The 69,937-nt window shown below is 41.4% G+C and overlaps 6 protein-coding genes, 1 non-coding gene and 1 pseudogene across 9 annotated transcripts; all 8 read left to right on the top strand.

Annotated features, from left to right (window-relative positions):
• Positions 1-14,047: 14,047 nt before the first annotated feature.
• LOC115686031 (AAA-ATPase At3g50940-like) lies at positions 14,048-16,924 on the top strand (annotated as a pseudogene).
• Positions 16,925-21,754: 4,830 nt separating this feature from the next.
• Positions 21,755-24,316, top strand: LOC115686959 (protein HYPER-SENSITIVITY-RELATED 4-like). The gene is made up of 2 exons (XM_030612399.2): positions 21,755-22,873; positions 23,661-24,316. Exons 1-2 carry the CDS (start codon positions 21,833-21,835, stop codon positions 24,117-24,119), a joined length of 1,500 nt encoding a protein of 499 aa, XP_030468259.1. The 5' UTR covers positions 21,755-21,832; the 3' UTR covers positions 24,120-24,316.
• Positions 24,317-25,211: 895 nt separating this feature from the next.
• LOC115686967 (thioredoxin domain-containing protein PLP3B) lies at positions 25,212-27,468 on the top strand. 2 transcript variants are annotated; one of them, XM_030612409.2, is made up of 9 exons: positions 25,212-25,366; positions 25,497-25,605; positions 25,970-26,044; positions 26,149-26,196; positions 26,291-26,433; positions 26,538-26,610; positions 26,712-26,773; positions 26,958-27,055; positions 27,163-27,468. In XM_030612409.2, exons 2-9 carry the CDS (start codon positions 25,522-25,524, stop codon positions 27,270-27,272), a joined length of 693 nt encoding a protein of 230 aa, XP_030468269.1. In that variant the 5' UTR covers positions 25,212-25,366; positions 25,497-25,521; the 3' UTR covers positions 27,273-27,468. The 2 variants fall into 2 exon arrangements, with proteins under 2 accessions (XP_030468269.1, XP_056169829.1); XM_056313854.1 differs by having other exon boundaries at positions 25,220-25,370.
• A 1,324-nt stretch (positions 27,469-28,792) lies between these two features.
• LOC115687057 (phosphatidylinositol/phosphatidylcholine transfer protein SFH12) lies at positions 28,793-34,128 on the top strand. 2 transcript variants are annotated; one of them, XM_030612532.2, is made up of 15 exons: positions 28,793-28,946; positions 29,255-29,350; positions 29,668-29,920; positions 30,384-30,483; positions 30,647-30,913; positions 31,014-31,091; positions 31,211-31,312; positions 31,401-31,450; positions 31,527-31,626; positions 31,737-31,829; positions 31,998-32,072; positions 32,519-32,642; positions 32,940-33,340; positions 33,709-33,783; positions 33,897-34,128. In XM_030612532.2, exons 2-15 carry the CDS (start codon positions 29,323-29,325, stop codon positions 33,906-33,908), a joined length of 1,758 nt encoding a protein of 585 aa, XP_030468392.1. In that variant the 5' UTR covers positions 28,793-28,946; positions 29,255-29,322; the 3' UTR covers positions 33,909-34,128. The 2 variants fall into 2 exon arrangements, with proteins under 2 accessions (XP_030468392.1, XP_056169625.1); XM_056313650.1 differs by lacking the exon at positions 28,793-28,946 and adding an exon at positions 29,098-29,116.
• Positions 34,129-34,838: 710 nt separating this feature from the next.
• Positions 34,839-34,910, top strand: TRNAH-GUG (transfer RNA histidin (anticodon GUG)). The gene has a single exon. It is a non-coding gene; the product is annotated as a tRNA-His (tRNA).
• A 7,588-nt stretch (positions 34,911-42,498) lies between these two features.
• Positions 42,499-43,759, top strand: LOC115683814 (bZIP transcription factor 2-like). Its single transcript, XM_030608433.2, has one exon. It carries the CDS (start codon positions 43,065-43,067, stop codon positions 43,554-43,556), a length of 492 nt encoding a protein of 163 aa, XP_030464293.1. The 5' UTR covers positions 42,499-43,064; the 3' UTR covers positions 43,557-43,759.
• Positions 43,760-57,730: 13,971 nt separating this feature from the next.
• Positions 57,731-58,992, top strand: LOC115687027 (dehydrin Rab18-like). Its single transcript, XM_030612498.2, has 2 exons — positions 57,731-58,293; positions 58,527-58,992. The coding sequence occupies exons 1-2, from the start codon at positions 57,859-57,861 to the stop codon at positions 58,743-58,745; spliced, it is 654 nt and encodes a 217-aa protein (XP_030468358.1). The 5' UTR covers positions 57,731-57,858; the 3' UTR covers positions 58,746-58,992.
• A 3,580-nt stretch (positions 58,993-62,572) lies between these two features.
• LOC115687047 (dehydrin Rab18-like) lies at positions 62,573-68,242 on the top strand. Its single transcript, XM_030612521.2, has 3 exons — positions 62,573-62,958; positions 63,184-63,338; positions 67,934-68,242. The coding sequence occupies exons 1-3, from the start codon at positions 62,695-62,697 to the stop codon at positions 67,995-67,997; spliced, it is 483 nt and encodes a 160-aa protein (XP_030468381.1). The 5' UTR covers positions 62,573-62,694; the 3' UTR covers positions 67,998-68,242.
• The last annotated feature ends 1,695 nt before the right edge of the window (positions 68,243-69,937 follow it).

The following is a 69,937-nucleotide window of genomic DNA, read 5'->3' as shown; positions in this document are numbered from 1 at the left end:
GGGGGAGCAGGAGCAGACGGCAGCGTGATTTTAAGGTCGACGAATCAACCGGCCACGACAGACTAGCGGTGGCAGAAGCCATGCGCCCCTGCCAGTCGACCTTAAAGCCGAAGGGAAAATGTGAGAGAATGGGGGTCTGGGGAGAGAAAATGGAAAGAGACCACACGCGGAGAGAGAGAGAGGTTAAGAGACTTCGGTGAGCAGAGGCGAGTCCTGAGAGCGGCTAGATCTTCCACCGTCTGCCGTGTTGGTGTCGGGGCCGGAAACCCACACACATTCTCCCTTCCTTCTCGCCGAGCTTTGGTAAGTTTAGGTTTCGAGCTTTTCGCCGTATTCCGGTTTGTTCGATTTGGGGGTTGATCTCCCGAAGATTCCAGCTCGGAGGAGTGCGAGGCGATCGGACATAGTCCGATCTACCACGTTCGCCCTCATTGGCCGCCACTAAGCAGGATAGGGAGTGCCGCAAATGGCCGCCTTTCCTTCCTCTAATCTGGTTTGCGCTCCCCTATTTTCGGGCTCATTGGCCGGAGCTTGTTGCCTTCCGGCTCGCATGAGTTCCGGCCCGTGGCGTCCTCATGCTTGCTCCCGACTCTTCATGTGTCTTGTGTCAAAAACCTTGGTCCATTTTAAGCCTTGATCAAGCCGGAAATCCCTCATTTCATGAACGCATTCCAACCGTTTGTTAAAATGCCCCAAATAGATCTGTTCTTTTTTCTCGCACTTGGCCAATAATGGTGAGACAAGAGGCGACTGGGCACTGGCCTGACAGCAGAGGGGCGAGATCCAGCCACATAGGTCGGGTGGACGTGAGCCGAGCGGCAACCGAGCAAGGGCTCTGCTACGGAACCGGAAGCCCTAGTCGCGGAGGTTAGGGCACGTCAAGCGGCGACCAAGCCCGTGCTCAACCGCCAAACTGGAAACCCTAGCCGTGGAGGCCAGGGCCCTGCTATGGGGCTGAGGGTCCCAGCCATGGAAGCCAAGCACGTGCTCTAAATCGGAGCGGAGGCCAGCATTCGGGTCGAGCGTGCAGGTCGTAGGCGCTAGGATTCCAGGCGAGTCGGGTAGCGGCTCACATTCGAGTCAGGTTAATGGGTCAAAACCAGGTAGGGTTTACAAGTTTGGGTCGGGCTTAAGTCTACTAGGGTTAATTGGCTTTAGGCTTTTTAGGGGTTAAATGTGTCTCTTAAGTTTTGGGCAATTTCGTGGGTGGGCCGAGTTGGGTGTTTTGGGCTAAAGGTTTATTTAGTCCTTTATTCTTAGTGGGCTGGGCTTGGGTATTTTTATTTAGAGTTAATATCACGAAAAACCCCAAACTGGTATAACTGTGACAATTTTACCCCAAACTATTTTTTTTACCACAAAAAATCCCAAACTGGTACATTTGTGATAAATTTACCCTGAACTATTTTTTTTATCATCAAAAATCCTAAACCAGTATACTTGTGATAATTTTACCCTGAACTAAATTTTTAATATTATTTTTTATTTTTTCGACTTTTTTTATTTATTTTTTATTTTTTTCTTTTCTTTTCTTTTTTTCCTTCATCTTCTTCATCTTCAACCTTTGGCTGGTCGTCGGTCCAGCGACCGGCCAGAGGCAGAAGCCAGCGAGGCTCGACCTCGCCGTTACTAGGCGAGTTCAAGCCTCGCCAGATCTGGCGAGGCTCAAACTTGACGGCAACTGGCGAGGTCGGTCTCGCCCTACAACAGTGAGGTCGACCTCGCCCAGCGCTAGCAAGGTCGAGCCTCGCCAGCGGCCAGCGGGGTCGACCTCGCCGGCTTCCGCCTCTGGCCGGTCGTCGGTCCAGCGACCGGTCAGAGGTTGAAGATGAAGAAGATGAAGGAAAAAAAGAAAAGAAAAGAAAAAATACAAAAATTAACAAAAAAATTCGAAAAAATAAAAAATAATATTAAAAAATTAGTCCGGGGTAAAATTGTCACAAATATACCAGTTTGGAGTTTTGGGTGGTCAAAAAAATAGTTCGGGTAAATTTGTCACAGATATATCAGTTTGGAGTTTTTTATGATCAAAAAAATAGTTTGGAATAATATTGCCACAGCCGTACCAATTTAGGGTTTTTCGTGGTATTAACCCTTTTTATTTAATTGTTTTATTTGGGTTTTAGGGGATTCTGAATTGGGCCTTCGCGGAGCCCACCTTGAGGTGGACGAGCGGCGTGCCCGGGTCAGCTTCGACCCGGATCCGTTTTATATTGTTATAATATTATAATATTATTTTAATATTAAAAAATAATTTTTAATTAAAAATTAAAAAAATTGAAAATCAAAAAATAATATTTGGGCTTTGGAATTGTCCCTTCTTGCTCTTTTTGTGTGATTAATGCCATGATTAATTGCACGTTGCTTGTTTTACGTATTTTTTTTGTGTGTAAAATGTAAGTATTATAAAGAAGATGAAGAACAACAGCTTGCCAGTATTACAATAGAGCTAATAGTTCAAAAAGATGGAGGTAGGAAGCCTCCATATAGTAGCCAAAGCAACATTTGTTTGGGAAGGTTTAATTTTTTTGGAAGAGCGAAGCTCTACCTCTTACATTTTTACACACGTTAGCTAGAATAATATGGATGTCATATGACTTGTTTTGAAATCGCCTACGGTTGCGCACGTTTTAACTATGTGTTTTATTCAACTTTGCATGTGGTCAATTAGAGAGATGTTAGGCCGTTGATTGTGCTTTTTTTTATGCATAATTTGTTACATCTTAGCATGGTTAGGATTAGAACTTAGAATCCATAATTGGTAAAACTGCTGCATGAACATGTTAGGTGGTGATTGAACAAGGTTAGGTACCGAAAGGGCACTAGTTGGTTAATTAGTGTAATCAAGTCCCCGAACCCTTTGAATCTCTGGTTCATAAAAGTGAAGCAATTCTGCCATGGTTTACTTGGGTATCTAATTGACTCACCGAAAACTGATTAGTGACGACTCCTAAATGAAATTGATTTGCATGTTAACAGCTTAAACCTTAAGTCGCGAGTTGGTGTGGGCTTGGGAGAGCCCAAGTTAAGTCCTAGGTTTAGACTTAGCAATCCATTAGCCAAACCTCCTAAGTGGCGAGACCAGTTAGGGGAGGTCGCAAGAAAGTAGGGCGTGAGCGTTTCGGTATCGGGGATGACTTTTTAATAGTGTGAACTTTTTTACATGAGTTGTGCATAGTTGTGAAGCTATTGTGACCATATAACATTTTTATCATATATTTATGTATGTATTTATTAATGTATATATTTTGATATCAAGTTGAGATTTGGTTATGTTGAGGCTTCGTCCTTTAATGAAAGGACAGCCGTGTCATGTCCTTGTTCTTGTTGAGTTAGGGGTATGACATTTGTTGGTATCAAAGCATAGGTTATAATCTTTCTAGGTATAGATATGAGACGTTATGAGATTGTGTGATAGATTTTAATGTGTTAGTCTTTTAGATACTAAGGAGTAGTTCATTCTTGGGTACAGATAACCATGAGTTCTGACTCGGAGACACTTGCCTCACTTCGTAAGAATAACAAAAGCAAGCTAGTCATTATCCCCAACACCAGAGATATGCCTCAACGTTCTTGAGGTGAGGCTTCAACAAAGAGACCGGAGAACCACAATAAGAGTTTTAACTCACGGGAAGCCAAGGAAAAGTCCCAAGAGCTTATTACCCTACTGATTTCGCTCAAGCGATAATTCATTGCTATCGTCAGGTGAATGAATTAAGTGAAGGTGGCACCACTGACTCATGCACCTTCGCACAGATTAGAAAGGCGGACCCACCTGAGTTTGATAGGAAGTTGGATCCTCTCAAGGCCGATGGTTGGATTAGAAGTATGGAGGGAATATTTAAAGCAGGAAATGTTCATGACGATCAAAAGGTCAACTTTACCACTCGATACTTCAAATGCGAAGCTACTTGTTGGTGGGAATGGACTAGATTTGCCCTTGAAGGTAATGATGCAATCATTTCTTGGAAAGACTTCGCTGAGGCGTTCAATGCCAAATTTTTCCCTGAGTCATTCCAAGTGAAGATGAGGAGCAACTTTGTAAATATATCCCAAGGTAGCTCAATGGTTATGGAGTACGCGACCTGTTTTAATCAACTGAGTAGATTCGAGGAAGATGCAAGGAGAAACATTTTCAGTGAGGGCTTCGACCCAACATTCGTAGCATTCTCGCACATTTTGTATCGACAACATACAAATATGTCTTGGATCGAGCGATTAGGGCAGAGCAAGACATGTTGAAGAGCGGCACACAGGGTACACCTTTGCAAAAAAAGGTTTAAGCCCAACTGGATTAGTGGTAGCAGTAAGCGAAAATGTTTTAACTAGCCAGAAAAGCCTAAGATTCTAAGTACTCAGGGCTTTTGTACGACCTGTGGGAGGCATCATTGTAACATCCCCAAATGGAACCGAGATGACCGAAGGAAAAGGCCTTGGAAATGGTGTATGAACCGATCCGAGGGTCGGTCATGGATTGGTCAGTATAGACGAAACGGTATCTAAAGGATCGGTCATGGTTCAATCGAAGGATCGTCCATGGATCGGCTAAGGGATCGCCAATGAAATGACTTTTTGATCACGCAAGTCGATTAGAATTATTCGACCATGAATCGATCCCTCATCCATGCGTCTCGTCCATACGCATGGCACGCTGCTCGTGTGGCCCGGCCTTGCGCCGGCACGCCGTCCATGCGGCCCGGTCCCGTGCCCATGCACTCGGCCCTGTGGCCAAGCGGCAGGCTCGGTGCTCGCATGGCCTGGCCATGAGCCCGGCCTTGCGCCCAAGTGGCCCGGTTATGTGCCAGGCCCTGTGTCGGTCAGGTTTATCCAAATAAGTTCAGTACTTGGTCGTTCCAGATTTTGGTTCAATATCACTTGAACATTAGTTGGCCCCGAACCTCGGATTTCTAAATGGGACGGTCAATCCTTTAAGGCACCTAAAACCTTGATTACCTTAGTTCTTTGCCAAGCTAGATTTATTGAAATTTGGTGCCCAAAGAAGGAAGTGCCAATAGAACTAAGCAAGGACCCAATTATTTAGTGTTTCTTGATATAGTCATGTGATCCATGCCTAGCATGCTTCTTGAACAAGAAGACAAGATGACTTGATCATTTGCGCATTATTGCCAACTTCTTGGACAAGATGGTCAATAATGAAGACCAACCCCCAATAATAGAGCTTTGGACCAATAATAAAGTTGTCTTGCATGAGCTAATAATTGTGGCCTCTAGAAAGTGATTCACACCCAAGGAAGAAGCTATGGACTAGAGGACAAATTAGCAACTTCTTTTGGAAGTTGTCTAATAATTGAAATATGGCACCAATAATTGACAACTTCCTTAAAAAGTTATCAATGATAAAGCTTGACCAAGAAAACCCCAATAATAGAGATAGGAATCAGGTGGAAGATTTCAATAATTGAATCTTGAATACCAAAACTACCATTCATGCCCAACTTAGAGGCTCACAGCCAAAGGGAGGAAAAGAGAGAGAGAGAAACCATAATGATTTACTTAGGCCTTAAATAAATTAGTAGGGCCTAATAACCCTAAGGTAGAAACTTGGAGACCAAGTTGGAGATGAATGGTCTCAATTAAAGGCTTGCATAAGAAGCTTAATTATGGCCATAGACTAATGACCCTAAGGTAGAAACTTGGAGACCAAGTTGGAGATGAATGGTCTCAATTAAAGGCTTGCATAAAAAGCTTAATTATGGTCATAGACTTTCAAGGCCTTATCATAATGAAGCTTAGACTTTAGGGGCCTTCATTTATGAATTTTCGGCCTTAGTTCATTAGGACTATGAGTGGACCATACTATAAATAGGCTTGGTCCCCTCTTAGTCTCCTTTTTCTTCACACCATCACCATCCACGCCTACCCCACCAACCGGTTCTCTCTTCCTCATGCCATCATCTCCTTCTCACGTCAATCACCACTTCATTCTCACGTCACCATTTGGTCCCCACAAAATCTCGCTTTGTCGAGTAGAGTAAGTAGATTCCTTAATCTCGGGATAGGATGACCCAATACGTTATTAGCCAGTGTTTAATCTTGAACCATGCTTGGACTTTATTTAATGCGGATTTTGTTTGTATGGTTGTCTATATAAGCAAAGCATGAGTCTAGACACGTCTCGGGCGCGAAAGAGGGCAAGCACGCCTCGTACGCACGCCATGGTGCATGAACCGAAGGAATTCCATGCGTTTGTTGACACGTACATCATGGAAATACCATGTTTTATGTTTGCATGGCAATTGCATTACATCATGAGTGATGTTTGGACGGTGATCACATATTTGCTATTGATCTGCCGTCGATACCCGAGGTGGTAAGGTTGAATGCATGTCTGCTGACGATTGATTCCTATTAATTTGAAATTAATGAATTTACTTATTGAGTCAATGACTCATTCCCCGTTGTTTTTCCCTCATACCCATAGGATGGCGGCTCCTCCGATTTGGTTTGGAACCCCTGTGGAGATGATTGTGGATGTGATTGATGTGATCGATGTGATCGACGCGGTCGGAGAGAGAGCATATCGTAAGGTCATTTCCCAAGTCATGGTTAATGAAGGCCTTGAACAAAACGTTCTGCATGTGTTCAAAACCTGGTATGAGTGGATTGAGGATGGCGGACTGATCAGACCCCTTCGTGGGTTTAATGGCCTGTTCGGCGATGCCCATGGCTCGGCACCTGGGATCGCCGTGGACGGGGCCTAGTCGGCCAACTAGACTTGGGAATGACCGAGCGTTTTTAGGGAAAGGAACTTCTTGGAGGAACTTTTTGAAAAGGAATTAGTAGCGGGGTTAGGTGTAACGCAACTTTTGTTATAGTGGGTATACATGCGTGCATCGACCTGTAAGAAAAGAAAGGGGCATGTAAATAGGCTTGATATGTAAAATATCTAAGTGTCATGTAAATATATGATTTACTCTTGATTTCTGTTTAACCCCGTTGTTTGAATGTTATTGTGATTGTCCCAATTATATGCTTCCGCTTGTCCGTAATTGCAAGATAAAAATTTAATGGGACGTCACAAGTAAGCCACAGGTCACGGTCTTGACCGGGATGTGACAGTCATGGTGGACCTTGTTACCGCAAGACAAGAGCCCGCTTTCTTTGTGAAGAAATGGGACATAAAGTGAGGAATGTCCTTGATGAATGTCTCTAGGGATAATAGAGTGTGTTTTGTATGTGGGCAGCCTGAGCATCTAGCATATGCTTGTTTTACGAGGAAAGACTGCCCCTTCATCTGGTAAGCCCCAAGAAAATCAGCAAAGGCAAAAGACGACCAGGAAAGTTTTTGCCATGACAAAGGAGGATGCAGCGGCATCTAACGCAGTTGTTGCAGGTAATATTCCTATTGTATCTTGATATACGTATGCGTTATTTGATCCCAATGCTATGTATTCCTTTATTTTCACTAACTTCACAAGGCTTGATATGTTACTTGAGCATCTTGAGTATGAAATGCATGTTGATACTACTACTGGTGATGTCTTGATTGTTAACCGCTTGTTCAAGAATTGTTTGCTCCGGATGAAGAATGTAGTATTTCCTGTGGATTTGGTGGAGTTATACGGGATTTCGATGTTATTTTGGGAATTGATTGGTTATCAACATATCATGCTATTAAAAATTGGCAAATTTGCTTAAAAATTAGCTTTACCGCTAGTGTTATTAGGAGGTATATAATGTTTTTCATGTATCCTTATCTTGCCAACTCATGATCATGTGCTTGATTTTACCCTTTTGAGGTTAAATGATAACTTGACTTATGAGGAGCAGCTTATTCGTATTGTCGATAGGAAGGATCAGGTGTTGCGACGACGCTCTATCCCTTACATGAAGATTCAATGGCAAAACCACACCGAGGGAGAGGCCACTTGGAAGCTTGAGCCTCACTTGTTTGATGATTGAGGTATATCTAAATTTCGAGAACGAAATTTTTATAAGGAGAGTAGGTTGTAATATATTGGCCTAAGCCCATCTCATTTACCTTCTTCTTCATCGGCACGTTGAACCAACAGAGTAAATAAGAAAAAAATAAGAGTGAGCACGTTCGTGAGAAGCAAAAGGGAGAGAAAATAGGAAAATGGGGAAAAAAATTTGCACGTTCACAATCTGAAGCCGATTGAATGCCGTTTTGCAACGTCAGGCAAGTGTTTGAACTTATTATTTGTCTAATCGAAAAAATCATCGAAGTTAAAGCTTGAAATTCGAAATTATGTCAATTTTGTATTGCTGCATCCGATTAGGGGGCTATCAAGCTGCGTGTGTGTATATATATATATATAAATGAAAGTTTAGGGTGTTATGAACCTTCATCATTTTACGGATTTTGATTTAAGCTTACGGTTTGCCGTGGCGAAATTTTTAGGTTGGCCGTGTGTTCTGTACAAACTACAAATAGTAACTTCGAGGCTAAGTTTCTTCGGTTTTCAGCTAGTTTTTGGGTCGGCCAAGTTAAGGATTTTGTACTATGTCGAAAGGGCATTCTATGGACCGTAAGTTTGCTTGAAACAGGTATGGTGGAGGAACGAATAAGTTCGTCGAGCGAGCCACGCATAGTGGATAGCAATGGGTATCCGCTATGGGCGAGCTTACCATTGGCGCATAGTGTAACATTTGAGAATTTCGTAACTGATAATAATGCTTTGGTTATAAAAATTAAGTATTATTTAGCATATAATACAAGTTGACTTGTAGGAATTTTAGTAGATTGTTAATCATGTGAGATACGGAAATATATGGTGGAATAAATTTCTCCGTGATCGTAATTGTTACGAGTCCGACGTGTCGAAATTATATCGACGAACGTTGACGTATATGTTAATAGTCAGAATGACGTTAATTAATTTCCATCGCCATAGTTATCGATGGCGTAGGACATTCTTTGAATTGTTCATTTAGTAACCTTCGAATTTTAAGTTCACGAAATTTAGATTTTTCCAAAAGTCCGGTATGGTTATGAATAATTTAGTGGATACCGAAATGATTTCAGACTTGGCTACAATAGACACAAATGTGTCTTGCTCACATACTAATTGATATGCCCTTAGTCTTGGTCCTAATTAATTATTTGAACTATCCACTAATGATTTATAAGCTATGTTAGTATGTTAATTTTGTTAAGAGTGGATGAAGAGCCTCCCCTCTCACGTGGCCTTAAGAATTCCTTTTCAAGTAATAATTACTGAGCCCAAAACATAAAGACACATTCTCTTCTATTCTTGCATGAAATGAACACTAAACCTCTTAAGAAAAAGCCACATGTAAGCTTTATTATTTTTTATTGCATGAAAGAGGACACTTGTTAATTACTATTCTTGCATGTAAAACACCTATTTTCTCTAATATTGCATGAGGTGAGAATTTGTCTTCTTGAGAGAATGACACATAAGCCTATAGAATAGGCATAATTATGTCTATTAATAGTTATTACACCATGTTTTCTATTAACAAAACACTTGGCAAGGAAATCTTCAGATTTTAGTTAGCTTATTACACGTACACAATCACATGCAATCAAGGCAACACTTGCAAACTATTATCAAACTTAGTATAACACCCATTAACTTCTGATGAAATTTTTTTTCTCACAATAGCCAACCACTTCACCTTCATAACTTTAGAAAGCTTTTTCTTTCTACCTATTAGTAATACAACTTTGATCTTTCAAGGGAAAGGAAGGTGAATTGATTTTGGTTGTTCGAAATTGAACTCGAGGTAAGTGAAAACTTTTAGACATTGAGTTAGTTTAAATCTACTCCTCGCTTTGAACTTGGATGATTGGTTTGTGTGACTCGTAGATAAATTAATGACAAGTGGATATGTTGATATATGTTTGTTATTCGGTAGATTTGGTTGAGTATCTACACGTTTAATAAAATCTGAGATACATGTTGGGATATAGTAACATGTTGCTTGTGAAGATAACAAGCTTGATTCGGAAGTCTTAAATGTCTGATTTGACACGTCTAATTTGAAATGTCTGATCTGAAAGTCTAACCCAAAACTCTGTTTCTAAAGTCTGTGAGTATGATTTCAAAGTCAGAAATGTTTTCAGAAGTTTACGTGTCAGAAAACTGTTTAAGAACTTTACATGTCATAAACTGTTTCTAGAATTTTCTATGTTTAAATTGTTCTCAGAACTTTTTATCTCTTAACTGTTTTCAGAACTTTATAATTTTGAACCGTTTTAAAAGTTTTCAAAGTATGATAAGCTGTTTACAAAACCTGATGAGCTGATTCAACGTCTAATGTATTGTTTTCAAAGTCTGACGAATTAATGTTCAGATTTTTGTGCATTTAAGCTGTTTCTGAGGATATTCACGAATGGATTCGATAATTTGAGTATAATCTATGTGCAATTTATTACTCGAGTATTGGTTATCGCATTTCATTGTATTAGGCAATGTTTGATGAAGTGATGAAGTAAGAATATAAGCTGAAATTCATGTAAATGCTTGCCATTGATTGATGTATGAGAATGTTAAAGTTCCGTGACCCCTAAATTATTGGTGACGATGTCCCGTGTGTCAGGATGCTTTGGAGTTGTGATGCCCCGTGTGTCGAGATGCCTCGGGAGTGATCGGGAGGAGGAGTAATGAATTCTAATGCATGTATATAAGTGAAATTATGTGTTGTCACATTGTTATTGTTTGGCACATTATGGAGAGGAAAGTAAAATGTTTACTCATGTGCTAGCATTCATGCTTGTTTTTTATATGGGCACAAATTGTTCTATGTCAGGCGAAGTGAAAAGAAGAGTTTGCTACCTTAAAACTAGATGTTTTCACTTACTGGGCTTAGGCTCACTCTGTACAGTTTTCAGACGTGTAAGATGGACGTGCCACCGCCCGTACGTTTCGGAGCCTTGATATATTTCGAGGCTGATTTTGAGGATGTGATAATACCTGGATCTAATATCGCGTTTACTAAGTGTAGCTCTACAATGTGGGTTGATGTGGGACGGGTGCGTTGGGTTCCCCATCAGTTTGTTGCATGGTACTTGAACCTCGACGGCGAGTTGTTTGGCCCGTATCAGAGTTTTGGTGTAGGCGATGGTGGCGACGTTTCCGAAGGTTGAGGTTGACAAGCTCTAAAGTCAACCGTGTCTTTTGTTCAGGCTGTGTTTTTTTTTTTTTGGGTTATAGAAGTAATGTGAAGATGGGTGAACCTATGTTCCCAGAAGTTTGTATTTAGGGTATTGTTCAAACTTGGGATAGGGTTGTGTAAACGATGTTTAATATAAATGAAGATGCATATGCACGTTAAATATTATTGTGCAATTTTCATTGTGAATGTTGTTTTCTAGAATGACTAATTACGCTTCCGCACGCTAAAAATTAGAGGAGGTTATAAATAATAAAGAACACGTGTTGAGAGTGACGTTCCAGGACATCACATGTAGGTGTTGTTTTATCGACAAATAAACGTAGTTTTGTCGAGTCGTTCGCTAGAATATTGATTTATTCGGTTTTTTATACCCTTTTTCGATTAATTGTTAGGTATTTGAATGCATCGACTCAAGTAACCACTATAGGTTGGTTTTTCGGGAATGGTGGTTTTTCGGCTTTCCCAGGTGAATGATACTTCTCTTCATTGGTTTTATAATAACTCATATCTTGAAATGATAAAATATATATTATGAATTGAAAAAGTATCATATGTTGATAATTTTTTGAAAAGGGGAAAGTGACGTTTAAAGCATTATCCTTGCATAACTTTAGATTGAGCATTTACTGCCTTATTGACTAATTGAAATGGTTTATGAAATGAGTTGCAAAAAGGTTCTGGTGGATGAATTGAGCTACAAAAGGATTTAGGATTTGCTTTTTTGTAAATGGATTTGTGATGTTGATTCTGGATTTGGCTTTGTTGAGGATGTTATTGTAAGTTGGTATTGGGTGCTTGATATTGCTGTGAATCCAGTTGAGGGTTTGTGAGTATGCGCATACTAATCTAGAATATCCCTGTGGGCCGAGCCGGCAATATAGGTAGAGACCTAGCTAAGGGGGAAACTTAGTTGCCTTGTCACTAGACATTATCCTTGATCATAGTTAGATATCATCATATGAAATTGGTCAATGGAATAAACCATTTGCGTGTGCTTTTGATGAGATTGATCAATAGGCTAGACCATTGATACATATTTTGATATTATTGATTGAAATAAATATTTTGCTATGAGTATATAACTCATTTTATTTTTGAGGTTTATTATATCCTGAAATTTTGGTGTGATGAGTTATGTTTGTGTGCCTCAAACATGCATAGTGGATACTCGATCTACTTATAAGAAATGTATTACTCAATGTACCGTGTTAGCTCATTCCTCTCATATTACTTACTTTTAGGTTATCCTGCGAGCCACAAGTAAGGTGTGAGTGTTTCAGTATCAAGGCACAAGTAAGGTGTGAGTGTTTCAGTATCAAGGAAGACTTTTTGGTATAAGTTGTGTATAGTTGTGGAGCTTTTGAGTTTGTTTTTGTTGGAGATATATATAGCTTTTAATGGTTTATAGTGAACTCCGATATTATAACCAGATAACATTTTTATATTTTGATATCAGGTTGAGTTTTGGTTATGTTAATCCTGCGTCATTTGGTGAAAGGAGGTCATGTCATACCCTTGTTCTTATTGAGTTAGGGGCGTGACAACGTCAGTGCTGGCCATGCCACGGATGGCCGGCACGATTTCTAGCTAATTTTGGTCGTAAGGATTATATTAGTAAATTGTCAAAAAATTTAGGATTAAATTAATCAAATTAAAAAATTTATAACTGAATTGGTCTCCTTATAATAAGTTTAGTATTTTTTTTATAATTGTCCCACGTTTATAGGATCATATGCAATTACGTGTATTCTTTAGGATTCGCAAGCAACAATGACACATAGAAAACTCTCAAATTAAATGGTCGGAAATTCAGTCCAGGTTAGAGTACAAAATGCACATGTGCCTCCTTAGGCAATTCAATATTCAACTAAACAAACAGATAAGGCAATTACCTAGATGGGCTTCTCGTTTTCACGGACGAACGGCGGCAAGTCGTCCGACAAAGACGTGGCATAAGCTTTGCTGGTGCGCTAAAACTCGCCGGACAACCTGCAAAAGGAGATTGCAGCGCGGTGGGGGGAATTTTAATAGAGCGGTGGCACGAGCTGGACAGCGAGCGAGGCGCCGGTGCACCGATGTTTGTCGAGAATTGCTGCACAAGGCTGTGACGAAGCTGGTCTGGACACCGCCAGGACTTGACTGGAGGTGCGGCGGCAGTCACTTCATCAAGGAACCTGCAAACTCGCCGGGCTGCTGCGATGGTGCCAGAGGGCTCACTGGACACCGCAACTCGCCGAAGACGGTGGGCTCTTTTTCTTTGATACTTCTCTCGTCTGTTTCGCTCCGAGTATTGTTCACACCATGCATGGTGTACACGAAGCTTTGACGGTGAAGTCCTCCCATGTTCAGGCCGTCTCCTCTCCCCTCTTATAAGATCACGTTCTTCCATTTCAATATGGTTCAGATGGACCGTCGGATGATGATCATCCATTGAAGATGGGCTTCCAGAATGAGATTGGCATCATCATCCATTAAGAAGTGGGCGCCAATGGGAGGTCGTTGCAATCTTTATCTCGAAAGTGCAAATCCGGATTTTCCAAACGTCCACGGCTGACCGTGCACAATCTCACTGCTATTTGAGAGGTCAACTAAATTAAAAAAAGGTCAACAACAAAAACGTAAATATTGTATGATCTTCGAGAGAAAGAAACAGTCAAAGACTACATCTTTATTCATATTTATATCCGAACAATGTATATACTATATAGGAAAGGTAGTATCTATCTAATAAGAAAATTAACTATCTTAATCTCACAAAGAAACCGGCTATTCTAGGAGATAAAAATATATTAAATATTTTTAATAGGATGTGTGTGTGTATATATATTAAATTAAGCAACAAACAAGACATATTCATCGTTTCGAAAGATCTCCTTCAGTTTCTATCTCGAAAGAGAAGAGGGTAACAAAAGACAGATATTCGATGGATCTATCCTCCGAGTCCGAACTCGCCACGGCCAAGGTAGTGTTCTCGGCCGTGGCATCCGTTGCGGCCACCGTGGTGCTCGCCCGCTCCATCGCCCAGGGCCTGCTCCCTTACGATCTCCGGTACTACCTCTCCCTCATCCTCCACGGCTTCCTCGCCCGCTTCTCCCCCAAGCTCACCCTCGTCATCCAGGAGTACGATGGCCTTGTCAGCAACCAAATCTACGATGCTGCGCAGACCTACTCGTCGGACAAGATCTCCCCCACCACGCACCGTCTGCGGGTCGCCAAGCCCAAAGGCGAGAACAACCTCAACATTTCGATGGAGCCGCACGAGGAGGTCGTGGACACGTTCGGCGGGGCCAAGCTCAGGTGGGTCATGGTTTCGAGGAGGATCAAGACGAGTGTCAGAGCCAGCCGAGTGCGGTCCTGGACGACGGAGGAGGACCCGGGCGCTACGGAGTCCGAGGTCCGGTTCTTCGAGCTGAGCTTCCACAGGAGGCACAGGGTCATGGTCTTGGGCACGTACCTGCCTCACGTGGTGGAGGAGGCCAAGTGGTTGAGGCAGGACAAGAAGACGCTGAAGCTGTTCACGCCGCAGGGGAACATCTCTGGCGGCATCCTCTCCAACGCGTGGACCCCAGTTAACCTCGACCACCCCGCAACGTTCGAGACGCTCGCGATGGAGGCGGCAACCAAGGAGTTCATCATGGAGGACTTGAGGAGGTTTGTCGAGAGGAGAGAGTATTATAGGAAAGTCGGCAAGGCGTGGAAGAGGGGGTACTTGCTGCACAGACCTCCGGGGACAGGGAAGTCGAGCCTGGTCGCGGCGATGGCGAATTACTTGAAGTTCGACATTTACGACCTTGAGCTGACAGAGCTGACCCGGAACGCTGAGTTGAGGAAGCTGCTGGTGGCGACGGCAAACCAGTCAATCCTAATGGTGGAAGACATCGACTGCTCCATCGGGTTCCACGGCGGCATGGCCCGGGTGACAAACCCCTTGCCGTTTAAAGCACAGGAGAACCAGGTATGTCTCTTCACTCTAATTATTCAGGAGTTTTCTTTATTATTAAAGCGGGATAATGACACAAACAATCCCTGAACTTTGACTCAATGTGCAATTTAGTCCCTGAACTTTTAATTTGTTCAATGTAGTCCTTGAACTTTAACCTAATGTTCAATTTGGTCCCTGGACTTTTAATTTGTTCAATGTGGTCCCTGAACTTTTAATACGTGTTCAATTTAGTCCCTGAACTATATGAAAATGTTCAATATAGTCCCTGCACTTGAATTAATGGAAGGACTATATTGAACATTTTCAAATAGTTCAGGGACTAAATTGAACATATATTAAAAGTTCAGGGACCACATTGAACAAATTAAAAGTTCAGGGACCAAATTGAACATTAGGTTAAAGTTCAGGGACTACATTGAACAAATTAAAAGTTCAGGGACCAAATTGCACATTGAGTCAAAGTTCAGGGACTGTTTGTGTCATTTTCCCTATTAAAGCGCACTCAGATGTGATTTATAGAAAGAAAGGTTTTAAAATCCCAAACTAATTTATCCCAAACTAATTTTTTTGATAACCAAAAATTCCGAGTCAATATACCTATATTGTCAAAAAATTAGTTTGGGATTTTTTATTTTTCGTGCTATTAACCCTAGGAAAAAAAAACTCTGTTTCCAGCTGCGAAGATGACCATTTTTCACAAAGTTAACTGAAAATAGATCAGAACACGAAGCCAAGTATAGAATCTCACTCACGCAACCCATGATTGTATCTGTCGGTCTTGGTGGTGATAAAGAGCGAGATACGAAGAGAATTGGAGAGTTTCATGAGTAGCTGCGTTTTCAAAGGTCATTGAATCCTCTCAATGTAGATAAATTGGTATATTAATAATACTCCCATCATATCAATTTCGATCCATTCTTTTATTTAATTTCATGTCGTGTCCAGATAAATAAAGGGTAATTGACTTAAAGGATCCGAGTCTCTTTCTTATGTTTCTAAATACAAATTAAACCAAGGGATAGTATGGAAATAGAGAGAGAAAAAGGCATGAACGTAGAAATTTAGTATGCGACATGAAAGGAATATTGAAATCAACAGCCAAGATATTACTAGAGTTAGACAATTTTGGCCACACTAAACTACAAAAGATGTACACAACATGTGGCTGGTTCTTCTATGGGAGTTTCCTGGCAACTTCGATCGGGCAAGGCGTGGATCTATTTGAGACCCCTTTCCAAAAATTCAAGCATTAAGGTTTAATAATGGACCATGAACAGACCACATAAACTTGTCAAATTACACCGATATATCATGTGATTTCTCTTTACCTACATCAAATTTATGTGCTGTATAATCATTGCTTTTGGGGATGTCACAGATCACATTATCAGGCTTCCTCAATTTCATCAATGGGCTCTGGTCGACCTACGGCGACGAGCGGATCATAATCTTCACCACGAACCGCAAAGAAAAGCTCGACCCGGCGCTTCTCCTGCCGGGTCGTATGGACGTCCATGTTCACATGTCTTACTGCACCCCGTGTGGGTTTAGGCTCCTGGCTTCAAACTACCTCGGGATCAAGGATCACGAGCTCTTTGGAGAGATTGAGGACTTGCTCCGCATCCCATCGTCGCGGAGCAGATGATGAACAGGGAGAAGCCCGAAGATGCATTGAGGGACATGATTGAGTTCCTCAAGGTGAAGATTAAGGAAAAGGAGGAGCTGAAGCCAAGAAGGTTGAGCAAGAATTGTTAGCAGAGAAAGAGAAGAAGATATCGTAGGTGGAAGAAAGTACAGAATGTCAATGAGGAGGAGGATCAAACAGGGGATTATGACGAGATTGATTATTATTATTAGCAGCCTTTTTTATTATTATATAAATTGTTATTCGATGAAAATTTTTGTTTCATATTTTCTTGAATAAAAAATACTTTACGTTAGGAGTGTGCAAAGGAACCGGGAACCGCCCGGAACCGGCGGTTCCCATGAGGACCGATCCAGTTCCCGGTTTCAATTTACTAGAACCGGTGAGTACCGGTCCGGTTCCTAATTCTAGGCGTGGAACTGCCCACCCGTCCATCCGGATCGGACTGGTAATATATATATATAATTTTTTAGAAAAATTTCAACCAAAAAAAAAACAGTTTTAGAAAAATGAAAACCATAAAATCCCTAATCTAAAACTCGACTCTCAACTCACATCAACTCACGGTCGCGCTTTTAGCTGTTCATCGCCTCCCTCTCTCACACTCGATCACCTCCATTTACGTGAAACTTGATGGGACCGGTTTCATGGATCCATCCGGAAACCGGACCGGACCGGCGGTCCGATTCCTTGGTGGATCCATGGAATCAACGGGCAATTCCTGATTCTAATTTCTCGGAACCGGTCCTTAGTGGGTGGTTCTATATCGGGAACCACCCATCCGGACCACGCCCACCCTTACTTTATGTAGATGGTATTTTTTTAAAATAAAAGCTTATTTTACACCCCATAAATACTTAAACGTTCATAGGATCGACACCTTCTGTCACCGTTTGATTTGCACCACGCACTTTACCCATCACTGTCGCATCAACTTGGCTGTCGCCGCCCATGTCAGCACTAGCACCACCAATTCCACTATTCTACCGCCACCAGCGTCAGTGATCTGCTTAACGTTCTTCATCTAAATCTATTATGCACTATTTCAATCATATATCAATAATGTCAAATAGTCAATATTTGCACTAACTTAATTGATTTGCTTTAGAATTCCGTTTTTGTTCATGGTTTAAATAGTTTTGATTGATTCAAATTTCAGAGGAGAAAGTATCAAAAAAATCATGAACTTGTTATATGAGTACTAATTCAATCATAAACATTTCAATTAGATTAATTTAGTTATGAACATTTTGTATTTGTGCCAATTTTGACCGGAAATCACTGACATGGACGATGGCCATCCTACGTAGCATAACCCGCACTAATGTAGACAATTTTTTAAATTTTTTTTAAAATTTCGAAAATTTATGAATTTTTTCTTTTTTTCTTTTTTTTTCTTTTTTTCTTTTCTTTCCTTCCTTTTTTTTCCAATCTCGTGGGCCGACCATCGCCAGCCACAAGCAAGGGCTAGCAACCCTCGCCAGCCACATGCGAGGGCGCCAGGCCCTCGCCTAATTCCAGGCGAGGGTCGCTGGCTAGGCCTATCAAATGGGTGGGTGGGTCGGGTCGAGTTTGGGTCAGGTCATAAATGGTCCGACCCAAATTGACCAATTAATCCATTTATGACCCATTTATGCGTAATGCAATTTTCTTAACCGATACTCGACCCGACACATACCTAACACATACCCGATCAGACCCATATTGCTAAAACACTTATATATTTAATTAAATCTAGGAAAATTCATACTCAAACTGAGATGAGTGCGCGAAATGAGTGAGCGTAAGTTTGAGTAATGGCGAGAGAGATGAGTTGAGTTTAAATCAGTTGTAAACCCATTTACGACCCATTTACGACCCATTTATGACCCATTTAATACTAATATTAGACTTCTACCCATTTATTACCCATTTACTAAATATAACTAATCCATTTGTGATCCATTTACTAATATATGGGTTAAGAAATGGGTTTATAACCCATTTTGACAAGTCTATCGCTGGCCCTCGCCTGTGGTTGGCGATGGTCAACCATGACCTCACCAGCCCACAGTTGGAAAAAAATTGAAGGAAAGAAAAAGAAAAGAAAAAGGAAAAAACAAAAAAACGTAATAAAAAAATAAAAAATTGTCCATATCAGCTTCGATCATCCCATGTCGGACGGCCGTCGTCCATGTTAGCGATTTCTAACCAAACTTAGCTGGATGGATTCAATTGTCACAAATACAAAATATTTAGGACTAAATTGGTCAAATTGAAAGGTTTAAGACTGAATTGATACCAATGCAATATGTTTAGGACTTTTTGATATATTTCTCGATTTCAGAGAAGACAAAAGGTTAAGAAAAAGGCCAGATGGACCCAAATTCAATTAAATCCATTCTTTCCAATTTAGCATTTGGGAATGTAATGGCTGCCTCGCAATTAACCAAAGATCTTCTTCCTTAGAAGGTTCATTTTTTTCTTTTTGAGTTTGTCGTTCGTTGCCATGTTTCCCTACATAAATTGTAGAATGAAAAGAAGTTAACGTTAATTAGAGAGAAAATGAAAAGGCAATTAGAAATACGAATTAAATGAGAGAGAGAGAGAGAGGGGAGGGGAGGGGAGGGGAGGGTGGGGGCGGCTGCGGACTTTAAAGTGACTCGCGTGGACATCGAACGGAATGTGGCTGATCTAAAGATTAGAATCCGCCGGCCCAGCCAGGCCTATGCGACCTGGACGACGTGAAAATCACTCGGCAGAGAGAGGCCATCCGAACCCGCTGTCGGCTAGCTCGTAGATCAGAAACCCCGGAAGGTCCCCGAGCCCATGGTTCAGTTCACAGAATCGTCGGTGTGCTTGGTTTCCTTTCTAGAAACCTCAGTCGATGCCGATGAGGCTGACTTGGAAGCCTTGGAGAAAGAGTCTGCAAAAAGCACCTCCTAAAGTTTTCCAACATGTTTCGATCAAAAAAAAAAAAAAAGAAAGAAAGAAGTCTTCCAACATGTCTATGGCAAGCAGAAAAGGTCTTAGGACGCGTTTTCACATGCGTTGAACGCTACGTGGTTTCTTTTGCTCGCCGTGTTGACAATTCATTAAAAGTTTGGACATTTCTTGTTCCTTTTCCACCCCTTTTTTATTTGGGTGGTAAGTTGGAATCATTTGAAGCATCAATGTTTCTTGGCCACTACTCAAGCAAGCTGGAATCAAATAAAACGACCGAAGGAAGAGCTAGAAGTTTTATTACCAACAAAGTAGAAAATTCTACAGAAAAAGAGAAAAAAAAATTGGCTACATTGAGGATACAGCATCATAAAATTATAAGATGCGTCCACGAACGTGCGAATCGAGTCCGGCATCCTCGTCCGTTCTAATAATCCGGGTACGATAGGTGCTCATAAGCCGGATGCACCCAATAATGCCTATGTCGCACCGAGTAGGGGTGTCGAGGCGACGAGGGTTTACTCGGAAGCCAAAAAGATTGGAATGAGATACGCTTTTCTTTCCTCCTTTCCCACCCCCAACCTAAAGTAAATTACTTTGGTCATTTGAGGTTGCTTGCCAGAAGTTGAGAATCTGATTTTGTCATTAGTCTTGTCATTGTTTATGTTATCGCTTCAGTAACTGCCCACGTTGCTCTAGATCCAAGAACTCACACGTGACTCAAAAATTCACGTTCATGAATCATATAGGACGAGAACCAAGAGTTCTTGGTCAATAGTACTATATTTTATCTCAAACTAGGGGACAATCACAGGGAAAAAGTACCAAAAAAGTTCTAAACATATTGTATTATAACTAATTTGATTATAAACCTTTCAATTAAACTAATTTAGTCATAAATATTTTAACATTGGCACCAATTTAGTCCATCCGATCAATTTAGGCTGAAAATTGTTGACGTGGACGCTGGCTATCCTAAATGGCACAGCTGATGCTAACATAAATAATTTTTTATAATTATTTTCGGATTTTTTATTAAATTTTTAAATTTTTTCCCTTTTTTATTTTTTTCCTTTCCTTTTCTTTTCCTTTGGCCTATGGGCTGTACTTGGCCATGGCCGGCGATCAACCACAGGCAAGGGCCGGCGAGGGCGTCGCAACCCTCTCTAGATCAGGCGAGGGCTCAACCCTCGCGACCTGGGACGAGGGCCATGACGCCCTCACCCGTGGCCAGTCGCCGACCATGACCGAGTGCTAGCCATAGGCCAAAGAAAGGAAAGGAAAGGAAAAAAAAAAGAGAAAAAAAATAATACAAAATAACATTGTTCATGTCAACACCGGCTATGCCACGTCGGACGACCAGCGTCCACATCATCAATTTCTGGCCTAAATTGGCCAAGTGTACTCAATTGGTACTAATGTGAAAATGTTAATGACTAAATTAGTCCAAATGAAAGGTTTAGGACTGAATCAGTACCAATGCAATATATTTGAAACTTTTTTGGTAGTTTTTCCCCATAATCACCCAACGGTTTCCTTTTCACTTATTCAAAACTTCCATGATGAAAGCTGTATCAAAATTTCTACACTCGAGTTAGTCAAGAACTCTCGGTATTTCCTAGCTGCCAATTACTCTTAATCTCTCGAAGGAATTTACATATTTTACTACTTCAAAATACTTGTATTTTCTTAGGATGTAATTCACGGGCATGCCATTACTACGGCGAAAAGCTCATGTTCTCATTGATGGGTTAAAACCAAAACTCGCATCTTATGTCTGATATTTGTTTCCTAATTAAGAAACCTAGAAAACTCACTCAAATTAAGAAATCTACTCAAATTGAGAAACCTAATTGGGTTGATTATTCTTCACGGGTTCAAACTCGAGTTATATATCCTGTCGGCAACACTCCAGCTAAAATAAATCGACCTCATATTGTACAAGGCTCTTGATGAATTTTTCGAAGTGCACTGTCTAACTTCCTCTGAGAGGTAACCAGACAGAAAAATCAACAACGAAACAAAGCCACGATGTTTCCTCGATTTGGAGGTTTATCCAAAAGCTATTCAACCTTGATGGCCAAGGAAACGAGACCGTGTATATATATGTATATATCCCCCAAACACACACACGACCAGAAACAGAAAAAAGGGAAATTCGTATCCGCTAGATTAACCCTAAAAGAGAAAGATATTCGATGGAGTCGACTTCATCGTCTGAGTCCAAAATCGCCACGGCCAAGGCGGTGTTCACGGCCGCCGCATCCGTCACGGCCACGGTGATGGTTGCCCGCTCCGTCACCCAGGATCTGCTCCCTGACGACCTCCGGTACTACCTCTCCTCCGCCATCCGCAGCTTCCTCGCCCGCTTATCCTCCCAGCTCACCCTCGTCATCGAGGAATATGACGGCCTTGTCAGCAACCAAATCTACGACGCTGCACAGATCTACCTGTCCGCCAAGATCTCCCCCACCACTCGCCGTCTGCGGGTTGCCAAGCCCGAAGGCGAGGACAACCTCAACATTTCAATGGAGCCGCACGATGAGGTCGTAGACATGTTCGGTGGTGCCAAGCTCAGGTGGGTCATGACCTCGAGAAGAATCGAGACAGGTTTCGAAGCCAGCCGAGGGAGGCGGAGGATGATGGGCGCAGTCGCTACGCAGTCCGAGGCCCGCTTCTTTGAGCTCAGCTTCCACAAGAGGCACAAGGACATGGTGATGAGCACGTACCTGCCCCACGTGGTGGAGGAGGCCAAGTGGATGAGGCAGGACAAGAAGACGCTGAAGCTGTTCACGCCGTGCTGGGAGAACATGTACGGCGGCAGCCTCTCCGATGCGTGGACCCCGGTTAACCTCGACCACCCCGCGACGTTCGAGACGCTCGCGATGGAGGCGGCAACCAAGGAGTTCATCATGGAGGACCTGAAGAGGTTTGTCAAGAGGAGAGAGTATTATAGGAAAGTAGGCAAGGCGTGGAAGAGGGGGTACTTGCTGTACGGACCGCCGGGGACAGGGAAGTCGAGCCTGATCGCGGCGATGGCGAATTACTTGAAGTTCGACATATACGACCTGGAGATGACGGAGCTGACCCGGAACTCGGAGTTGAGGAAGCTGCTGGTGGCGACGGCGAACCGTTCAATCCTGGTGGTGGAGGACATCGACTGCACCATCGCGTTCCACGATCGCATGGCGGAGGCCCGGGCGGCAAGCTCCTCGTCCAGCGGCGAACCGGAGAACCAGGTTTGTCTCGTCATACTCTGATTATTCAGGTTTTTCTTTTATTATTAGGTGACTAAATCAATATACCCTTTGACCAAAAAAATAAATAAATAAATATTCTCGTGTTTCGATCCATAAATAAATGTACTCATGTCATGATCTCGAGGCCACTCATACAAAGAAAACTTTTATTACCTATAAAAACACTCTTTTTTCCTAATTAACTGAAAATAGATTAGAACAGGAAGCACATGCATAGATGCAAAGAGAACGTGAGGGTTTTTGTTAGTATCGAGATTTTCAAAGGACATAAATCCTCGCAATTTAGATGGATCGATGTAATTTACTCTCATCGTATCGATATCATCCATTTTTATTTAATTTAATGTTGTTTGCAGATATTAAAGGGTGATTAAGTTAAAGGATCCGAGTCTCCTTCTTTAATTTAGTGAATTACAAATTAAAAGTAGCAAGGAAATCAGAGAGAAAAATGCATGATTTGGAGAAATTGAGGATGTGAACACGAAAGGAGATGAAAATCAACCCCGTCAAATGGATTAGAAACTATCTAATGCGTATGCCCTACTTACAATGACACTTTGAAATTTCCAATTGCTTGAATTAATCAGTCAAGATATACTAGATTTGTCAATTTTGGCCAGAACAAACTATAGATTATTAGAGTGACACGTTGCTTCTTCTTCTATAGGAGTTTCGTGGAAACTTCATTATTGGCCTATGTACGGTGCATGTATACTCTTTCTCTTTGCTTCATATGTTAATGATCATTGCCTTCGGGATGCGGCAGGTCACACTATCAGGCTTCCTCAATTTCATCGACGGGCTCTGGTCGAGCTGCGGCGACGAGCGGATCATAATCTTCACCACGAACCACAAAGAAAAGCTCGACCCGGCGCTTCTCCGACCGGGTCGTATGGACGTCCATGTTCACATGTCTTACTGTACCCCGTGTGGATTTAGGCTCCTGGCTTCGAACTACCTCAAGGTCAAGGATCACGCGCTCTTTGGAGAGATTGAGGGTTTGGTCCGCACCGCCGAGGTCACTCCGGCCGAAGTCGCGGAGCAGATGATGAAGAGCGAGAAGCCCGAAGAGGCATTGAAGGACATCATTGAGTTCCTCATGGTGAAGATTAAGGAAAATGCGGAGCTCAAAGCCAAGAAGGTTGAGCAAGAATTACTGGCGGAGAAAGAGGGGAAAAAGGAGGTGCAAGAGGTAGAAAAAGTGAATGTGAAGGAAGACAAATAAGCAGATGATGACGAAAATTAAGAGTGATATATTACACTTTTTGTAATGTATTTATCATAAAAATTTAAGTACTAATCATTGTTTGGAGGATGTAAAATAAACTTTACGCATCTTCCAGATTGTTTTCTACTTTTTAAAGAAAATATTGAATTTATGAAAAAAGTTTACATCCATTGAAATGAAAGAATTTTCACAAATGACCTCGTCAATTATTGATATGATAGCTACAGCTATGCATGTTTTTAACTAGCTACCAAATCAATGACGGATATCGGTGACGGATATTAGTGTAGAGAGTCTTTACACCCACAATGTATGCTATAAAAATTCGTAATTTGTACCCACTAAGAGTTCATGCTTCCATAAATCGCGCATGGTCACCACGCCATGGCCATTGCAATCAGCACTATTCACCTAACTTGATTTTGCACCGCCAACGGTCGCTCTTCATCATCATCATCACGACATCACCTCAACTGCCGACGCCGCCGCCACCACCACCACCACTGGCAGTAATTCACCATCTTACCATTACTAATTCGATCCAACTTACAATCTATCACGTCTCTCTTATCATATACCCTGAAATATATAAAATGGTTAATACCACAAAAAAAACTCAAATTACATTTACTGTGACACAAATACTCTAAATTATTTTTTGTAATACCCTAATTGTTTTTTGTATTATAAAAAATTCTGAACTTATACAAATGTAACAAATATATCTTGGATGGAACTGAAATAAAAAGTATATATGTCATAAATGTATAAGCTTGGGTTTTTTCGTGACACAAAATAAAAGTTGAGGGTACATATGTCACAGTATGCAAATTTAGGTTTTTTGGTAACACAAAAAAGATTAAGGGTATTTATATCACAGTGGGTATAGTTTGGGATTTTTTTGTAACATTTGCCCTAAATAAAAAGAAAATAGTAGAAGAGTCTAAATCCAACGTATGCAAATTCACAATGACGTGAACCGCTTTTTGGGCCCGGCCCATTCATGTACCAAAGCGTGCAACTGCAAACGGCCTGACATGATTCTAGACCGGTGCGAACCGCCCCGTATTCCCTTCTCACGTCCTCCGGTTCTCGCCAATCAGGTCGCCGTGATTTTCCGCTTCTCTTCCTCGTGGGAACGAGTGCTTTCGAAATTCGCAAAGTTTTTCTTCTGCTCCGCCCTTCGATCTCGAAACCTGTGGCGGAAACGAGGCCTCTCCCGATCCAGCCGATCCAGCTCGCCGGTCGGTGAACGCGATCTCGACCTCCGTCTTTTCGAGGCTTCGAATGATCCTGCCCCCTCGATTCGTTCTCTTGCCTTTCCCGTGAAATCTTTTCCTTGCCCGTTCGTCTGATCAGTGTCGATCGATTCAGGTTTTCCAGGGAGACGAGAGGCGAGATGGACCCGGATGCAGTCAAATCCACTCTCTCCAACTTGGCATTTGGGAATGTAATGGCTGCCGCCGCTCGCGATTATCAAAAGGTGCGGTTTTTTTGAACTTTTTAGCATCTGGGTTCGTTTTCTTTTGCTCTTCTGTTCGTGTAATTTTCTGGGCATGTCGAGATTTTCGGTTCTGTGCTTCGAATTTGCGGAAAGCTGGGAAATTTGCAATGACTGTCTATTGCTGTTGCTGGGATTGCTCCTTTTTAATATAGTGACTGTTGAGATTGGATTTGATTGTGCAGCAACTCGTATTATGAGCTAGATTGGATTGATTTTTCTTCTTCTTTACTTTCCATTCTTACTGTTTTTGTGAAAGGCTTTGAAAGTTCAATTGTAAGCTATAGCCTTTTGTACATTCGTTTTTTCTATGTGTTGTGCTTGACCATGTACTGATTTTTCACAGGAGGTACTAGCCCAACAAAAAGCTCAAACTTCCACTTCTACCCACCAGGAGGTTGATCTTGATGAGTTGATGGATGTGAGTTTGGATCTTTTGTTATGATCCTTTACATGTAAATTCGTAAGCATATGCTTGTACCATTGTTTCTACTCTCTAGTTCTAATATCGCCTTATGACGACAGGATCCTGAACTGGAAAAATTGCATGCTGATCGGATTGCTGCCCTCAAGGTGAGAACATTTTCCTACTTGTGAGTTGTAAATATGAATTATCGGTGGTAGATTTGTCAGTTTCACTTTTTGTTTTTCTTTTCTGGTGGAACAGAAAGAAGCTGAGAAGCGCCAAGCATTGAAGCAGCAGGGTCATGGCGAATACAGGGAGATAACCGAGGGCGATTTCTTGGGCGAAGTCACCAGGAGTGAAAAAGTGATCTGTCACTTTTATCACCGAGAGTTTTACCGTTGCAAGTAATGTCACTAGAATATTCTTCCTCACTTACGAGTATTTTAGTCTTGGTGTTTGCTTGGTGCTCAATTGCTTACGTGTTTATACTTGGGTAATGCCTTCACAGAATAATGGATAAGCATCTGAAGACTCTTCCTTCAAAGCATTTGGATACCAAGTTCATCAAGCTCGATGCAGAGGTTAGTTTTCCTTCAGATTGATTCGTTGAAACTTTGGCATAGAAGTTATCCCAAAAGCAATGAAATGAGAGTGCTAATTGCCGCTGTTAGCTGTGATGCAGAATGCGCCCTTTTTCGTGGCCAAACTAGGAGTCAAAACATTGCCTTGCGTCATACTTTTCAGGTCAGGGCTTAGATATATATTTCTGCTATGTTTGTATTCAGTTATTCATCAGTGTGTGCAACTTGTTTGCTTCTATTTTGGATATTTACTGTTATTGAAGCTTGAGGTGATCCAGAGTCACTCTGTTCATGTTTCCCCTAAGATGAAATGTTAAGCTCGAGATTTTCTTTCGTTCTCATTTCAGGAAAGGGATCGCAGTAGATAGACTAGTGGGATTTCAAGATCTTGGAGGGAAAGATGATTTTTCTACAAGGGCACTGGAAGCTCTTCTGATTAAGAAAGGTCTCTCTCTCTCTCTCTCTCTCTCTCTCTCTCTCTCTCTCTCTCTCTCTCGCGCACTCATGCAGGCACATGCATGAATTTGATATTAAATGCTTGTTGACATACAGGCATAGTAAGTGAGAAGAAGGATGATGTAGTCAATGAAGATAATGAATGTCTGGAGAATAGGCACAGATCTGTGAGATCTTCTGTGGATCCAGATTCCGATTCTGACTAAAACTGGAAAGCAAATTCCAGCTCTTTTCTCGAAGATCTTGTAGCTTTCACCGGCGCATGTTGTATAATTGTTCTCATTTTTGTTTGCTATCCTGTTTTCACCATTTAAATGCAGTCGACATGCATTTCCTGAAAGTTTGAAGCTTGATTCTGTATCTGACTAGAAAAGAAAACCAAATGCAGCTTTTTCTTGAATCTTTGTAGCTTCCATACCACATGCCTGTATAACTAACTATGTCACATATGTTACCATTCAAATGCAGATCAAAAAAAAAAAAATGCAGTCACCTGCAATTGCTCTAGTTTTTGGATCACATAACTTATGTGCCTGGGACACCTTCAATCAAGATATCATGAATAGTGAATTGAGACTTGAACAAATTTTGCAGCCCTAACTTAGCTGAGAAATGTACTTATATATAACTTGCATTGACGTTGGTTTGTGCTTTGCTTGTTTACGTTTCCACCATAATTCAAGACGTCGCTTGATTTGAAAACGAAAGACAGGATTAGCAAAAAACGAACTCCTTTCTTTCCTAAGAATCCGAAGAAACTATTTTCTCACTTCTTTTAGCACTAGAGAAAAGATAATCAAAGAATGCGCTATGAATAGAATGAAGAACGATAGATCCTCGCTTCAAGAAGAATCGTCTTCTTACGAGTTGGGTTTCATTTAATAATGATATTATCTGGTAAGATGCTTGTTTTTCTCTCCTTTATTATGGCGAGTTCCGATCCCTTTGTTTGAAATTTCTTTGTTCGTACCGAACCGCCTGTAGAATCAAATCCCATTCCACAAGATCCTATATCAGCTATACATCTGCCTTGCATAAATGAAATAAATGCTAAAGTATAAATAATTTCTTTGAGATTTATGTCTGCCCGGCATAAAAGAGTAGGGCAAGGGTTTAATCTTCACAACCGGTTCTCTCTGAAGAGTTCCACGAAACCAAAGCAATTCTTTTGCAAGAATTATTGAAAGTTGCAAAGTATTTGAATGGGAAAATTACATTAATGGTCTCTGAATTTTGATCCAATGTGCAACATAGTCTTTGAACTTTTAATTTGTTCAATATAATATTTGAACTTTTGATATATGTTCAAACTAATCCCTAGAATATATGAAAATGGTCAATATTATCTTTCTATTAATATAAATTCATGTACAATATTAAACATTTTCATATAGTTCAGGGACTAGTTTGAACATGTACCCAAAGTTCATAGACCACATTAAATAAATTAAAAGATTTAAAGATCAAATTGCACGTTGAGCCAAAATTCGGAGATTATTTATGTCATTATTCCTATTTTGAATCTAAGTGGAGTCAAAGTCAACACTCAAAAGAGATGGGGAGACAGAATTTTCCCGGGAAAAATGGGAAAGACGTCGATGGAGTCGTTCAAACTTCCACATGATGTCAAATATGTGTTGAACAGAATGGCCTTCGAATTCGCATGACACTGCGCGAACTCGGAAAGTCTCCATTTTTCTATCTGTTGTAACACGTCATGTCCGAAAACCGCTCCGCTCCACTGGAAAATCGTGAGGCCGTGCTCTCTCTTCTTCCTCAAAATCCTCTGCCCCTCCAAGAGCACCATCCCCCCCAAAAAAAGAGCGAAAAAATTATAACCCATTCTTCACCTGCTTTCTGTTCTTGCCCTTTTGGATTAGGTACGCCTTCTTCAGCCATGAATTTCATTTGATTCATTTGTTTTAAAGATATTCGAATTGCGATTCGTGTCGGGGTGGCTTCGAGCTAGGATTCTTGTTGCAACGTAGAGCTGACAATTCGTGTTGGCTTGTGATGCATTTGCGGATGTTATCCAATGCAATCGCAATTGGTATCCGAACCCTGCATCAACCGTGGCATGTCTTGTTATGGTGGAAGTTGATTGTGTAATTTCGTGTGTTTCGGGTAGCTGTCTAACGTTTGCAGATTTGTTTTCCCTTCGTAACTTGTTTCTTCGGGGCGTATGCAGATAATTGATTAGGCATTCAAGGTCCTGGCATCGGCATTCATCGAGGCGAAATAGAAACAAGCAGTACCATGTCGGGACCACTATCTCCCAAACCGGGTAATGCTTTCCTCTATGATTCGTGACTTCATTTATTTGCGGTTGCTTTAATGCATCGGCATTCAAGATTCGAGAGATTAGTATGGCCTGTTATATTCTAACATATACAAGAACTACTAGCATATTGATCCATACCCTAAAAAGAAAAGAAAGTACTGAAAGCTGAAGTACTGTTTACGTCGTAACTCGTCGCATGAAATCTTGGTGAACTCTTGGGTAGCTACGTCTCGCATATTGCGGGACATATTCCGACTGTTCTTACGGACTCAGAATAGAATTTCTGATGGTTTTCTGCTCCTATTGTTATCAATATGCAGCTGATGAGAGACATGATGTCGAACATCATGAGAAGAACAAGATTGCATCTTTCAAGAAGAAAGCTATCAATGCCTCCAACAAGTTCAGGCATTCTTTGACCAAGAAGGGTAGGAGGAGCAGCAAAGTCATGTCCGTTGACATCGAGGATGAGCACGATGCTGAAGAGTTGCAAGCTGTCGATGCTTTCCGTCAAGCTCTGATACTGGAGGAACTCCTACCGTCAAAGCATGACGATTACCACATGATGCTCCGGTACCTCATTTTCAGTTTGGCTTGTGAATACATAAGTAGCTGTCACGTGAGGAGCAAAAACATGAGTTTGTTTTAACTGATATTTTTTTTGTGTTGTGTTGTGCTGTGTATGTGTGATATATGATACATGATGCTCCGGTAACTTATTAGGGATGTCTATTTTGTTTTCACTGTTGCCTATGCCAAAAATACATATGATTGTGCTGACCAGTCACTGTATCTGGTGTGCTAAGATACCGTGAATATGGTTTAGTGCTTCTTTAAGTTCTAATTGTTGATTCCTCGACAGAGGTCCCTGTTAGCAATTAGTACTGAGACATCAGCGAGCAAACTCTCATAGATTCATGTAGAAAAAATCGAAGAGTGGAAGTGATTTTCCTATTTTCCTAAATCACACATAGAACACGGATAAATATATGGAGAAATGTGCTTTTAATTAACAATTTAGACCCTCATACTGTAGGTTCTTGAAGGCCAGGAAGTTTGACATCGAGAAATCAAAGCAAATGTGGGCCAACATGATCCAGTGGAGGGAAGAATTCGGTGCCGACACCATCTTAGAGGTAATTGTTGCAGGAACTGTTGTTGAAGCTAAAGAGTCTCTCTACGAATGATGCCTCAATACGTAGACACGCTCATTTTCGTCACGAGTCTGGTTTCCTGTCATGAGAGTCAGCATATCCTTGAGTTGCAATTTATTTATGCTAATTCCTGTTTAATTGTCAGGAATTCGAATTCGAAGAGATTAATGAAGTCCTCAAGTACTATCCCCAAGGGCATCATGGTGTAGATAAGGAAGGTCGGCCCGTGTATATTGAGAGACTCGGTCAAGTGGATGCCACAAAGCTGATGCAAGTCACGACCATGGAGCGTTATGTGAAATACCATGTTCGGGAGTTTGAGAGGATCTTTGCTGTGAAATTCCCAGCTTGTTCCATAGCAGCAAAGAAGCACATCGATCAAAGCACTACAATATTGGATGTGCAGGGAGTGGTAAGCCAAAAAGCGATCATAAACAAAGGTTTTCATGTTACTGAAAGAAAATTAGTTGCTTGTCACAAGGGCGTTCTCTTAGAATTTGTTAACTCTGCAGGGGCTTAAAAACTTCAATAAAGCCGCCAGGGACCTTGTCACTCGCCTTCAGAAGATTGACGGTGACAATTACCCCGAGGTACTACATCACTCTTACCTTATCAGGCAACTTGCTATCGAGTGTTAGCTGTTAATCTTTGCTAGCTATCGGTTCTTTAACTTCACATGATGCGACAACATGTCAAATCTGCACTGCAGACCTTGAACCGGATGTTCATTATCAATGCGGGTTCCGGCTTTAGAATGTTGTGGAACACTGTTAAGTCTTTCCTTGATCCAAAGACCACGGCTAAGATTCATGTAAGCGCGTTCTATGTGCATCATATATGTTTGAGCAATTAGACTTACATGGAAGACTTGAATTAACAAGAATCCACACTCATGCCAGGTCCTTGGTAACAAGTACCAGAGCAAGTTGCTTGAAATAATTGATGCAAGGTAAGCCTATAATTGTGCTTTCTCTTTTTGTTTTGCCACACGTTATCCTGATTATTTTTCTTCGAACGTTCGGCAGCGAGTTGCCAGAATTCTTGGGAGGCACTTGTACTTGTTCAGACCAGGGTGGTTGTATGCTTTCTGATAAAGGCCCATGGAAGGACCAAGAGATAATGAAGGTCCCCCAGAACAACTCGCTTTTCAAATCTTTGTTGTTCATACGTGTCGGTTTGTTGAATTCTGCAGCTTCAGTCTTCGACTGAATCTCACTTAGCTGCACGCTTTGCAGATGGTTCAAAATGGCGATCACATGTGCCGAAAGAAATCAACCACTGGTTCTGATGAGAAGACAATCTCTGAGGATGAGATGGCAAATGCCAAGGTTCGCCTTCTTTCTTAATCTCATTATTTTTCTTTGTCTAACCATGTATGTACCTTTTGTACTGTGGCATGATGGGTACCATAGTAACTTCTTTCTAATTGTGAGGTCATTTTTTGCAGTCTTTATTTCATTTGTTTCCTTGCTGAGATTTGTTGCTAACTTCTACAGGGATGTGATCACCCCAATTCCGATGCTGTGGACATGCGACCTCAACCTCCCCATCTGTCTCCTATCGTTGAAGAAGTACGTCCAGCTGGCTTATTAACCTTCAGAATGAATAGATTAGCAAGTATAAGGCACACGAGAGTGTTGTCATAGCTTGGCAACCACTTTCTAGCTTACAGCTGTGTTCTTGTTTCAGTCCATTCATAAAATTAAGAAGCAAAGTAAGAAACTACGATGGCCTGCATGACGTTTCAAAGTCTTTTTCGACTCAACAAGATTCGTTTGTTTAGACAAAAAGCTTTAAGGAAGCAAGCTTTTTTTTTTATTTCTATATTTTCGCTCCCCTTATGTACACAAATTAGCCCGGCGAGGCTATCTGTAATCACTGCCTTGCCTCCAAATAGTCCTTCCAGTGGTCTCTTTTAGCCATAAAAGTGTTCGTTCTATTCCCTTTCATTTTCCTCGTGTATCCACATTTAACAGATTTTGCTATTTCCAACTTTCTTAAACACGAGTTTTTGCAGGTCTACAATGGCCAAAATTGCAAGAAATCTTTCAGGCGTGAGGATTTTGTCCCAGTGGTCGATAAAAGCGTCGTTGCGACTTGGGAAAAGTTTGCGCATGATGATAAATTGGCACTTCCAATAGGTACATCTATACCTCTTTTTCCGCCTGCCTCCTGACACATCTTATTCTTTATTAAGTTAGTTACTTAACTGCCTCTTGATCAAAGGCAAGTCTTCAATAGTTACTTAACTGCCTCTTGATCAAAGACGATTCTTCAATAGTTTGTGCATAGATCCCTCCAATTTCTGTCCTACCTGTTACACATAGTATGTTGCACCAATGAATCTTCCCAGCCTTTTGAGAAATGAAGTGACCCATATACTATTCTTTTTATTTGTTCTTGTCCCCCTGATCTGTGTTTTCTTCATGCTGCATCAGGAAATCACTTTGCCATGGCTGATCCTCACAAGGCCCCCAAACCTGAAGGCTTTAGCTCTCATCTTTTCTCCGGCCTAATGACAGTGGTCATGGGCGTCGCCACCGTCATTAGAATGACGCGCAACATGCCCAAGAAGGTCACTGATGCTACCTTGTACTCTAGCGCAGACTACTATACCGACAACATGGTTAAGAGCCAGCTGCACTACTCTGAGTTCGCTCCGCCACCTATCTCTTCTTCCGACTACTTCACGATGTTGAAGCGCATGGCCGAGTTGGAGGAGAAGGTCACTGTCCTGAACATGAAGCCCGCTGCCATGCCTGTGGAGAAGCAGGAAATGTTGGATGCTGCAATAAGCAGGGTCAGCACATTGGAGCAAGAGCTTACGGCAACCAAGAAGGTTAGTACATTTCGACACAACGGCCGAACGGTCAATACAACACTTTATTAGAACAGTTTTAACTTGCCATCTCCCATGCACAATGATTGGAAGTGCAAATAGTTTGAACTTGAAAATGAAGTTTTATCGATTTGATGTATTAACATTCCTCCAAATGTATCACTGTCTAAGCATCCTGGCTTTGCCCATGAGTAAGAGTTCTTCAAAAAAGAGATTCTTTTGAAAAGTTCACGGTCATAATGAGCTGCAAGGATTCGAATGGCCATGTAAATTCTTGAAATCAGTTCACTGATTTATATTTCTCTAGCTGGATGGGCAAATTCAATTGTAAGTTGTCAAAAAAGCCACATGTTCTGTTGCTTGTCCAGGCTCTGGACGATGCAATTGGCCGACAGCAGGAGCTCCTGGACTACATCGAGAAAAAGAAAAAGAAGAAGTCGCTGGTAAGACCAACCGCGTCTTTTTTACTTCCTCCATGATTGTGTAATTAAGTACCACTGAGTGAAGATGCTTCACAATCTGAATTCTTTTTGCTTTGTTTTTGTCTCTGATGCAGTTTGGCTGGTAAGGGAGAGACACTGAATGCCCCCCCGGGGAGATTGCTGGTGATCCCAAAAGTGGTGGTTGGGTTATGTTCAGAGTTTTCAAGGCCATCCTGAAATTCCCAGTCTTTTTCCTAAAACAGTTTCCTATAAAATTGTTCTACAAACTATTAAACATTGCAAGGGCTTTCACTATCTGGTGTATATATGATGTGGAAGATCTGTTTGCGCTTGTTTTCCTGGCAACGGACCGCTCCAACTCCGCGGTTATTTTATCGGATACTAAACAATTTCCTCCTCCGTCATGTGAGGGAGAGATTCGAGAGATCAAGAGTTATGAATTGAACTAGTAACCTTTCCATTGCCACTTGGAGATCATGCATCTTAAGGCTGTGTTTTCGTGGATTCAAGTGAAGCGAGAGAGGAAATGGACAGGTTGCAAATCAGTAGAAATGAAGGGAAACTATTTCCTCTGAATCCAGAGTTGACTACCAGTTGAAGGAAACTTTTTGTTGATCTACCTTAATTTGATTTCTAAATGCGAATCATTAGAGGAAGGATATGTCGGTCCGTCGGCTAACGTACATCGGAAGTATATGTGCTCGGTTTTTCTACGGGTCAAGTCAAGAAACCAAGAAGTTACGGGCACCATGTCTTCTTGTTTCCCATGCCAATGGTTTGAAAAACTTATATTCCCCTGTCGTGTTTGCCGGTATCTCCTGGTAATCTCACTAATCAGATTCCGATCTCACCGGAAAGACTTTAAACTCGTCACGAAATGACAATATCAGCGAGGAACTAACGGTACGTACAAACTGGCCTGAAAAATTATCTCGTTCAAGAACAAGGTTAAAAAAGTCTCCCACCTTCTGTTAGAGAAAACTAAGAAGATAAACTGCATCATGTGATTATTTTTATGAATAAATTAAAAAGTTGATAAATCTCGGGCACAAATAGTGGCTGTAGTTTAGTGGTTAGAATTCCACGTTGTGGCCGTGGAGACCTGGGCTCGAATCCCAGCAGCCACATTTCCTCTCTTTTTTCGTTTCACATCTACTTTTGCTTCAATTAAGTTTATTTTATTTTTCACCTTTCATTTTCTATTGGATTGAATACCTTGCGCGATGTGTCTTATCATCTCTCATATGCTTTATGTTGTGATCAAGTCGTTTATTCTCTAAAAATCACGACGCATTACTAATTATAATACTTCTCGGTGACGGTGATGCTTCACGATTCGAAAGAGGGAAAATTGAGTAAATTTGATCTTATTTTTCACAATAAGAGGATCACTATCCTCCCATCAAACATTTTATTTGCATTGCACGGATGGCTTTGTCCTATGCACAATATCCGACATGATCATGCAAGTGGTAAAGCCTCTTGTCCTTCAATTTCCGAGTGATGAATGATGGAAAGTGGCTCAAACACTCGACAATTTGCTCTTTAAAGTTAGTGGCCAATTCCCCCTTTTTTAATTGGTGGGGCACGAAAATATCCAAATGAACACGGATGTTGATTTGAGTGAAATGGCTGCGTCAAGCATTTGCCAAAGTATTTGTGTGTGCGTGCGTGTTTGTGTGAAAAGTCAAAGAAGGTGGGTTCCTAATTTCCTTTTGGATTCATCCGAAGTTGACAATTTACTTTTGAGGTCTTCCTCATCCGTATCTCCAGTGTTCCCATATTGCAAGTGGAATACATAGCACATCCGGTCGCTTCGAAGACAAAAAGAAAAAGAATTTAAGCGATACAACGACCGCTTACACAAGTTATCGCCAAGTTGAAACCATATAAACTCGGGATCATTAGACAGCAAAGCGGACAAAAAAAGGGTTCAAAACGAAACTCCCGAAACACCCTCGTTCAAGAAAACATTGACCCGAATCGCCCATGTCTGATCACGGTAACATATAAATCGGTAACGTCAGAACTAGTCAGTGAAACCTACGCTCGCCGCTTTGATTCGGGTATGATTTTAAAAAGCAGGGAAATAATATTTCAAGGGTTTCAAATTGCTTATCAGCCGGAGTCCATCGATTTCGAAGGCCCACTTCGAATTAATCGCGTGTTTTAGTAGCTTTCTTCCTATTAATAAATCCACTAAGCTGGCCCTCTTCTGTATATGATCCACATCACTCTTTTTTCCCATGTTTTCCTAGGAAAAGAAGAGAGAAAATTTTGTCTTTCATAGAAAATTTTTAGAAGGAAGAAAGAAAGAGACTTCTCTTAAGGGGGCGGTTGGCATTTTCCTCATCCTTTCTGTGAAGATCAATCAGTGGGCTTCAATCATCATGCTAGAGCCGACATCTTGCAGACAAAGCATGATGTTTTGCTGTTTTTATATGACTATATTAAAGATGCAATCCGTGCATGCACCTTTACCCAAAAAATTATAATGATAGGATATGATTTTCTTTTCCTTCTGTAGGCAACCCTTTAGAAAAATGGGTTTCTATGTAGGCTGTGTTTAATAATTCATTTTCTGCCCTAAAATCAACCTTTTTCCAGCAATAGATGTAAGTGTCCGTTTACCCTTCACAATTACCCCGAAATGAGATTATCGTGATTTGTGCGGTTAATAGCGAGCGAATGGTGGTGATTCAAACCAATGATGATTGCTTGTATCATATATTATGTAAGAGTCGAAACCCGCGGGAGACTCATCATCATCGACAATCGTGATCACGTCCGTCTATCAACATTTGAACAGAAATTGTATGAAAGAAACGAGGGTCGGGACTTCATAGACGCTTCCTAAAAACTACTATTCAATTTTGCCAAAAAGGAAAAAAAGAAGGGTATTCTATACATGCATAGATTAGATAAGTAGAGCAGCAGTCAAGTATTAGCAACTGATAAAAGATGGTAGCATAGGAAAGTACTGATTATACGCACATGCTCATATCATTCGCCCACCACTTTAGCTATGACTTTAGTTCTTCATTGCCCGTGGCATTTGTGGCCGAGGTTATTGAATGAACCATTCTATGGTCAATGGGGGATGTATTCAAGAACTTTGACCCTCTTAGTCTATCTGAAAATATATATAATTGAATGAAACTTACCAACTTTAACTCTTTGGCCAATAAAAGGGGGGAAAAAGGAGATTAAAAAGCTTAAATTTTTATTGAGCACGTGCTAGTGATTTCACTTTCTATCCTTCAAATCTGCACCTTTGGGCAAGGGTGGGTCCATGTGAAGGAACAAGACTGTAAAGTTGAGAAAAAGGATTCAATTCGATTCGATTCAATTCAACCCCAGTCGGCTGCTTTTCAATCGCTTTTGGCAATGTACGAATGCAATGAGATAGGATTCAACCCAAAGTCATTTTCTTTAATGGCATGTGGACCTCATTAACTCAATATTTGCCACCGAGCTAAGGCAACGCGAGAAAGTGCCCTAGGCACACCATGATCTTGACGTCACATATCACGTTGGGGTCGAGATATACACTTTCGTACCCGCGGAAGGTCCATTATCGAATATGTAGTCTCGCCTGCTATGACGAATTATCAATAATTGCGATGGACCCGTCCAAGATAAACTAATGCTAGGCATGCAATGTTTCTTTTGAGTTTTCTTTTTTTATAGACAAGTGAGGTAGTAGAAGGTGGTGGCACATAATGAATTTGTTATATCACCTTAGTATTTAAGCATATTAAAGTCATTATCCAATGAAGTTCTTACTTCGTAATCAAGCTACCACTTCATACATAGATAAAGTTACGGCGAATTCTCATTCTTGCTCTATTCGTCCATCTACGACTGAAATCGAGTTACGATGACTTAGGAGAGTTTCATCCGATATCTATGATGCCCTTGCCCTTAAAACAACTGTTATTTTCCGAGAAAAAAAAACAAAAAAACTAGAATCGATAGACATGGTAGACTATAATAACATGTAGAGAATCAGAAATAAGGGATTGTATAGTATATTCTCTCCAATCTATTGTTAGATAAATTAAAAAAATAAAGGCAAACTGTATTTTGGTCATATGCTTATGCATGCAAAAGCAGATCTGATGTGGACACAGGAAAAATCATAATTTGATTTGCTCACATAAAGAAAAAGATGACAAAGAAAAAGGGGGAAAGAGCACGAAACCGTGCACCGATTCCCTTCTTCCTCATTTGTTTTGTGAAATAAGCAAAGTGGTCTTCTTGATGGACTTTCCATCATCCACTTGTTATTGTCAAACGTAATATGGATTGTTGCAAGGTGATCATATCTCACCCTGCTTCTGAAACCCTAAATTACGTCTCTTCAGGAGCTGTGCTGGACTTTGTATTTTCTGTATGCCTCTTCTTCCCACCCAATTTCGAGTTAATTATATGAAAATAGTTCGAATATTCTTGTTGACCATAGTCACTAGCGAGATTGCTCAACCCCCAGAGTCAGGGCAGTACATTGAGTCGTTGGAGGATTTCTAGCTCAGGAACTAGAAATCGCATATTCGAATCCCATCAACCGTTAGCAAATCGCTCTGAAATAAGACCATTTACACAGGCCAAAAGTTTGGATTAAATCAGTTTCATGTATCTTCTGATAGTCAGATCTCAAGATCCGTCTCCCTAGACTGTAATACAAAATAGTGAGATTGCTCTAGAACAACCTACACGACCCAACCTTAAAAAGTATGTGGTCATAGTCGATACTCATTGTGCACTACGTAAGCCACAAGATCAAAATTGGTATGGAGTTTTAAAATATGCTTTTGACGTAAATGGGTGGGCTTTGCCTTGGTGGGAGGTGATATTTCTCCCCCCTATGGAAGATAAATTGAGTTTTTGCCCTAAATATATGTGTAGTGGTGAGTTTTTTTTTTTTTCCAAACACTTTTCGGTAGTGAGTTGGAATAGTGCGCTTTAAAGTATTTATATTGAGAATTCCTGATATGGAACATATGTTAAGTATAGAAGGCGCTCCATTTTCTTTTCAGACTTTTGATATTTGCATCATAATTTATTTATTTTTTTCCATAATTTACATCCTATTCATTCTCGATTTAAAATATGACTTTTTCTCTCTCTTTTTTTAAGGTGTGAGATGAGTTTTTACAAGTGGGATTATTTTACTTATTTGTCATGAAGTGTTCACAGGAAAATGCATATTCTTCCGCATCAAAACCTTGATTTATATATAACCAAAAAAATAATGAAAAGCCATCTACGTGGAATCCTACATCCCAATCACTTTCAATTGAAGAAAACATGAAAAAAAAGAAATTCTTTCACTGATATTAAAACCCACCTTCCTAGAAAGAGAAGAGAGAGAGAGAAAGAGAGAAAGAGAAAGAGAAAGGTGTATCTGTTGACACCTACATGTGGAAAGATGACCGAAGGCCATTTTGACAAGGCGCATTGAATTTTAGTGGACTGTATTTCGTGCTTGGAGCACTATAGCACGCTAGGACGTGGGGTAGGATTCATAATCTGCAATTTGTATCGTATGTGCACAAAGAACTATAATATTGTACGTTAAAATATTCCACATCGTTTATTTCTGGAGTTTTGATGAGCCTTAAGCTTCATTTATTTCGCGAAAAATTAATGATATTAAAAGAACATTTTTTTTAAAATAATCTCTTGCATCGCTTGAAATAATTAGTTGATGACATATATATTTATTAATGACAACAATCTATATTTAAACATTTTCATGGATGGTAAAAAAATTATTCGTTTATTCATTTTTGTAGGAGATACAAGCGATTATTTTTTTAGAAAATGTTTTTCGAATATTTCATTTTCGGCAAAACAAACGGAGCCTTATATGCATTTATATCCCTTCGTCTATCAGGTTTCAGATTTTGGGTTGGACTTTCTAATATTGTGAGAGTTACTGAGCACTATCTAACAAATATACCTCATATTAGAAAGTTTTCTTGCTAAAATACTAGAGCACTAATCTTCACTATAATAGCTCAAGATCACTATCACACCGAGGGTTGGCACACACACAAAGCAATCAATTCATTAATTTATTTGAAAGTTTTGAGAGGATTGGACTTGGATCAGTATTGAGTTCATATTCTCCTTTCTTCATCATGATAGAAGGTTGGTAAGATCATTGAAGAAAGTCTTGAGAGTACAAGCTCAATATATAGGATGAAAGAATAATAGATTTCCAAGATGTATGTAAATGGAAATTCCGTACCTCGATGGAAAAAGGGAAGTACGAGCAATTGGAAGTTTAGGTATGTCGTCTCCGATATGTTGTTAATATTGAGTAAATGACCGGCCACGCTAAAATCTACATATTGGAATGAGGACCACTACCCTAAATGATATTGAATGGTATAGTCATCAACCTATCTTATTCACCAAATCGCGACAAATGTTCACTTCATGTGAATTCTGCAAATCCACATCTTAATCATGAATTTCAATGCTCAGATATGTTGTATTTGATATGTTACTAGTAAAATAACCAATGACGTTAATATTCAAATCGCTGGACAACATTATTCGAGATCAATTCTATATCCTAACATGAGGATCCTCTACCTCAAATGGCACTGTCATCGCCTATCCTATTCACTAAATCGCAACAAATGTCCACTTCATATGAATTTCATCATATCCCCATCCTAACATCTTTCATGATATGGTGAATATTACACGTGATTGGAGTACTCAATGGGGCAAAGAATCCCCAACCTGTATTTCGATGACCCTTACCAACTCTAGACCTACAAGTACAAATACTAAATAGACATATAAATGTAGCCATGTCAAAAAATATTTAAGAAACTTGATCAACTCGATAAAATTATGTTGTGTGATGTAACAACTTATATAATCACATCATGCATGCACCCAATTCATACAATAATACTCTCCATGTTCCACACGTGGCGAATTTTTTTGCACAAATTCGAGATCGAAGCGACCGCATATTATAGTCATTCAATTAATTAAACGACATCTTTTGACCCAAAAAAAAATATATACAACATTCATACGGTACAGTACCCATGATTATGAACAATTGTGATTCATGTGATGTCCAACATAATCATAAGTAAAGAAGTTTTTTACCATCATAGGGGCAACTCTCTCATGGAAAATAGAATAAACAATAGAATAAAAAAAAGATGCAAAGATCGTGAAATTGAAAAACCTCAATCGGATCCACGTGATGAACGGTTCTGATCGAATCGGACAACATTTCCTGGCCACGGCCAGTACGGTAGTCGCAGGGGCACTGCGACCGGGGCCCACCTCCTCGGGGCACCCGACACCGCGCACCTGCTCCTTGTACGGTTGAAACTTTGAAAGATCGCACTGTGGATTTTTCATCCGGTGCTCCTCGTCGCGAGTTATTAAAGCGTCTCAACGACTTCCATTGGTCCTTCGCTCCCGCGTAAGCCAACAGGACTCCGCCACGTGGATACGCGCCTTCTCTGTTTCCACTTTTGCCCCCCTGTAAAAGCGCGCGGTTAACTGCCGAAACGGTAACTCCCACTCCGGGCTGCTCATCTGGCAGTTAAAAATATGGAGAGAGAGAGAGAGAAAGAGTCTCTTCTCCTCGTGCCGCGTGCACCGGCACGCAAATAAATGTACTTTGCGAAAATAAATATTATCATTGGTCTACACTTTTTTGTCTGATAAAATTTATTTTGTCAGCACTTTCTATTTTTCATCCTAAAAGTTTGAAAAAAGGGAAAAGTATTTTTGAGTTTCTGAAAATTATGAAACAATTAAATATAACTTTACGCTTCAATAATTATACTTCTTAAAAATTTTAAGTTGTTATAGTCTTTAACAAATAATCAAGTGAACAGCATGATTTTGCAAAATGATAAATAAAAAAAAACACTCCGAATAAATTTACAGTGCACAACCAACCATATAAAGTCATGTCTAATCGGCATCACATCACGACCAATGACTGTACCCCCTAAATTATGGACAGTTGGTTTGCTAAGATTTTTTCCTCGTAATGATATTTTTGTTTAGATGAAACGTGCAATTTTCCGACGTAAACACGTCCTAGAATAATGTTTCATTTATTTCATAAAAAATAAATGATTGGAAAATATTTTTCTAAAAATAATCGCTTGTATTAATTTACAAAATCGGATTAATGAAAAACATTTTCGTCATCCACAAAAATATTTAACACATATTATTGACGATAATGAGAATATCATTCATTAACCAATTATTCCAAACGATACAAACAATCATTTTTAAGAAAAATATTTTTTAAATCATTCGTTTTTCACGAAACAAACAGAGCCTAACATCATTTTCCTAAGTATGAAAGATGGCCCGTCGCGACACCAATTTAATGGTGACAAAAATTTGGACCGATCTAGCAAGGCATGATCCTTCACCTTTCTTGTGCTTTCATGACTTTGAAGTCTATTGGGATACGTTTTATAATGGCGAAAATAAAATAATCAATGATGCATGGCCGTCCAACTTCTTCATCAGCCCTAGCTTAAACAATAATTTTCCCCTTCCGAAAATAAAAATTAAAACAAAAAAAAGATTCCCCCAGAGCTTTTCAGTTTTTTTCATTTGTTTATTATTCCTCCATTCAGCAGCCAACAAAATTTCTCCGTCATTTTTCCACCCATCTCCCCTTATAAAATCTACCGCCCATTCCTTCAGAAAACCTCTTCTCCTTCTCCTTCTCCTTCTCCTCCTCCGCCTTAGCTTCTTCCCCCTGTTCTGGCCTCTCCTTCTTCTTCCTTCTTCCTTCCTTCTTCTTCCTCTGCGCCTTCCTTCCCGTTGCTCTGTTTCTTTGCTTTCTCGCCCTGCTCTCCTCCGTTCCTTGCCCGTGCAGAGAAGCCGAAACTCTGTTCGAGAACCCTGCTCCTCCATCCCGATTGTTTTCATGCTTACCCTAAAGACGCTGCGGTTCTTGATGCTCCGGGACTCATGACGTCTCCCGTGCTCAGCGAGATCCTCCTCTTGGGTTTTATGGTCAACTCCACCCTCCGCCGCAGGACCCACCTCGTTCAATCCTTCTCCGTCGTCTTCCTCTACTGGTTCTACGTTTTCTCATGAACGCGCTCCCTCCGCTCCTCTTCCAACCCTGAACGCTTCGATAGAACTCGCCTTGTAGTCTTTCCTGCGTGCTTTATCCTAGTTTCCGGGCTGTAGTTTTTTTTTTTTTGTCCTTTTTTTTTGTTCCTGGTTGCCAGTGTTGTGCTGTTTGTATTGTGGTCATGGCTTCTTCCAGCACGGGAGCGTCTTCCGGGTCGTCCTCCTTTGCGCTCCAGAACTCGGGCTCCGAGGGGTGCGTGCAGGAGCAGAACCAGATCATGGACCAGCGGAAGCGGAAGCGGATGATCTCGAACCGCGAGTCCGCCCGCCGCTCGCGGATGCGGAAGCAGAAGCACCTGGACGACCTCATGGCCCAGGTTGGGCAGCTCAGGGGCGAGAACGCCCAGATCCTGCAGAGCCTGAACGTGACGAGCCAGCTCTACCTGAGCATCGAGGCCGAGAACTCCGTCCTCAGCGCCCAGGCGGCGGAGCTGAGCAACAGGCTGCAATCGCTGAACGAGATCATCACTTACGTCCATTCCACGAGCTTGCTCTTCGAGACCGACGACCAAGCGGAGGTGCTCGGTGGCGACGACGGATTCATGAACTCGTGGAACGCGTCGGCGTGGATGAATCCGCCCGTCATGGCTCCGGCCGACATCCTGATGTACTGATGCGAAAATGGGTGTGGTTGACTGATGGATGTGCGGCTGGTTGGAGTCAAAGACTCTGTGGTTCGAGGGACGAAGATCAAGAGAGATTTTAGCTGCTGGATGGTTCCATTTTCTTACCGTTTTTCTTCTTTCTTTTTTCGTCTGTTGGTCGAGAAAATCTGGCTACTGGGGATATATTAGGCCTGTAAGATGGATCATTATTAGCTGATGATGTATATTTTAGGCCCTTAAGATGGATTATTGTTAAGTTGATAATGTGTCATTAGCGCGATGCAAGTGGTCCCCGCTGTAATTCCGTGTTATATTAAATAAAAATAAGTTCTATTATTTTAACAGGGTCTTTCAATCGGTCTCTTGCCGACAAAATAATCGTCATTACGAAAAATAGACCATCAAATCAACCGCGAGTTTATTACCTTTGGCTGTACTGTATACGTAAGATTCTATATACGAGACTTTAAGAGAATTCACTCATTATGATATAAGCGTTGAGAGAACCCTAAGGTCGTCCAGTTCCTAACAAAGCTGAAGAATACTGTCCTATTCAAGCCTTATGCCAACATGAAATTTGTTAAATAGAAGCATGCGTTGTTGTTCTCTTCTTGATGGACTGACTCATAATATAAAGAATTTTATAGGTAGGGGTGAATTGAGTCAAGCGACTTGCAGGTCACTCGGGCTCAGATCAATGATTAATCAAGACTAACTTGTATGAATTATACTCAAGCTCAAGCTACTCGACATCTGGTTGAGTAGAGTTTGAACTCATTGAATCTTGGCTTAATCGATCACGAGTATAATCTAGCCTGATCGAATTGAGAAATAAATTTCACCCCACTTAGATAAATATCAGTCGTTGAGCTAATACATGGCCCAAATCGGTTGCTCCTATTTTCTCTTTTTCACATTTTTCTTTCTCCTTTTTATATGTTTCCTCGTCCCATTTTAGCACTACTCCCAAAAACCAATGGGTTAATACCAGGATAATAAAATCATTCCCATCTCTCCCGTTCCCGTCTCTCTTGTCTCTCCCCATTGTCTTATTCAACCTTCGGTCATGGAGGAAGGTTTGAGTTGGTATAACCCTCCCCGCCCCCGCTTGTTGTACGCTTTTCATATATCCTTTTGAGTAATGAATATTTCTTTCTACCAAAAAAATACCATAAAAATTTGCAAATTAGTATTCCCATGAAACATCTTACCTAGATTAATTTTCATCTCACAAAAATTCCAAATTGGTACTTCATATCCCATTTACCCCAAACTAATTTTTGTCTAATAAAAAATCCAAACTTAAATCTACCATCTATTAAAATGCATAGTGTCAAGACATGTATGCCGCATGTCTTGGCACGCGTTTTAATGAGATATTAAACAAACAACTATAGAAAGTAGATCTGGGTCAAGGGTGGTGTTAGGATGCACGTGTAAATTATGTTAAAAAAATCCCACATCGAAAAATTGGTGTAATGTAGAGTAGTTAATATATCCTAGTTGGCCCATGATTTATTGGAATAAGCTTTTGAGTGAATGCGGATCCAATTGAATATGTTAATAAGTTCGGACTTAAGTTCACTCTTGGTGATCTCCCCAAGCAAAAGGTATTGGGCTTTTACTGTACGCTCCTAACAAATTGGTATCAGAGCCAATGTGGTTTGTTACAATGCTTGGTGGATGAAGTTGGGCGTAATTTCCGTGCTGTGGACATTGTGGTGTAACAATGCAAGCTCGGTGGCAAGACTTTATATCTTGAATTAAGGTGGAGCTCACATGTGAGAGGAAGATTATTAGGATGCACGTGAAAAATTGGTGTAATGTAATGCAGTTAATATATCCTAGTTGGTCAATAACTCATTGGGTTAAGCTTTTGAGTAAAGGTGGGCCCAACTGGATATGTTAACAGGTTCGGACTTAAGCTCCCTCTTGATAATCTCCCTTAGTGAAAGATATCAGGTTTCTGCTGTGCCATCCTAACAGGTGGTTTGGGTTTTTTGGTAAGACAAAATTTAGTTCGAGATAAATGTGCCATGAGGTACCAATTTGATATTCTTAATGGTATTAACCCAAGACAAGTCACAATTGTTCTAGCCTCTATTTGAAGATGGAGCAGACCCTATCCTCGACCTCCACCGCTTGCTAATGCGATAGATTCTCTTATGCTCCCAGTCGGCTAGTCCACAAGTTCCTAACCGAAATCTCTCTCTCAATCTCCTTTCTCCTCTCCATCGAGCCCGTTGCAGGTTGGGTTAGGTCCGCTATGCCCTATCCTATGTCGCTGATCCTAATCCCGTCCTCACTAAGCTCAAGCGACACCAAATTTGGCATAGCTTGGCCATAGGCAACCAACCCTCCTCCTGTGACATCGATGTAGAGGATGTGAGATTGAACTCGAAGCAGCCTGATGAGCAAAATGGTAACAACAAGGAGGCACAGAGACAAAGCAATGACATTGCAATGAAGTTGCAATGGCGATGCAAACAGGACAACGGCTCAATGGTGTGAACTAGCACAGCTCAACTAAGAGAGGGAGAGAAGGAAGGAGGAGGGGATGTTATCTTAGGATGTGTGGTTTGTTGTGTTAGTACCTCAAATGATGAGGGTATTTTGGTCAGGGAGGTAACTTTACCATGTAAAATTTGTCTTCCCAACCACAAAGGATCCCGATCACTAATCAAAATAATAGGAAAAATGATATCACAAGTATCATAACTTTCGTACGGCTCTCACTTGAGTGCCATAACCTTTTTTTCGATCATTTGAGTGCTATAATTTATGTATGGGCCATAACTTTTTCCTGATCACTTGAGTTCTATATAACTTTTTAATCGATCACTTGAATATCATAAGTTTTTAAAAAACGTTCACCATAAGTGCTATATCATGTCGGATTTCCGATACTTGAGTAAATGCTTTCAAGAATTTTGGCACTTAAGGCCCGCATGGTAACATTTCTATTTCTCTGTTTTTCTATTTTCTGTTCCCGGGAATAGGTTTGGAACATAAATCCATTTGGTAACGCAATTTCATTTTTCTATTTCTGGAACAAATTTCTATTCCAGAAATAAGTTTGGAACAGAAATCAGAAGTAAAAAAAAATTACTTTTCTATTTCTGGAACAGAAATGAGAAATAAAAAATCTTCTTATCGCTTGCCCTTGCTACTAGCCGGTTACCTCCTTGCCACTCGCTATTGCCGCCTCCCGCCACCACTGGCCGCCTCCCGCCGTCGGCATCCTGCGCCGACCGCCTCCTCCCACCGTCATCCTCCATCGTTCATCACCGCCCAACGTCGGCCGCAACCCGCCCACCGCCGTCTCCCGCCGTCCTTCGCCGCCACCAGCCGTCTCCCACCTGTCGGCCGCCTCTTGCCGCCAACCACCGTCCTCCGCCGCCCGACCCCGATCGCCTCCCGCTCGCCGGCCGTCTCTGCCCGCCAACCACCGTCCTCCGCAGCCCGACTCAGGCCGTCACTTGCCACCAACCGCCGTCCTTCGCAGCCGGCCGCCGTGCTCCACCACCCGACGCTGGCCGCCCTCCGCCACCGGCCACCCACCACCGACCGCTGTCCTCCACCGCTAGCCGCCGTGCTCCACCGCCCAACGCCGGCTGCCCTCCACCCCCGGCAACCATCGCTGCTATCCGCCGCCGGCCGCCGTGCTCCACCACCCGACGCCGGCCACCGCCCGCCACCAATCGCCTCCCGCCGCCAGCCGCCGTCATCCGTCGCCACCGGCGGGCCACCTCCCACCGCCGGCCACCATCCTCCACCCCCCGCCGCCACCCGCCGTCCTCCGCCGGCCGCCCGGAAGGGAGAAATTTTATGTCGTTATCAAACTAATTTCTATTTCGGAAATAAAAATTTTGTGTCGTTATCAAACACACATTTTTGCTCAGAAACTCGTTCACATAATAGAAATAGAAAAATCTATTTCTGGCCAGAAATTGATTTCTGGAATAGAAATGTTACCATGCGCGCCCTAAATGATTGATTAAAAGTTATGCGACTCAAGTGAACGCTTTTTACAAGTCATGGCACTCAAGTGGTCGAAAAAAAAGTTTTTAACTCTCGAGTAAGTATCGTACGAAAGTTGTGACACTTGTGATGTCCATATTCCCAAAATAATACCAACATAGTTATCATACATGCAGAGCAACATGTTTCATTTAATAACCATCGACCCTTAAATAGTTGAAAGTTGAGTCGACCTCAGATTCGGCATGTAAGAATTATACTCGTTTGAGCTTGAGTTTCGCTTATCCTTTAACTCTAGGATAGCGTTTGTATTTATAGAGTTTGTCTTCTAGCTGTTACAGTAATTATATGAGATAAGAATAGACTAATTCAAAATATTTTGAATAGTCCGTTACAGTAGTAACTAGAGTAACAACTACATCCGTTACAGTATTAACTATAGTAATAACTAAATGAGATAAGAATGAACTAATTCAAAATATTTTGAATTTGAATGAGTCATGCATTGTTATCCTTAACAGGCCTCCACAAGTTGAAGGTGGTCTTCTGGATGATCTTCAACTTGGATCTGAGCATATCATGACGACACCTTGTAAGAGGCTTGGTAAAGATATCTGCTATTTGGTCACGTGTGGATATGAAGCGAACCTCAAGTTTGCGTTGTGACACTAAATGGTAGATGAAGTAAAAGTCTACCTCGATATGCTTTGTTCTAGCATGAAAAAGTGGATTCACCGTAAGATACGTTGCCCCTAGGTTGTCACACCAAAGGATAGGAGGTTTTGATTGAGAGATGCCTAATTCTTGTAACAGTGATTGCAACCATACCACTTCTGTCATGGCATTTGCCAATGCCCGATACTCAAATTTGGTTAAGGAACGTGCAATGGTATGCTGCTTTTTGGCTGACCAAGAAATTAGATTTTGACCTATATAAATTGCATAATCTCCTGTTGAGCGCCTATCAATGGGACAACCAGCCCAGTCCACATCATTGTATACACGAAGTTCTGTGGTGGAGTGGGAATTGATGAACAATCCATGCGAAACGGTTTCGTTTAAGTAGCGGAGGATCCGCTTTACCGCACTCCAGTGATCTTCTGTTGGTTCTTTCAAGAACTGGCAGACTTTGTTTACCTTGTAAGAGATAACTGGCCAAGTCAGGGTGACATACTGAAGAGCTCCTATGGTACTCCTACACAAAGTAGCATCTTCAAGTGGCTTACCCTGATTGATTAAATTGGTATTTGTAGCCATGGGCATGTGAACCGGTTTAACACCGTCCATTCTGGTTCGGTGGAGGAGATCTATAGCATACTTCTGTTGTGACAGGAGGAGCCCTGATGAATGTTTGATCACCTCAATTCCCAGGAAATAATTAAGTTCGCCCTAGTCCCTTATGGAGAACTCCTTGTTTAAGCAGTTGATAGTGTCTTGAACAAATGCCGCGTTGGACCCTGTAATAACAATGTCGTCAACATAGATGAGCATGTAAATGGAGAAATTGGGCCGATGTAGTATAAAGAGGGAAGTATCGGTTTTTGACCCAATAAATCCCAATAATTCTAAAAAGATCTCAATCGGTGGAACCAAGCCCGCGGTGCTTGTTTCAATCCATATAAGGATTTTTGTAGCTTGCATATATGGTTTGGCCTTTTCTTTATCAATGAAGCACTGGGGCTAAGCCATGTAGACTTCTTCAGTCAAGTTACCATTTAAAAATGCGTTGCTAACATCCAACTGCTGAAGTTTTCAATTTTTTGTCACAGCTAATGAAATAACTGTACAGACGATGGTTGCTTTAACAATGGGACTAAACGTTTCTGTATAGTCGATACCCTCCTACTGATTGTAGCCCTTGGCCACGAGGCGGGTTTTGTATCGATCTATTGAACCATATGCACGTGTCTTGACTCGATAAACCCATTTGGAGCTCGCAACATTTGCTTTGGGATTCGGTGGAACCAAAACCCATGTTCCATTACGCAACAAAGCATTAAATTCTTGAATCATCGCGTCCCTCCATTTGTCATCTTTATTAGCTTCGGTGAAACATTGTGGCTCTCCCTTAGAGCTTATTTTATTCCAGTTCACATCTGGCATTTGATAGCTAGTGCTAGGCCTCGGGTTTTGACACAGTTGCATTGAATGGGTTCTTGATTTTTGATAAACCGGTTGTGGAGGTATCATAACATCTTGTTGTTGGGAAGCGTCTGAAAGAGCCTCATTAGAACATGTACCAACATTAGACGGACTAGAAACCAACGTGTTAGACGTTGAAGCAGTATTAGTATTTAATAATGTCGGTGATGGTTCTTCAAATGTGGGTGGAGAAGTGTTAGAGGGTGGGGTAGAACGTAAAATATTATCATTAACACTATGGTTTGCCTTGGAGGACATACGAGCTGTAGAGATCGTCAACTAAGGATGTGATAGTGAGAGTATTTCAGAAGGTTGGGAACCAAGTGTGGCGAATGGAAAAATATTTTCAATAAAATGAGCATGTCTTGCAATATACATGCGTTCAGTTTTGTAATCCAAACAACGATAATCAACATGCAATGGACTATATCCTAAGAACACACATTGAGTAGAACGGAGTGAAAATTTATGCAAATTGTATGGCCTTAATAAAGGGAAAACAACACAACCAAATATTTTTAAAAACTTGTAATCCGATTCTTGATGGAAAAGTGTTTGAAAATGTGAGATATTGTTTAAGAGTAGTGTAAGTAATATGTTAATAAGGTCAATTGTAGTTTCAAAAGCATAAGGCCAATACTTAAGTGGAAGAGATGCATGTGCCAATAATGTAAGGCCGGTATCAACAATATGGTGAATTTTTCGCTCATCTGCTCCATTCTGCTAGTGAGTGTGTGGATATGCTACACGATGGAGAATTCCATTGTTTGAAAAAAATTTATTCAGGGTTCTGTATTCCCCACCCCAATTAGACTGGACAGCTTTGATGGATTTTTCAAATTGTTTCTCAGCCATGATTTTGAACTTTTTGAAAATGAAAAGGACCATAGACCGATTTTGAATAGGATAGTACTAGGTATATTAGGAAAAATCATCAACAAATAGAATAAAATACTTATAACCGGAAACGAAATTAAGTGGAGCAGGTCCCCATACATCAGTAAAAATTAAATCGAGAGGTGCTTTACTAATACTATGAGTGGGGGGCAGGGGTATTTTATGAGATTTGCTTGACAAACAGGAAGCACATTTATTGAAATCAAATGTAGAACATGGTAAATTGTTTGAACGAATCAAAGAGCGAACTTTACTTTGTTGGGGATGACCCATCCGCGGATGCCAGGTAGTGACAGTGGCGGAAGTATCAAGTAAAATTGTGTTGGCGGATGGAGATGTGGTATAAAGACCCAGCAACCGGTATAGTCCATCCTTAAGCAAACCTTAGAGTAGTGGTGTTTTGGTCTGCAAATCCTTCACAACAAAGTGAAATGGATGAAACTCAAAAAAGCAGTTGTTATCACGTGTAAAATTATGTGCATAAAGCAAATTACTTGTAATGGTAGGGACATGAAGGATATTTGATAAATGAAATGATTTGTTAATAGGGGTTTTGAGAGTGGAAAAACCGACATTAACAATGTCTAAACTTGCTCCATTACCTATACGAAGAGATTCGTTACCGCTATGTGGTGCAGAGATTTGCAGATTTGCGATGTTAGGCATCACATGGTGAGTAGCTGCAGTATCCGGAAACCAGTCTTGCTGCGATGGGGTAGGAAGAATCCAGCCATATCAGCAGTAGGCTGAGGTGTACTGTTGTTAGACTGCGAATACCCGAAATAACATCTTGCAGCCGTATGATTATATTTCTGACAAATTTGGCATTAGTCTTTCCTGTTTTCAGATCAATTGCTTGGGTTTCCATAATTGCACCGATTGCCTTACCAACAGTATTGAGGGTTTTGGATGGTAGATAGTTGTAAATTGAAAATCGATTGTGATTAAGTAGTAGGGGTGGATGATAGAGGGGTGTAAGTGGTAACATTTGCCTCTATAAGCATCGTAGCAGATTTCATTCGAAGCTGATGATTGAGGAGCAATCGATAGAGTTCAGGAAAGGTTATCGGATCAGGTTTTGTAGCCAAGGCAGCAATAATGTCAGAAAAATTAGAACCAAGATTACGGAAGACAATGGCATTTAATTCTTCATTCCCTAGAGGGCGATTGGCAGTAGCTAATGGATTTGAAATTTTCTTTACCTCGCGGAGATAAGTTGAGACAGACTTGTCACCTTTGGATGTATTTTGGAGTTGCATATGAAGTTGAAGAATGCTTGTATGTGATAGAGATCCAAAAGCAGTTTGTAGAGCCTTCCAGACATCGGCAGCAGTAGTTAATCCAACCACATAGGGTAGGACATCAGGTGAAAGAGAAGATATCATCCAACTAAGAACAAGTTAGTCTTTTCGAATCCATTCACCATACGTAGGGTTCGGTGTAGCAGTAGTGGAGCCCAAGGGGTGATGGTTGGAGAAGGGCAGATAATGTTGCCGTCAAGATAGTCCATTAAGAATTAGCTACGAAGAAACAGAAACAACTGGGTTTTTCACAATAGAAAGTTATCACCGGAAAGTTTGAGGCTAAGGTGGTGTTGCACAGTCGGAGTGGATTTAGGAGATGACATCGTGAATAGAAGAGATCAAAATATGGAAGAGAAAGAAGAAATAGCAGAGGTGTTTCCAAAGATCCTACTGGTCGTCTGATACCATAGAAGAATTATACTCTAAGTTTGAGCTTGAGTTTCGCTTATCCTTTAATTCTAGGATAGCGTTTTTATTTATAGAGTTTGTCTTCTAGCTGTTACAGTAATTACATGAGATAATAGTGGACTAATTCAAAATATTTGAATTTTGAATTAGTCCGTTACCGTAGTAATTAGAGTAATAACTACATCTGTTACAGTAATAACTAATTGAGATAAGAATGGACTAATTCAAAATATTTTGAATTTGAACGAGTCATGCATTGTTATCCTTAACACGGCAAAACCCAAAACAATCACACTCTTTTTATGAAATGCCTTTGTCACATGTGGAAAACCCTTCGAGAGAAGGAAAAAAAAAAAAGAGAGAAGGAAAGGGTCATATGACATCACCAACCACGTTCTGTAACCTTTTTGCTCGAGCTTTAATTGCATGTTATTAGATCGAGATTAGATGTGAATTGAGCAAGATTATGAAAGCATGTGGCCAACCATCAACACCAGGGTTAAGCCAATATAAAAAAAATCGATGTGGGGGGTCCAAATTTCGAAGCAAATGCATTGGTCCATAGTAGAATCGAGGGGCCTTTTCTTGTTCATGTGGGATGTAAAAAAAGCTGAGACCATGATGTCAGCAACGAACATTATACTGGGCATTATGCAATACCCACTTGACATTTTTTTGACCTATCTAAAGGAAAATTTTATTTATTTAACTAGCTTTGTTAGGCAATTGAACCGAACGTTTGCGTCATCTCGACCCCCAATTATTAAGTGAACATTATTTGACGTGCCGATTGTGTGGAGAGGAAGGAGGACCGATCACCACAGAAACGTAATTATTCCATTTGTCTCCTCATTTTTTAATTCGTTTCCCGTACCAAACGTTTTTATCTTATTCTCGTGAGAATTTAAAAAAAAAAATAAATGCATTTGGGCTATTTTTTTTAATTTATCACCTAATAGAGCCAGAAAAATCATGGACGGCAGCATGGCCGAATGCCGATAAAAAAGTCCAAATACGATGCGATCAATAGTGATCCCGAGCTAGGAATTTATGCCTTGATTACGACTAAACAAATTAATTAATTCGATAAGGTTATGCTTGCGTATAATGGGTAAGATAATCGGCATTCTTTACCTTACATTATAATAATCGTGCGTAATCGTGCATTATAGGATTCGATGACCGATCTTTTAAGGGTGCGCATGACAATCATTCTGTGCCCGGGAACTATTTCTGAACAGAAATGATTTTTTTTTATTCTGTGTCCGGAAATAATTTCCGTGCATTTGAAGGCGTTTGGTAAACTGTCCAAAATTTCTATTCCTGGAATAGAAAAGAACAGAAATGTGTTTGGTAACTACACACAAATTTCTTTTTATTAATAATATTCTGAATTGTTTAATTTTTGTTTCTTTCTACCTAGGCCATGGCCGGTCGCTGGCGACCGGCGACAGGCAACCGACCATAGCCCAGGGCCGGCGAGGGCGTCACGGCCCTCGCCGCCGCCGCCGAGGCGAGGGTCCCCCCGCCGGCGAAGGCGAGGGCCGGACCTCGCCGCCCGGGCGAGGCGGCTCGCCGTCGGTCATGGCGATGGGCGAGGCCGAGCCTCGCCGTGGGTCGCGACGGCGAGGTCGGCCTCGCCGGATCCGGCGAGGCCGAGCCTCGCCGTCGCGACCCACCTGGCGAGGCCGGCCTCGCCGCATCCGGGCAAGGCCATCGTGACCCACGGCGAGGCCGAGCCTCGCCGTCGCGACCCACCGCGAGGTCGCCGGATCCGGGCAAGGCCGTCGCGACCCACGGCGAGGTCGGCTTCGCCATGGGTCGCGACGACGAGGTCGGCTTCGCCGTGGGTCGCGACGACGAGGCTCGGCCTCGCCAGATCCGGGCGAGGCCGACCTCGCCATGACCGACGGCGAGGCCGACCTCGCCATGACCGACAGCGAGCCGCCTCGCCCAGGCAGCGAGGATCCAGCCCTCGCCCTCGCCGGCAGGGGGGACCCTCGCCTCCGCCGGCGGCCGGCGAGGGCCATGACGCCCTCACCGGCCCTGGGCTGTGGCCGGCCGCCGGTCGCCGGCGACCTACCACAACCCAAGAAAAGCAACACAAAAAGAAGAAAAGAAAAAAAACCGATTCTCAAAATTGTGCCGAGAAATAAGAAGTAACTTTTTTTTACTTCTTGTTTCTCTTCTAAAACTGTTTCTCGGCACAAATATTTGCAAAAATGTGCCCGGGAACAAAAAGTTTATCAAACGCATTTCTGTTCCCAAACTATTTCTGGGAACAAAAGAACGGAAATTTTCACTGTTTGGCACGTTACCAAACGGGTCCTAAGTGGCCTACTTTAACTTTCTTTTTCTCCTGTTTTTTCTCCCCCTTTTTATTAATATTGAACGAAGAAAAAGATTGAAGATCGAAGGCATTTTCTTCGGTCAAAAAATTTATTTTGTATTTTGTATTTTTATAATTTTTAAATCTAAAGACGCAGCTGTGCCTTCGAATCAAAGAAATGCCGTGATTGGCTTGATATGTGTGTCATGCACCTTTGTTAACGCTTTTTTTCTTTATCCTTTAGGGAAAAATAATAGTTTTTTTTTTATTTTTCTTTTTTCTCTACCGTATTTTTATTATAAATAAAGCTTACGACACAGGAAAATGGTGTGGCAAGGCACTCATAATTATTTTTATTTTTTTTTGCGATTAGGGTTTTTGGAGGCTTTTGCCTTTCTCTTTGGTTTCATTCCACGTAAGAACTGAGAATCTCCAATGGAAGCGCATGAACGTTGAACTCTTACACATGCTATAGTGGCGATTGCATCACATGAATTATAAACAAATGTGAGACTTTCGACAAGGATATTCTTGATTAAATGCCCTCCTTTCATCTTGTCCCTTCTTGATGGCGTCACCAAATTCACCCTTCGGTTGATAATTATATGATGCAATAAAGTGATTCGGACAATATGAAATCTGGAATCGAATTCCGCTCGGATGATTATATTTTTGTTACGTGGGAGGGACTACCTAATGATATCGAATTTTTCCCGGGTCATGAAGATACCATCCAGGCATCAGACGTGAGGTTCGGCAATACGAGGATGAATATTAATTAATCTCGTACGGAAATCAATCCTGCAAAACAAAGGTGAAGAAGTCACTCGGTGGTATTTTTGGCCGGTACCCTCCAACACTCAAATCAGATTCTGTTTATGGAAACGTGAAACCGACAGAATTTGAGTTCGCGAACGAGATTGCCTTCACCTGACAAGAATGGAATGAGCTCTATCTATAACTGACCTCGGAATGTCGCACAAGTCGGGAATACGATATTTTGGGCATTGGCATTAGCCACCATTACCTACGGTGCTCGGTCGGATGTCTTGGGAGTTCGATCGTTCTCCAAGATTCCCAGCGGGCACGTCCGGACAAGGACGATGGCTCCGGGCCTTCGAATGAGGCCGGACTTTTCGGATGGGCTTGGGCCTTAAATGGTTTGGAAGATGGATTGGCATCTTCATCTAGTTGGTCTCACTCGTGTGTGATTGTTGCATTACACCATGCATAGCCCTAGGCCCGGTCCACATCACGACCGTAATCAGGGATTAATTTGAGTACTGTAAGAGACGTAAGCCCCTCGTCAGAATTAAGTGAAAAAGACTGGATTGTCGGTCAGCTAATGACTAGATGTAGTTGTCAATACGTTTTAAGTAAATGTGCTCCGATAGCTTGCAATAGATTCTCTAAATTGAGAGAGTCCAAATCTAAGGAGCAATTTGAGCTTCTTTGAAAGAAGAAAGAACAGAGTCCTAGTCTAAGCTTCTAACAAGGAGTGTAGAATAAAAGGCAACTCCTTTCTTTGCCGAAATAGAGCAGCTAGATGGAGAAAAGTAATTAGTGTGGATCAACCGACCGGACCGATCTAATATCGATTCAGTGGTCGCTAGACTTACTAAGACCGGTTTACAAAATTGGTTTATCAAGTGATGTGTCAGGCTTGTTTTTGACCTCGGAGTATGGCCCACTTGTTTAAAGGCCCGCTCACAGTCTAACACATCACTTTGTAAACCAAATTAGCTTACCCGTTTTAGTAAGTCTGGCATTGCTCAATCGATACAAAACAATCCTTATCGAAAGCAAAGTTTCCTTTGGCTTTACTCAAATCCCCAGTCCAAGCATAGCTCAGTCTAACTCTGAAATTGGGTCTTTTAGTGGCCAAGATGAACCTTTTGGGCCGGATCAGTCAGCACCCGTGTTCGAATCCGAAGCTTGAAACCCAAAAGGAATCAAGTTTCAATTTTGCTTTTAAGCCAAGCTATTGAAAGGGGATATATATCAAGTTCAGAACGTGAGAGAACTTAAAACTTTCATGACCTTCTTTCTATCAGTTCGATAAACTCTGTGCAAATGCTATTTTAAGACGCTCATAATGTAATTGAATTCGTCAAAAAAGAAAAGAGAAAGAAGTGGATCATGATTTCCACAAAACACGAGCGATAACTCCAACAGCCCCAAGCGTATCTCATCCCGGTCTCCCCGACTAGGATCAAGATTGGTTACGAACCAGATCAGATGAATCTTATCCTCTTCCTCGGACATCCCTCCACGTAGCTCAGCCGTTCCTTTCTTTGTCCATCTCCCAACAACCAAGTCATATCATCATAACACTGCATGGAGTTTTTATTTTCTTGTTTTTTCCTTTTTTCTGCCGGTGGAGCCCATTCTCATCCCGATTTGTTCACCTCTTCAGATGTTTCGAAAACAAACCATGTTAAGAAGGCACTTCTTACATCTATTTAGTACATTCAGGATTTTATATTCAACAACATATTGAATCGTGTGGATCTCACGTCAGTCCCACATTATCCAATGAAGCTCACATGAACTAGGATCATCCCATTAGTTGTTCCTTTTTTCATCCCTAGAAACTAAGCTAAGCTAAGTCCAACTAGATCGATTAGCCAAATTAATGTATTAACTAATTTGATATGTGAATGAGTAAGCTGTATTTATCTAGATAAGGAAACATCTCATCATTTTGTACATCACTTCTAATATATATGCTGAGAAGACTTATCATACATAGATAAGAAAAAGGACTCTATAAGGCAATAATTTCATTGATTAAGTAAGTTGATAATCTAGACATGAACCTATTCGTATATGACGCGTGTACTAATATGTGGAGCAGTTTCTGTGATTCACGAACAAGTCCTCTTCATTTCCCTGATTGCGCGGTGAAGCGTCACCCGTGGCCTTCAAAGCTCTCCCGGCGCAGCTCAGCGACAACCCAGCCGACACTACCGGGACACCTCCCCTCCAGCCACCAGACACGTGTCCTCATCCCATACGTGGGCGTGGCATGCACGTGTCCCGTCGCCGAGCCATGCACGTGGAGGCTCGCACAGTGTCTCCCACCATCACCTTACAGCCACCCCTATAAAACCCCACCCGGATGGACATACGATCCATCATCGAGCTCCAAACAGAAAGAGACATTCAGTGCGTGAAGAGAGCGATTCTTGGTCCTTGGTTATCTGCGCGGTTTCGCTTTGCGTAGAGACGTTTGAGAGGAAGAGAGGGTATGGCGGGATACGGGGGGCAGTATGGTGACTCCGACATGCGTCGCCAGAACGACGAGTACGGCAACACGATCCGCCAGACGGACGAGTTCGGAAACCCGGTCCAGCAGACCGGATACGGAACTGGTGGTTACGGCGCCGGGACTGGCGGTGGAGCTGGGGCGCTTGACGGCCTTGGTTATGGTGGAGACCAGCAGCAGCAGCTGAGGGGCGAACGTCGTGGAGTTGGCGGTGGCGGCAACACGATCCGCCAGATGGACGAGTTCGGAGACCCAGTCCAGCAGACCGGATATGGAACTGGTGGTTACGGTGCTGGAACCGGCGGTGCAGCTGGGGCGACTGGCGGCCTTGGTTATGGCGGAGACCAGCAGCTGAGAGGCGAACGTCGTGGAGGTTTAGATGGCGGAGTGCTCCAGCGATCCGGAAGCTCTAGCTCCGTCGGTCTTTTACCCTACTTCATTTTCTTTTCTTTTTTTCCCTTATTGCAATCCGAACTTTCAGCTACATCTATTTAATTTCACGAATGCACGTAATTTACTTGTCAGTTGTCCACACATTTTGTCAAAGCTTTGTGAATGTCACGGCACGTGCTTCAATCTATAGAAAAAGCCATGCAAGTGAATATCGGCCGTTTTTTTTAAAAAAAACAACTCTTCTGTTATGGGTGCAGTCGGAAGATGATGGTCAAGGCGGAAGGAGGAAGAAGGGGATCAAGGACAAGATAAAGGACAAGATTCCGGGGATGGGCAGTGACGACGAGCAACAGATGGCGGGGTCGTACTCAACGTCCACTGCCGCGGGTGGAGGCTACGGGGCGGAGCTGGGGCAGCAGCAGGAGAAGAAGGGGATGATGGACAAGATCATGGAGAAGCTTCCCGGACATCATTAGATATTAATATATATTGCATCAGTCCCTCGATCAGTACTAGATATCTAAGTGGGGCTACGTATTTGTCTTTCTGTCTCTCTGTGTATGAGAGGGACTTGAGTTTGGTTGTTCAAATAAGTGCAAGAAGGTCATTACTTGTCTACTTCCCCTTGGGAAGCTTGCACCTGAAAGTGGTTGTTTTGTGTTATGTACTGAGATCCTTTGCAGTCTAAATATATAAGTAAAGCTTTGTATTCACTTGTTAAAAGTGATGTGCTTTGAATGTTGCTGAGTGATCATATAAATCAGCGGGTCTTAGTAAATCAATCTCGTGAACCGGTTTCGCGGCAAAGGCAGTGCCGCCTAGCGGTGGCAAACCGGCCGGGCCTCTTGGGACCATTGTTCCTGACGGCCTTTTCTTGCATCCTCTACGATTCGGGCGACCAGGGGTTTGTTTCCCGTTGTACAACCTAAAAGCTGAGGACAGCAACGGGAGCTGCGTAAATATTTGGAAGCAGAGAGAGGATAAGCTTCTGTTCCAAATGTTTCTATTTATATTTTTCGTAACTGTGCTTTTGAGTTTGAGAGGTGAAAACAGGTTGTGATGATTGTGGTCGAAAAGAAGAGAAATGATCGAAAGGGTTTAAACTTGAGCCTCTCCCACAGCCACACGCTCTAACTTGAAGACACGTAACTAACCCATTGGAAAACATCTTTAATGGGATATATTTTGCTGGGCCAGATATTCTTGAAAAGCACTCATTTTAGCTCATTTTTTTCCTCGTAAAAAGTACTAATTCTAAGTCGGGTCTCAAGTTTGGTTTAAATCTTTTGTTGTCTCGTTAAAAAAGGCACTAAACTTTTAGTCGGCACCAAGATCTGACTCCCTTCAACTTTCCGTTCAATCACCGAGTAAGCGTGGAATGACACGTTGCGTTTTCATCATCATTAGACGGAAACTTCACATGGACCATATTTTAATACCGACCGAAAATTGGTCCCTTTTTATGAGAAATTTAGATTAAAATTGGTTACTCAACCTAAATTTTTTACTTTTTAATGAGGTAAAAAATAGTTCGAGCTCGAACTGAGATCCGACCTAAAATTTGCACTTTTAAGGGAATTATGCCTATTTTGCTTAATTGGTATAAAAAAATAGGCTTTTGGAGTCGCAACTCTAAATTCTTGAGCGTGTTATTAAAAAAAGATAACTACACAAATGGTCCCTAAACTTTGGTCCAATGTATAATGTCGTTCTTGAATCTTTAATTTGTTTATTATGATCCATAAACTTTTTATTACATTGAACATTTTCATATAACTCAAAGACTAAATTGAATATGTACCGAAAGTTTAAAGATCTAATTGAACAAATTAAGAGTTTAGGGACGATGTTATATATTGGATTATAGTTCATGGACCACATTGAACAAATTAAAAGTTCAATAACGATATTGAACATTAGGCCAAATTAAATTCCGAAATCATTCGTGTCATTTTCCCTGTGAACAATATAAGTTTTTCCAACGAAGAGGATCAAGTGTCTAATTATTTCCACATCAAGTTTGGAAACCTTCGCATTTCCTCAGCTCCTCGATTGCTTGCTAGGAAGTGTACATGGGGTACCTGAAAAACACTATTAGCAAGATTTGCCATTACAAGAATTGCTAGAAAGTGTACATGGGGAACATATGTCCAGAGCAGGGCTCAAGTCAAATGTGGACCTTTCTTTTACCAGTCAAAAAGATAACGGGGTCCAAACAAAGAGGTGGAAGCTCAGTACTTTCCAATCAGCAGGTGATCTCTGATTTGTATAGATAGCTGCAATTACCAATTCCACAAGGTCCAAGGGTTGTTTCGTGCTCCTTTTATTATATATTGACAACATAGGTTGGAATGACAAGGATGGTTTCGTACTCCTTTCATTTTTACACCTCAATGGCATAGGACGAAAATGGCAAGAATCATTCCACTGATCACTAATGAGAAAATTACCAAAGCGGTCCTAAATCTATTGTAATTGGGTCAATTCAGTACTAAATTTTTTTGTGCCAATTCAATCCAAAACCTTTTGCATTTGTGCCAATTCAGTCCATCCGGCCAATTTTGATCGGCTGGCACTGACGTGGACACTGGCCGTCCGGCTAACACTAATGTAACAATTTTTAAATATTTTTTTTGAATTTTTTTATATTTTTTTCCCTTGTTTTCCTTTCTCTTTTTTTTTTTCCTTTCCTTAGTCCCTAGCCGGTCTCCGGACCAGCCAGGGTCTAGAGCCGACGAGGTCAACCTCGCTGGCCACTAATGAGACTCGACCTCGCCGTCGCTGGGCAAGCTCGACCTCGCCCAGATCTGGCAAGGTCAAGCCATGCCATGGCTGTGGGCAAGGTCAACCTCACCCAGCCGACCTCGCCCACGACGATGAGGGTGAGCTTCACTAGTGGCCAGCAAGTCGCCGGACCTAGCCCCTGGCCGGTCTGGCCATGGGCCAAGGGAAGAAGGAAAGGGAAAAAAAAAAAGAGAAAAAGGAAAAAAAATTAAAAAATCTAAAAAAATGTTTAAAAATTGCCACGTCAGCGTCGGCAGATCAAAATTAGCCAGATGGACTGAATTAACACAAATACAAAAGGTTTAAGACTAAATTAGCACAATTACAATAGGTTTAGGTCTGTTTTGATAATTTTCCCGATCACTAATTGTTTCCCCAACTTTAAGATGAAGGACATGATGTTAGCTATGTGCTGGGTGTCAAGATCGTCGGAGATAAAATTAATGAGTTTCTTAGTTTGTCTCAAGAAATTTACATCGAGATACTGATATTTTTTTTTTGGGTCAAAGATCAAGAAATTGATTGAACTATACCAAATGCGCAATCCCTTTGGGTTGCGTTTGGTCATCAAGACACTTTTGCTGGAGAGGATAGGATTTTAAATATCCCATCCACGCATGCTATTGCTCGTCTGACCAAGATCAAGATTGTTACGAGCCACATCAGATAAATCTTATGCTCTTCCTCAAGTCAATTGTTCCTTTTTGTCTATTTCCCAACAACCAAGTCATCATAACAACACTGCATAGAATTTTTTCCCTTTTTTTTTAATCGGTGAACCGGGTCTCATCTCGATTTGTTAACCATCTTAGACAATGTTATGGAAACAGACGATGTTAAGGTGATACATTCCTTATATTTGTCTAGTACATTCATGATTTTATTTTAAAAAACGTGTAGGATCACGTGAATTTCACATGAATCCTACATCATCAAAAATAGTGACATAAATTGAGGTCATCCCACAATTTTTTTCTTTTTTAATCCTTAGAAATGAAGCTAAGCTTGGTCGGTAAGTGAATGAGTAAGCTTGTGTTTTTCTAAATAAGGAATCATCTCATCATTTAGTACATCACTTCCAATATGCTGACAAGACTTATCATACATAGATAAGAAAAAGCACTCTGTAAAGCATTAATTTCATTGATTATGTAAGTTGATAATCTAGACATGAACCTATTCACATACGACGCGTGTACTGATATGTGGAGCAGTTTCTGTGATTCACCGACAAGTCCTCTACGTTTCGGAGATAAACTCCGAAAGCTCTTATTACGCGGTGAAGTGTCACCGTCGCCGTCAAAGCTCTTCAGGCGGAGCTCAGCGACAACCCAGCCGACCCTTATCTTATCCACACGCAGCCGACACTACGGGACACCTCCCCCTCCCACCACGGGACACCTGTCCTCGTCTGGTACGTGGCCGTGGCATGCACGTGTCCCGTTGCCGAGCCATGCACGTCGAGGCTCGCACGGTCTCCCACCACCTTACAGCTCCCCATAAAACCGAACTGGGATTCAGATCGATCGGTCATCAATCTCCAAACAGAGAGAGACATTCAGTGTGAAGAGCGCGAATCTTGGTCCTTGCTTATCTGCGTAGTTTTACTTTGCTTACAGACGTTTGAGAGGATGAGAGAAAATGGCGCAATACGGCGGGAAATATGGTGACTCCGACATGCGTCGCCAGAACGACGAGTACGGCAACACGATCCGCCAGACCGACGAGTTCGGAAACCCGGTCCAGCAGACCGGATACGGAACAGGCGCCGGAACCGACGGCACAGCTGGGGTGACAGGCGGCCTCGGTTATGGCGGAGACCAGCAGCAGCAGCTGAGAGACGAACGTCGTGGAGGTGGCGGTGGTGGAGTGCTCCAGCGCTCCGGAAGCTCCGGTTCTAGCTCCGTAAGTCTTTAACCCTACTTACATTTTCTTTTTCATTCTTACAACCCGGACTTTCACCCACATTTAGTTTCACGAATGCACGTGAAGTGCTTGTCACTTGTCAGTTGTCCACACATTCTGTCGAAGCCAGACCTTTTGAGCATGTCACAGCACAAGCTTCAATTCATAGAAAAGCTATTCAAGTGAATTTTAACTAAAAAAACATTGTTGCGTTATGTGGTGCAGTCAGAAGATGATGATCAAGGCGGGAGGAGGAAGAAGGGAATCAAGGAGAAGATTAAGGAGAAGATCCCGAGGATGGAAGGCAAGGACGAGCAGCAGCAGGCGGGGTCGTACCCGACATCCACCGCCACGAGCGGAGGCTGCGGGGCTGAGCTGGGGCAGTGTTGGAGCTGTGTCCCAGTGCTGCTGTTGTTTTTCTTGTCGTTTTAGTCTTTTTTGTTTTGTAGTCAAGTTTGATTTGTTGGGCAGTTAGTTAGTTAGCTATTTTTTAGGAAGTGGAACAAGTCAGTTTTTTTGCACGTTTGTGTGCAGTTCAAAACAGGTTCCTATTAAGCTTGTTCTTGACAGTTTTTTGTTAATAGTTTTTAGTCTTCTATTCCATCTCTCTCTGTGAAATCAGAAAATTGTGATAGCTGATTTTTTCATCTTCTTTAACATTGGTATCAGAGCTTCTATGGGATCTTAAGGGACTGTGAAGTGAGGGTAAGCGAGCCTGCAAAGACAAAGCTGATGGAGGCAGGATCAAGTGGATTCTCTGCAATGGCTACTCCAGTCTTTACTGGGGAAAATTATCAAGCTTGGGCTGTCAAGATGACAGCATTCTTGGAGGGTCATGATCTATGGGAGGCTGTGGAGAATGATTATGAAATTGCTCCACTTCCAAACAATCCGACCTTGAATCAGATAAAGATCCATAAAGAGAGAACCAAGGCCAAGGCAAAGTCTCGCCTGTATGCTGCTGTCTCACCCCTTATCTTCACAAGGATCATGAGATGTGATTCTGCAAAGGCAATATGGGATTGCTTGAAGGATGAATACGAGGGAGATGAGAAGATAAGAAGCATGAAGGTGCTGAATCTCTTAAGGGAGTTTGAGAGACAGCAGATGAAGGATTCAGAGTCAGTGAAGGAATACTCTAATAGGCTGATTGAGATAGCTGAAAAGATCAGAGTTTTAGGGACTGACTTGAAGGATGAAAGGCTGGTTCAGAAGATCCTGGTGTCTCTTCCAGAGAAGTTTGAAGCCACCATAGCTTCTCTGGAAAATACAAGAGATTTAGCTGACATAAAGCTTGCAGAATTGTTAAGTGCCCTGCAGGCACAGGAGCAAAGAAGACTAATGAGAAGAGAAGAGCCTGTAGAGGGTGCACTGCAAGCTAAAGTGAAGTTCAATGATGGAGGCAAAGGGAAGAAATGGAATCAGTCCAAAGGAAATGCAGGTGATTCCAAGTTTGCAGCGAAAGAAGGAAGTTCTAGTGGGTCTGGCAAATGGAAGAAGAACAAGAAGCCTTGTCAACACTGTGGTGGAACTACTCATCAGTCCTTTAGATGCTGGAGGAGGCCTGATGCTAAGTGCAAAATATGTCACAAGATGGGTCACATGGAAGCAATCTGCAAAGAGAACAATCACCAGCAAGCAGGAGAAGCACAAATAGCAGTGAATGAGACTGAGGAAGAATGCTTGTTTGTGGCTTCCTATTCTGGTTCTCCTGTTGAGAATGATGCATGGCTGGTGGATAGTGGCTGTACCAATCATATGACTGGCAATTTGAAGCTGTTTAGGAGTCTAGACAGTTCAGTCAGGTCCAAAGTCAGAATTGGCAATGAACAGTATATCGAAGTGCAAGGGAAGGGTATAGTGGCTATTGAAGGAAATCAGGAGGTGAAGCAGATTAGTGATGTTCTCTTTGTGCCAAAAATTGACCAGAATCTGTTGAGTGTTGGCCAATTAGTTGAGAGGGGCTATAAGGTGAAGTTTGAAGAAAAGGAATGCTTTATTGATAATGCATATAGCAAGGAAGTGTTGAGAATGCCAATGAAGGACAAGTGCTTCCTGTTCAAGCCACAGGAAATGCAACAAATGGCTTTGAAGTGCAAAGAAGAAAATGCAGAGCTATGGCATAAAAGGCTTGAACATGTTCACTGGAAGAACATGTTGTTTATGCAAAGGAATAGCTTGGCAGATGACTTGCCAAGTTTGGAGGAGGAATTTCCACAGTGCAGAACTTGTCTTCTTGGCAAGCAAGCCAGATTTCCTTTCAAGGAGGAGGCTGGAGAGCATGTGAGAAGCTGCAATTAGTCCACACAGACTTATGTGGACCTATGTCTGAGTCATCTCTCAATGGTAGCAGGTATTTCATTACTTTCACAGATGACATGATTAGGATGAGCTAGATTTACTTTCTGCAAGCCAAGTCTGAAGTTGCTGAAGTGTTTATGAAGTTCAAAGCCTTAGTTGAGAATCAGAGTGGGAAGAAAATCCAAATGCTCAGGTCTGATAATGGTTCTGAGTATACTGCTCACAAGTTTAAGTTAAACTATGAGGAAGCAGGCATTATGCAGCAGTTCACTGCCCCCTATTCACCTCAACAGAATGGGGTCAGTGAGAGGAAAAACAGAAGCATTATGGAAATGGTCAGATGTATGATGCAGGAGAAGATGTTACCTAAGAAGTTATAGGCTGAGGTAGCTAGTACTGCAGTGTTCTTGTTGAACAGATTGCCCACAAAGGCCTTAGAGAGGCCAACACCTTTTGAAGCATGGTATGGTGTTAAACCTTATGTAAAGAATTTAAAAGTTTTTGGGTGTTTGTGTTATACGCATGTTCCTCAGGTCAAGAGGGACAAGCTGGATCAAAGAGCTGAGCCTGGAGTCTTCATTGGATACAGCCTCCAAACAAAGGCTTATAGGATTTTTCAGCCTATGACAGGGAAGGTGACTGTGAGTAGAGATGTTGTTTTTCTAGAGGAAGATGAGTGGAATTGGATGGAAGAAAAGAATGCAGGACAGAAGAAATCTGCAGAACAACAACCTACAACAACTGTACAGGTTGATGAAATTGTGAATGGATTGGAAGATACTATGGATGATATGCCAGTAAGAGGCACAAGGTCACTTGCTGAAGTTTACGAAAGAAGCAATGTGGCAGTGCTTGAACCAGCTAATTTTGTGGAAGCTAAGGAGGATCAGAAGTGGATTGTAGCAATGCAGGAGGAGTTGACAATGATTCAGAAAAACCACACATTGGAGCTTTTTGACAAACCATCTGACAAGAATGTGATTGGGGTTAAGTGGGTGTTCAGAACAAAACTTAATCCTGATGGTTCTGTCAATAAACACAAAGCTAGACTAGTTGTGAAAGGCTATGCTCAGATATGGGGAGTAGATTATTCTGAAACTTTTGCGCCTGTTGCAAGACTTGATACAATCAGGCTACTATTAGCTGTTGCAGCAGAGAAGGGGTGGCCTATATTTCAGCTAGATGTCAAGTCTGCATTTCTGAATGGAGAGCTCGAAGAGGAGATTTTTGTTGAACAACCTGAAGGCTTCAGTGCCAAAGGGCAAGAAGAGAAGGTATACAGATTGAGGAAAGCTCTATATGGACTGAAGCAGGCTCCAAGAGCTTGGTATGGAAAGATAGACAGATATTTGCAGGATTTTGGCTTTGTAAGAAGCTTGAGTGAGTTCACTCTTTATGTCAAGAAGGTGAATCACAGCGTGGTAATTCTGTCACTCTATTTAGATGATTTGTTGGTGACAGGGAATGATGTGGAACTGATAGAGAGGGTGAAGCAAGGTCTGTTTGCAGCTTTTGAGATGTCAAACTTGGGAAAGATGGCTTATTTCCTAGGTCTGGAAATCAAATAAACTTCACATGAGATTTTCATCTGCCAAAAGAAATACATGAAGGAAATTTTGAAGAAGTTTCAAATGGAAGATTGTAGAAGTGTCAGTACTCCTATGACTGCTAAGGAGAAGCTGCAAAAGAATGATTGAACAGAAGCGGTAGATGCTTCAATGTATAGAAGCTTAATTGGATGTCTCATGTATCTCACAGCAACTAGACCAGATATTTTATTTGTTGTGAGTGTTTTATCCAGGTTCATGAGTAGTCCTAGTCAGTTACATTTGGTCGCTGCAAAAAGGGTCTTGAGATACATCAAAGGAACATTGTTCTTTGGTGTGAAGTTTAGGAAAGGCCAGAAGTTTAAGTTGCAAGGTTTTTCTGATAGTGACTGGGCTGGCTCAGTAGATGACATGAAGAGTACATCTGAGTACTGCTTCACTCTTGGTTCTGCTTGTTTCTCCTGGTGTTCCAAAAAGCAGGAGATTGTAGCTCAGTCCACTGCAGAGGCTGAGTTTATAGCAACTACTGCTGCTGCAAATCAAGTTTTGTGGCTAAAGAAGATAATGAAGGATTTGTGGTTGAGTTCTGGTGATTGCATTGAAGTTTATGTGGACAATCAGGCTGCTTTAGCAATATCACATAATCAAGTTTTCCATGGCAAAACCAAGCATTTTAAGATCAAATTCTTCTTTCTGCGTGAAGTGCAACAAAGTGGTGAAGTTAAGTTGGTTTATTGTACATCAGAAGATCAGCTTGCAGACATGTTCACAAAGCCACTTCAGGTTGAAAGATTTAAGCTGTTAAGGGAGAAAATTGGAGTTTGCAACAGCAACTGATCCAAGGAGGAGTTTGTTGGAGCTGTGTCCCAATGCTGCTGTTGTTTTTCTTGTCGTTTTAGTCTTTTCTGTTTTGCAGTCAAGTTTGATTTGTTAGGCAGTTAGTTTGTTCGCTATTTTCTAGGAAGTGGAACAAGTCAGTTTTTTTGCACGTTTGTGTGCAGTTCAAAACAGGTTCCTATTAAGCTTGTTCTTGATAGTTTTTTGTTAATAATTTTTAGTCTTCTATTCCATCTCTCTCTCTGAAATCAGAAAATTGTGATAGCTGATTTTTTCATCTTCTTTAACAGGCAGCAGCAGGAGAAGAAGGGGATGATGGAAAAGATCAAGGAAAAGCTGCCCGGACACCATTAGATATAATATATGTGGCATCAGTCCCTCGATCGGTACTAGATGTCTAAGTGGGGGTACATATTTGTCTTTCTGTCTCTCTGTGTATGAGAGGGACTTAAGTCTGGGTGTTCCAAATAAGTGCAAGAAGATCGCTACTTGCCTACTTTCCCCTTGGGAAGCTTGCACCTGAAAGTTGTTTTTGAGTGTGTGTACTTCGATTCTTTGCAGTCTAAATATATAAGTGGAGCTTTTACATCTATTTGTTATATGATGTGTCGGATCGTGACTAATTTTTTTTTATTGTTTTTAATGAATTGGTCTCACGTATCATTCAGTAAATCAATTTTGTATGTCAATTTTAAGACTTAATGCAAGAGTAAGTCAGCGACTTAATGCGAGAGTAATTTACCAGCTTAATGCAAGAGTAATTTATGTCGAGATGGGAAGAATTCTAGTAATTGCCAACCGGGGGCAAACAAGCTGGGCCTATGGGGACCGTGCCCTTGATGGCCTTTCTTTCTTGTACCCTAAGATTGGTTCAACTAAAGGTTTTGTTCCCCGTTGCACAAACCTAAAAGCCTAGGACGATAAGATCCGAGTAGATGTTAGAAAATTTAATTCAAAATTTTTAAAAAAATTTTTTGCTAAAATTCAAAATTTTAAACTGATAAGTAAAAGTGATTACCTAAATATAAAAAATGTTTACAACCCGTTGGACAATGGAACAATACTCCAGTAATATATTTTTAAAAGAAGGAAGACAATATTCTTCTGTCCTGATATTTGTATTAATATTTTTCATGGAGCGGTTTGAGTTTTGAGAGAGGCCAAGTCTTCAAATATGGTATAGTCGGCTAGTCAATGATTGTGGCCAAAGAGGGGAGAAGGGATTGAAAGGGTTTGACTTGAGCCTCTCCTGCAACCACACACTTGGCTTGAAGACAAGTAATTAACTCAAAATTGGAAAACAACAAATCTTTAAAGGATTTATTTTGCTGATCTGGCATAAAAAGATAGGCACACGGAATCGCAACTCTAAGATGGGGTTTATAACACCAAATAAATCCAGATCATCTAAATCATTAATCACCTAGGTTTGTCATACGTCTCGTACGATTAGATAAATCTTAATCCATCAATATAAGTCTCTTTTGTATGTTGAAACTTAGGGATATTTGTAACTTTTTTTGTAACTCGCCAGTCGAGCAATTGATATACCATCTATTAAATTAAGGTGCAAACTTGATTCGGTTTGAGTTGACTTGAAATTAACTGTGAAAAAGAGTATAGTTTTTCAATTCAAATGTCTGTCCAAACAGCATTTTCCTAGATTTGGTCATGCTCAGTTGTGAACTGAGTTATGGTACGAGTGAAGTAACTGTCCATATCTAATGCTCGACTAGTTCTCAAATCAACTACTAAATTTTGCCTCCTTTGCTTGAAATAGATAACTGAGACTAGTCCACTGCTTTATAATCCGATATAGGTGGTCCTCCACTAAAGAAAGTAGCATTTGATGAAACTTCTTCTCGCCTTCGAGCAGCACATGACATAACTTCTCCTCGACACGAACTTCTTAGCTCCTCGATTGCTTGGTAGAATGTATACATGGGGCCCCAAAAAAACACTATTTGTCTTAGCGAGAATTGCCATTTCAAGCCTTTTATAAGTTGAGTTATTGTGCCCTAAAATAAGTGAGGAACATATGTTCAATGCAGGGCTCGAGTCAAATGAGGACCTTTGGAGAAAATATCCGTGTGTTACAAAGCGCCGCGTCAAAAGCTGACTAGAATTATTCCACTAATCAATAATTGTTCCTGAACTTTGAGACGAAGGACATGGTTGAAGTTAGCTATGTGCTCGGTTTCAAGATTGCCGGAGATAAATTTAATGAGTTTCTTAGTTTGTCTCAAGAAATTTACATCAAGAAGCTACTTGACCAATACGAAATGCACAATTAT

Source organism: Syzygium oleosum, unplaced genomic scaffold, assembly GCF_021117445.2.
Source record: "Syzygium oleosum isolate NSW1041296 unplaced genomic scaffold, Sole_v2.1 Sole_v2.08, whole genome shotgun sequence".
Classification (NCBI taxonomy): domain Eukaryota; kingdom Viridiplantae; phylum Streptophyta; class Magnoliopsida; order Myrtales; family Myrtaceae; genus Syzygium; species Syzygium oleosum.
Note: the sequence above shows the minus strand (reverse complement) of the source record. Positions and strands in the feature narration are given on the sequence as shown.

Excerpts from the sequence above, each read along its gene's own strand:
- LOC115683814 (XM_030608433.2), top strand. The coding sequence starts at position 43,065 with ATGGCTTCTTCCAGCACGGGAGCGTCTTCCGGGTCGTCCTCCTTTGCG.
- LOC115687057 (XM_030612532.2), top strand. The coding sequence starts at position 29,323 with ATGTCGGGACCACTATCTCCCAAACCGG. Across the intron at positions 30,914-31,013 it reads TATTGGATGTGCAGGGAGTG|GGGCTTAAAAACTTCAATAA; the intron begins GTAAGCCAAAAA and ends TTAACTCTGCAG. Across the intron at positions 31,627-31,736 it reads AGGACCAAGAGATAATGAAG|ATGGTTCAAAATGGCGATCA; the intron begins GTCCCCCAGAAC and ends CACGCTTTGCAG.
- LOC115686967 (XM_030612409.2), top strand. The coding sequence starts at position 25,522 with ATGGACCCGGATGCAGTCAAATCCACTCTCTCCAACTTGGCATTTGGG. Across the intron at positions 26,197-26,290 it reads ATCGGATTGCTGCCCTCAAG|AAAGAAGCTGAGAAGCGCCA; the intron begins GTGAGAACATTT and ends CTGGTGGAACAG. Across the intron at positions 26,774-26,957 it reads CCTTGCGTCATACTTTTCAG|GAAAGGGATCGCAGTAGATA; the intron begins GTCAGGGCTTAG and ends TTCTCATTTCAG.
- LOC115687047 (XM_030612521.2), top strand. The coding sequence starts at position 62,695 with ATGGCGCAATACGGCGGGAAATATGGTGACTCCGACATGCGTCGCCAG. Across the intron at positions 62,959-63,183 it reads GAAGCTCCGGTTCTAGCTCC|TCAGAAGATGATGATCAAGG; the intron begins GTAAGTCTTTAA and ends TATGTGGTGCAG. Across the intron at positions 63,339-67,933 it reads GGCTGCGGGGCTGAGCTGGG|GCAGCAGCAGGAGAAGAAGG; the intron begins GCAGTGTTGGAG and ends CTTCTTTAACAG.
- LOC115686959 (XM_030612399.2), top strand. The coding sequence starts at position 21,833 with ATGGAGTCGACTTCATCGTCTGAGTCCAAAATCGCCACGGCCAAGGCG. Across the intron at positions 22,874-23,660 it reads GCGGCGAACCGGAGAACCAG|GTCACACTATCAGGCTTCCT; the intron begins GTTTGTCTCGTC and ends GGGATGCGGCAG.
- LOC115687027 (XM_030612498.2), top strand. The coding sequence starts at position 57,859 with ATGGCGGGATACGGGGGGCAGTATGGTGACTCCGACATGCGTCGCCAG. Across the intron at positions 58,294-58,526 it reads GATCCGGAAGCTCTAGCTCC|TCGGAAGATGATGGTCAAGG; the intron begins GTCGGTCTTTTA and ends TTATGGGTGCAG.